A 53,618-nucleotide genomic window follows, 5' to 3' on the forward strand; every position below is an offset into this window, starting at 1 on the left:
TATCTATCTATCTATCTATCTATCTATCTATCTATCTATCTATCTATAGTTTTCAACATTCATTTCCACAAGATTTTGAATTACAAAATTTCTCACATTCTTTTCCCTACCCCCACACCAGGGTATCAAGCCTACTGAATACTCCTTCCTGTAATCTGCTATCTCTTATATCCTCCCCCATTCCCCATAACTTTCTTTTTCTTTTCCAAATGCTTTATTAACTTTGGGTTTACTTCATTAATTTCTACCAGATTTTGGGTTACAAATTTTTCACTGTGTTTCCCCTACTCACATCCCCAAAATAGTGGTCACCCAGGTTATCACCTCCTCTTATTTCCCAATTATATGTAAAATAGTATTAATAATAGTGTATGTGTATATAAATAAATAAATATATAAATAAATATATACACTAAATACACACACACATAAGCATTTGGTTTTAAAACTTTGAATTCCAGATTTATTCTCTTCCTCCCTTATCACCCACCCTTACTGGGAAGATAAGAAATTCAATATACGTTGTACATGTGTACCTAATGTATAACATTACCATAGTAGATATATTGTAGAACACTGAGGATATTTCCCTCCCTCCTATGCCATCTCCGACTCATTCTATTCTCTACTTTTTTCCTGTGCTTTTTCATAAGTGTATGGTTCCAACTTCCTCCCTCCACCCCCCCCCCCAGTCTGCCCTCCCTTCCATTATCCCCCCTCTCCTCCCCTTCCCCTACTTTCCTGTAGGGTGAGATACCCTATTTGGTGTGCATGTCATTCCTTCCCTGAGACAAATTCAATTAGTATAAACTTGACCCATTCCCTTATGCCTTCCTGTTCTTCCCCTCCATTATACCCATTTTCCCTTGCCTCTTCTATATAAGATAGTTTGCCCCATTCTGTCTCTCCCCGTCTCCTCTCATTATATTCCTCTCTCACCTCTTAATTTGACCTTTTAATTTTCATCCCTTCCTATTAAATTTATCCTGTGCCATCTATCTATGTATACCTGAAAACAGACACATGCACACACACATATATACACACACATTCATATATGTAATCATACACATAAATACCCTCTGATAAAGACTATACACACACACACATACACACACACACACACACACACATATATATATGTATATATACATATACATATACATATATTCCCTTCAATTATTTTCATACTGAGAAAAGTTTTATCAGTTGCAATTATCATTTTTCCATGTAGGAATGTAAATATTTCAACTTTCACAAGTTCCTTATGTTTTCTTTCCTTGTTTACCATCTCATGCTTCTTTTGCTTCTTGTATCTGAATGTAAAATTTTCTATTCTACTCTCATTCTTTCTTCAAAATACTTGAAAGTCCTCTATTCCACTGAATGACCATATTTTCCCCTGAAACATGATACTCAGTTGTGCTAGGTAGGTGATTCTTGGTTTTAATGCCACCTCCTATGATCTCCAGAATATCATATTCCAGGCCCTTTGATCCCTCAATGTAGAATCTGCCAGATCCTGTGTTATCCTGATTGTGTTTCCACAATATTCAAATTGTTTCTCCTGGCTGCTTGTAATATTTTCTCCTTGATCTGGGAATTCTGCAACCTGTCTATAATATTCCTAGGAGTTTTCTTTTTGTGACCTTTTTCAGGAGGTAATCGGTGGAGTCTTTCAAACTCTATTTTGCCTTCTGGTTCTAAAACATCAGGGCGGTTTTCCTTGAGAATTTCTTGGAGGATGATTTCTAGGTTCTTTTTTTATCATGTCTTTCAGGTAGCCCAAGAATTTTTAAATTATCTCTCCTGGATCTATTCTCCAGGTCAGTGGTTTTTCCCATGAGATATTTCACATTGCCTTCTCTTCTTTCATTGGTTTGGATCTGTTTAACAGCATCTTCATTTCTCCTCATGTCACTAGCTTCCCTTTGGTCCATTCTAAATCTGACGGAATGATTCTCCTCAGTGAGTTTTTGAGATTATTTTTCCATCTGGCAAATTCAGCTTTTTAAGGCATTCCTCTCCTCATTGTTTTTTTGTTTTTTTTTTTAGCTTTTTTGCCATTTGAGTTAGTCTGTTTTTTTAAGGTGTTATTCTCCTCAGTCAGGCTGTTTGCTCTCCTTTCACAACTTTCTTGCATCATTCTCATTTCTCTTCCCATTATATGCTTCTTAAGTTCCTCTATAGACTGTAACCAGATCATATTTTCCTTGGAAGCTTTTGGTGCCGGAGTTCTAACTTCACTGACTTCCTCCTATTTCATGCTTTGATCCTTTTTTGTCCTCAAAATAGGAGTCTAATGTTGGATTCTTCTGTTTGTTTTTATTCCTTTGCCTGGTCATGTTGCCACTCAGTTACTTCACTTTTGGTCTTTTTATCACAGTAGGACTCTGCCACCTGACAGGGGAGGTTCAGTCCCAAATCCTGGGGTTTTCTTAGCTGCCCGAGGTATTCATTTGGTGCCCTCTCTGATACCTCCACATGCTGTGGCAAGCTGGTAACACACTCCAGGACCTCCACCTTAGACCACAATCCAGATCTAATCAGGATAAAGCAAGAGTGATTACCCCTTAGATTGGTCCCTTGTTCCCCCTACAGTCTGCAGGAAAGGAGCTGTAGCTGCAATTTGGCACTGGTGCAGTGCTGTGCTGAGGCATCTCAGTGGCTTCTCACCCTGGTGGCAAAAGCTGACACTTTTCCAACTACTGGTCCCAAAGTCCACACTGAACAGACCTCTTGCTTTGTCCTTTGCATCTATGTGTTGATAATTCTGGAAACGGCCACAGCTGCTGGTGATCTAGAGTCCTTCCAGCCAGTAGTTAGTCAGAGCCCTCTTGGTTTAAAACCTCTGGCTCACATGGGTCTGGGCTCAGCTCCTAGAATGCTGCTCTGGCTGATTCCTGCTGGCCTGCTGGGCTGTCCTCAGTGGGATGTTAGCTTCTCTGTGTCATTTTGTGGGTTCTGAAGCTCCAAAATTTCTTCAGAATCCCTTTTCACATGAATTGGGGAAGGTGGAGGCTGGAACCAGGTAGAGGCCCTGTTTCTACTCTTCTACTACGCCATTTTGACTCTGCCCCCCCCCCATCTCTACATCATTATCATCTATTTTGCTTCTCTCATCTCGTACCTCCTGTGTCTTCCTATATTCTTTCAAAAAAAAATATGGTACCTATCCTTTGCTGCCATATATGTACCATTTAAACCCTTAATTTCTCTTTCACTCTGTCTAAGCTATTCAGGCTTCCCCTTTGACTGTGACTTAAGAACATCATGAATTAAGCCTACAGAACCCCAACATCCAAAAGATTAGAATACAACCATGTGGTTAAAATGTACTATTCAGTGAACTGGCCTTTGGGGAAATTGCCTTTAATTAAATTGATCTAGTTGAATTGGTTTTGAGTGAACTGGCTTTACATAACATAGTTTTAAAAGAGAATTGGTTCTAAGTGAAATTGTTTTTAGGGAAAATTCTACTTATATATATTTTTCTAGCTAAATGATAGCCCAGAATTTGTCAAAGACTTGACTCCTTACTCCAAGATTTTAACAAGACCAATGGAAATCTATTTTGACTAATGATGTAATGGAAAGTTTATTTTACATGAAACTATATTATCTAAATTCAAATCCTACTTATCCCTACTTTATACCTTAATAAATTAGCTTAGGTAAGTCACTCAATCTCTTTGAGATTCAATTTCTTTATCTGTAAGACATGTGGGTTGAGCTACATGAGGTCTAGTTGTTTATTATGTGAAATGCATGCTTCTCTCATTTTCTCCTCTGTCGTTGAACTGTATCAGAATTGTTGGAGGCATGAATGAGCCATCCCCAAGATTTTTTGTTTTGCAACCTCCTCTCATAAATAAGGTTTGAAAATTACTGAACCACCTAAGTGGGAGAATTCCTTTAATTAGCATGAAATTCACAATTAGGAGGACAGCTGTGGGCACATTTTTTTTATAATGCCCATATGTCCATCTGACCTTAATTTATCAGTCCAAAGTAATTCTTTTCTTTTCTCTAAGGGTCCAGGCAGGTATAAAGCATTATTTTGTCGTTATGTATTTACAGGTTCAATTGTGCAGCATGCCCATTGCCATAACACCTGGGTACTCCATGATACTAGTAGTGAACAAAATAAAAGTACCATCTGTTTAATTGAATCCCATACTAGCATTTAGCTGACTGACTAATACCTTAGAAATGCCTAAGGATTGGTTTTGTCACCACAGGAAAATAATTAAATAAAAGTCTTGGTTAAAAAGTTTCCATTAATAGTTAAATGTCCCTAATGCCTTTAGGGTCTATTGAACATTTGCTTTCACTTTAACAAAGAAAGAAGGCATTTTTTTTTTAAAACTGTGTTACAGAGAAGGTAAATTTAGAATATTTATAGATCTATACTGTGATTTTCAAAATGAAACAGAATCTTGATTGTTTTGGTGGTTAAATTGAAATCTTAGAATTTTACTAGCTGTGCAGTAGCTCTAGAACACCAAGGACAACAACACTACCTAGCAATTACATAGTGCCTATTCTATGCTAATGACTTTATAAATGTTATCTCATTTGAGATAAGGAATAACACACTATTATCATCCCTTTTTTACAATTAAGGAAAATGAGCCAAATAGAAGTTAAGTGACTTGCTCAGTGTCACACAGTTAGTAAGTATCTGAGTTCATATTTGATTTCAAGTCTTCCTGTCTTCAAACCTGGTTCTCTATTCACTGCACTGGCTTTCCTGTTTTGTGTTGCAACAATCATTGCCTCAATACAGATATTACATTACATCATAAGAATATGTTCTTTAGCATCCAGGAACAACATGCTTGTCATGGCTTCTCAATGGAAGGAGAACTGGAATCAGGGGAATTCGGTCATGGAGGGAGGAGAAATGCAACCTGCACAGAAAGGTTCATCTTCAATGAGGGGAGCAGAAATGGACAGATGACACATTTTTAAGGTCAGAATGCAGTATTAACATTTTCTCTGTCACTTATTTCACTCTAGACAATTGATACAACACTAAAATAAATTCCTGATTTGTAGTGTTTCCTGATTTCTCACACTGAAAACTTATTTTCAGCTATATGGAGATGACTTCAGCATACTCCTGCTCATTCCTGGAGAACAGCAGATAGCCATGTTTTTCTCACTTGCTCCTTTTTTCTCTTACTCTATGAATGATGAATTGGAGCTGCACTCAAAGATGTGAGAGTAAGCCAGAAAGGCGGAAGTTGCAAATGAAAAGTTTGTTCACATCCCTAGGGGCAAAATATTGGAGTCAGATCTGAATTCTATTCTTACTTTGTAAATTTCTGACAAAAAAACCTTGAGTAAATCATTTAGTCTCAGTTTCTGCATCTGTTAAATGAGAATAATCCTACTTGCTCTAAGACATTTTGTGAGGATGCAATGAAATAATAAAATCATAGTTTTAGATTGGCAAGGGAAGGGAAGAGGGAAGAAGCATTTATTAAGTACTTATTGTATGTCAGGAACCATGCTAAGCTTTTGCAAATATTATCTCACTTGATTTTTATAGCAATCCTGGATGGTAGATGCCATTGTTAGACCCATTTTTCAGTTGAGGAAATTGAGAAAGACAGATTAAGTAAATTGCCTAGGATCACTACCTTAAGTATCTGAGGTTGGATTTGAACTCATCTTTTTTCATCCCAGATCAAGGTCTTTATTCACTGTGCATTGTATATAATGGGATGGACCTTGGGAAAGACAAATACAATATAAATAAAGACTTTTCTATGCCATAAGTATAGACAGAAATTATTGTTCTCCACTAAAATAAGTCCTTATAGTCCTTAAAGAGATCACCTTCTGAAGAAAAAGGAATTTTCTATTTCTATCTCTGTCTCTCTAAATTCATCCATCCATCCATTCATCCACCCATCTACCCATCCACTCACCCATCCACTCACCCACCCATCCACCCACCTACCCATCCACCTACTCATCCATCCATCCATCCATCCATCCATCCATCCATCCATCCATCCATCCATCCATGCGTCCATCTGTCTGTCTTTCTATCTTTCTACCTATCCATCTATCATTTCTTCTTAAACAATCCATGCTTTCAAGATGAATAATTTAAATGATTCATCTTTCAGAAGGAGAAAAAGGATGTGAGCAGGTTAAGTCTGAACAACTACAATGAAAATAGAAAATTATAATAGTTTTTGTTTTTTTATTTATTATTTTTGTTGTTGGTATTCATTTACGTCATTATTTGGAGACACTGGCATTTTACTTCAATAATAAAAATATTGAATATTCTAATACTTTCAACAAATAGTAAGAGTTAATGATGAACACTTTAAAGAGATACCAAAGCAGTATGTATGGTCATATATGGTCAGTGTAAGGGACAGAGTGATGTAGATGATAGAGAGTTGTCCTTGGATAGATAGATAGCCATAGAATCAAAACCACTGTATTCAAGGCTCTCTTCTAATATATATTGCCTGCAGGAATATGGGCAAATAAATTAACCTCCTAATATTATCACTAAGTTTATAAGTTGCAATTTTATTGGTAGAGAAATTGCTTTACCAGTGCTTACCATATCAATAAAATCATAGTTTTGGTACCCAAAATTATGTCTTTTGGGATATGGATTCTATATGATGAAAAAGTGCAAGTATATATTTAATAATTAAACTACCTGGATGCTATTGTCTTTTTTTCTAAAATCAATATTTCAAAATTTTTACTCCTTATAATCTATAATTTTTTTTTTATTCTTTGACAAGTTCAATGGACTAGGAAATGTACTTTGGATTTGATGTTCAGAGCCTTGCTCTTTCCCGAGTTTGTTCTGTGAGTTTGGCAATTCATTTAGCTTCCTATACCTCATTTTCCTTGTCAGAAAGATAGCAGTTAATAATATTCACCTATCTTACAGAGTTTTTAGCATAATTATAAGTGATTTCAATGCATTTTTGCAAGGATAAAAAGTCCTATACAAATGCTCAATACTTCTACTACTAAGAATAAAATAAGTAATTAGATATACTAGGTGAGGGTATTAAAATAACCAAAAAGACAAAAGGACTGCTTGAGTTTCAGTTGAAAATCAAGCCTCTAATAAATAATGAAAGACAAATTACTTTTTGAGGAGAAAGGAAATTCAATTTCTCTGTGCGTATTTATCATTTCAGCATCTAAATGTTCTCTCTTTATCTTTAGGACTCTTTATCTTTTCCCATTTTAAATATTACTACAATCTATTCTTATCATCCATGAAAATGAAACTATTGCATTGGAGGACTAGCAAATCTTTATCCATTGGGCTATATGAATAACTGAAATGGGTCTCAAGGAAATGAAGTCTGGTGAGCAGCTGAATTCACCTGAAAGCACGCGAAGATGATCCATGCTGGAGGTGACGCAATTTTAATGACATTCATTTATCAATTTCTAAAACATTTTTTGTGAAGGGAACATTTTTATGGAAAAGACTTCACCCACACACACAGACACACACACTCATATTATAATCCTTTAATAGACACATAATGTCATTGATATAGTCAATTCCTCCCCTGAGGCTGATAGACACCCATCCAAGTCTTGTCATTGTTGGATATTTTTATCTTGCCACATATGATAGATTAAATGTAGAAAGGACTTCAGAGAAATTTAGTTTTATCCCAACCAACACATTTTACAAATGAAAAAAATGAGAAAATGAGGCTTACAAGACAAAATATTTGTCCATGATTACAAATGGGGAGAAAAGATTTGAGGCTATATGTTCTGACTCCAAATATGACATACTTTTTACTGTTCCAAATGTATCAGTCCTGTAACTACTAGTACTCCCAGGAAGTTTCCTGTCAAACATTAAGAAAAAAAAAACAGTTCTATTTAGCTTCTATGATTAATTGAGTTCAGGCATATTTTAATCTCCACAAAGGATTTACCAATTATATGTCAACTTATTCTAAGTATTTAAATATTTACTGTTAATATATTAATATCTCTTGGTATTGAATATATGATTGAAACAGATAGTAATCAATTAATATGGTGTAATGGGAATGTAAATTTTTAAGATCTTCCCTGCCCCTAGGCTAAAGTGCACCTGGAGCCTGAGGTGGGAGGCTTGTTTTTCAGTTGATACTTCTTGATTGGCCAGTGAGTCAATAAGGTTGTTACATTCTCTGAGCCAAGCTATATAATAAGCCCTGATATGTAGCTTTGTTTTAGGGCTCACTTTGAGAAGTGTTCTGTGATTTGATCAGATGAGACTCTGGGAAGCCATTGTTGAGAGTCCCCCGGCTTTGAAAAAACCCAGATGTTGATTTGGTAATGGATGTAATGGTTGGACAGTTTGCAAACCTGTCTACTTGATAATTCTGTCTGTATATTCTGAAGTTCGGGGTGCTGACCTTTTTCCCCTGAATTAGGTAAATGATACATATTTGACTGATTAAAGTAAGCTTGTTAAACCATTTTGAGTTGCTTTCCTTTGTCAAAGCAGATCCAAGAACTTTTTTTGGCAGCCACCCTAGGGACCCTGGGGTCCTTGCTGCTACATGTGAACAAAGAACTATGATAAATACTGAGCATTCAGTTATAATAATGAATCAGTCCTTTTCTCAAGGAATTCATATTTTAATGGGAGAGATAACACATGTGGAGAGTTTTAGCTGCAAATCAAATGTAAAGGATCTTTGAACCTTCTTAGAGTATGGAAGCAAAACAGATAGTAATACATCTATTCTATGATCATTTCCACTGCATAATCATATTGGTTTCTCTGCTGAACCATTTAACAGTGTCAATGACTCTTATGCAAAGAACTTTCTTTTATACAACTTCAATAGCTCCTGCTATTGCACCTGTTGGAGCAGCTACCAAGTGATACCTCCACAGAAGTTGTTTTTCCCAATAGTGGGTGAAGGCACAAGATTGGAAATATTTCTCATCCCAAGTCTCTTGGGATTTAATTTACTTAAAACCTTACATTATCCATTCCAGAATACATTCTAGCCTTTTCATTTTATAATGTTTGGCCTTGCCTAACTTATTGTCCAATTAAAAATAAACTTGATATTTCACTTCTTGTATATGTCATCATTGTCAATAAGCAGCAACCTACTCATCATGCCTCTCTCCATGACCTGAAAGTGATTATTTAAAAATGTGAAACTTCAGAGTTTATGGGATTCCATGACACATAGTGAGAAAGCATCAATGGGAGAATATTGGTGTCACAAGGTATCTATAAGATAATAGTAATATAACATTATGGAATCGATGCATTCTTTTCCAAATTCAATATAATCTCTCTCTCTCTCTCTCTCTCTCTCTCTCTTTCTCTCTTTCTCTCTCCCCCTTTCTCCCTCTTTCTATCTCTCTTTTTTTACCTCAAGCTCAGTTTGCTTTCAATGTCTGGGTCCTTTCAATGTACATTTTTTGATGGAATAATATAAAAAACAAAACTTTTCCATAAAACTTCCTGAAATGATACATTCTTAACAAGATACTTTCTTTATTGATTTGCTTTTTCATATTAGAAAGTTTAGTGGTTGTAATTCATTGAGAGTACTTGTCTTACTTCAGGACCCTGTGCAATCAGCACAATGTTATCAAAGAGGAAGAATATTTGGCGAAACTCACCATCAAAAGGTGATCTCATATAACTTGACACTTTAGAGGGTGAGTATATTTCCATGTTTTAGGCCTATGCTTGCTGTTGATAATCATAAGGTTGATGAAGTCTGCCTAGAGTTAGAAAGTATGCCAAAGAGGAACACCTTTTCATTTTGCATTTAAATTTAGTAACGTACATTGTGAGCAAGTTTTTTGGCAAAGTATATAGTGATCAAATGGCAGAACTGGACTTTGAACTAAGATTTTAAAACTCCAAATTCAGTGGGGAAATTCAGTGTCTATTTTATTGTGCCATACTATTCCTCTATTCTCTATATTGATCTGTAATTTGTTAATGTGAAGATGTAATTTCCTACAGAATAAAGGCAAACAAAGACTTTCTACTCCCTTATTTATGTCATTCTCACAAAAGGAAAATCACTATCATATAGGTTAAAGATGACATATTAGGCATGTTTATCAGCTATTGTTGACATCTTCTATGGTCAAAGTGTGGAAATAGTCACATCTATAATGTTTTCCATTCCCTTGGTCTATTCCCTTCTCTAAGAGTTTTATAATGAATTGCTTACTCATTGTAAAATATTCCTGAATCCAGGAATAAAACCCGGTTTATATGCCCATTTTTATATTCTTATGTACTCTTTGGGAATACTATCTTCTTTTCTGGATGTCAAAAATATTCTTTTTTTTAAACTAATTCACTGCTCTTTATTTTAATTTAGATTTCCAAGTTAAATGCATGCAGTTGAAAGCACATAACCAAATTAAAAGAGTTCTAAAATAAATCTAGTTCTTCATAATTTCTGGAAGTGATTGTAAGGGTTATGGGATTTAAAGATCTTCCATGCCCCATTGGACTTGCTGACGTAGCAGGAAGGGGCAGAGCAAGAGGAAGTGGAAGCCAAACTAGAGTTCCTGCAGTGGCTAGTGGTGGCGGTGACAGTGGCAGCAGCAGCAGAGGCAGCGGCAGCGCGAAGCCCTTTTTGAGTCAGCCAGAATTTCTGCTAAGGACTCCTGCTGAGGACTGCCAAGGGCCGGAGCTGCTGGGAGCGCGCTTCCCGGACGCTGGGTGGTTGCTGTGAGTGGGGAGAGGAGGACCTTTGCCTTAGGTAGCCTGTTCTGTTTTAAAGGCTTGAAAATGTGGGTGCTTTCTACTTTATCTACCTGTGCCAATGTCATAACTACTCTGATGGCTTTCACTTTCTGGTTTTGGGACTCAGTCTTTTGGTATCTTAATAAATTTTCTAGTTTATTCCCCCATATGGCAAGCATGATGTATTTTGTGATGGATAATTATATCAGCATATCTGTAATCTCCATAGGCATTGTGAATATGGCATTGCTGATACAGTGATAGAAGCAATGAACTGATTTGGGGAAGAGTGCTGAAGTCAAGTTTCACCTCTAAGAGTTTTTTGTTATTATTACTAATTCTTGGAAAATTATTCATCATGGAAATGTTGAGACAAGTGTATTTTCACTAGCAAGAACCACTTATAAACTGGGAAGCTTGGATGAGAGCAGAAGTTTAAGCTATCAATATATAATACAATTTGTGTTATATATACATATATGTCACCGATACATACATGTATGCACACACATATGTATTATATGCCCATGCATATGTGTAGGTGTGTATATATGTGTGTGTGTACATGTGTGTATGACAAAGATATTCTATGGACCTTTATCACTGGTAATGATACTAGCTTGATATAAAAATGCAAGCAAATCTATTACATTTTTCAATTCTTTGTTTTCTTTCATTTTCTAAAATAATCTAAAAGTAATGTGTACTATATGTCAAATATTGTGCTTAGTGGTGCAAAGGCAAAGAAAACAAAAGAAAGAAACAATCAATGTCCTCAAAGAGATTAGATTTTAATAAGGAAAAACAGCTGATTCTGGAGGATGGTAGAGAAAGCACAAGAGAGTCAGGAGTACAGCCAGAAGAGCAATAAAGAGTTGGATGACCTGGGCATTCTCCTTAAAATTACAATTCTGGGAGGAAATAGTGAAACAAAGGGAGAAATCACCAGCACAAGGGTCTTCCAAAGTATGAAACCCAGGGCTGGAGTGAGCTACAAGTTGCAAAGGTTTCTGGGGTCTGGTAAAGAATGACTGGGAGAGCCAAGTGTACAGATTGGAGAGGAATGTTTTTCCCTAACATTGAGGCCTGTTCTATCTCAACTATGCTACCTTTTTGCTAAACAAATGGTGAAATACAAAGACAACACTTTTACTTTTGCCCTTTTCCCATTTTTCAGAATCAAATATTGATTTAAGGAGATCACTTTGGAGCTATTGTTAATTGTATGCAATATTTTCTCAACTTTATTCTTTCTTCTAATTTGGTGTTTAGATAGATCTTTTCTCAAAGTGATCAATATCCTGTCTTTATATAGACAGATTACTGTGAAACCAAACCCACATCAGTAATCAATCAAATCCTATTCATTATCAAATAAAGAATTTCATCTTTTTGGTACTAATCAAGGCTTTAACTTCTGACTCTCCTTCTAAAGAAGGTATTCATGATGCATATGAGTCTACTTAGTACTCGATGAGTGTTTTATCATTCTCATTTCCCAGCTCTGAACAATATTTTACAATTTTTTGTTATGACAAAATTTATATAGTAGAAGTGTTTCTGTAAGTAATCAATGAATTAAATTTACAGAAATAGTTGATCACGAATTGACTTAAAGTAACCAACTCAGTAAATGACTTTCAGTAAATGTTAGTAATCAGACATTTCCTGTCTGTCAATATGTAGTCAATTCTATTTTCTCTTTGCAAGGATTAGTACTAACCATATTCTCTGCTTATGGCCTTCTTCTTGAACAAATTTCTTTGTCTCTGACTCTCTGTTCTCTCTATCTGTCTGTCTCTATATAATATATATAATATTTATATATCATATGTACACATAGGCATGACTAATCTGCAAATCATTGACCTCTTTCATTTCTTAATCTTAAATCATATCAATCACACAATTTTCACTTATGTTTATCTTTACAGTGGGGTTAATTATAAAGTATAATTTGCCTTGGTTTAAAGATTCATGCCAAATTCTTCAGTGAATTCATCAATTTTATCCTTTTCAACAAATACTGAAACGGAAATTTAAGCTATCTGCATCTTTATCTTTCTACTGGTATTTTTTCATGAGGACTGCAAAGCAAAAAGACCCACTGTTCTATGAAAGATATAACACATGTCCTTGACTTTTAGTGCACTAGGAAACTCATTTGGACATCTTTTTATGCCTCAATCACCAAAACTTATGAGCTATTTTTCCGTTTATTTGTAACTTTCTTACTTCTCCTAGTTTCATTTTTAGTTAGAATGTCAATATTGATGTGGACCAGTTCCTTTGGTAATATATCGGCTCATGGTTTATTGGGTGAGGACCTCAAATTTAGAGTACAAATTGTTAAATTACTGTTTATAGGTAGTATAAACAACTTTGGGATCCAATACCATGAGAGATCAATGCTATCATTATCAAAAGATAGGGCCAGAAAAGATACAATCCATATTCTTTCTCACCTCTACATGATCTTTGTGGGAGTAACCTATGACAATATTAAGAAGTCTTTAATTAAAAAATAAGGACACAGATAATTTCCAATAGCATATCACATATTAATATTCAAATCATTGACTACAAAGCAGAGACGATATAAGGCATCCACTTTATTTATTGTTTATTTGCAAATTTACACAAAAAGCAAAGAAACCACTTTAAGATAGTGGAAAAAACAGTACCTTAAACACTGTCTTCCAGCAGCATTTATCCTGTAACATATCAATATTATACAATGTCCCTTGGTAAATGCAACCACAGGAAAACTTTTGTTTCCATATGCACTAATTATGAATATTAAACAGGGAATGAGAAATTCATTTTTTACTAAAGTAATTGTCACTATAATCAAAGGAATTATTCAAATCAAAATAGAAGATTATTTTCCTACAAATGTTGAAGTCCTAAAGACTCATATTTACTGATGATGTGATAACTGAAGTGAGCTCCATAATGCTAAGTGATCCCTTTTGTGAGAACCATAGTTACTTAAAATGAATTTGCTTAGCAAGTAAATGAGATAACACACATGCAAAAGATCAAAGAATTAATTTTTACCTTAACCATGGCATACAATGAATGGAATAGAGAAAGAATACAATAACTTTTTTTTTGCTTAAATCTTATTTTTCATTTCTTTACTTGTTGTTCAGTTATGTCCACCTTTATGATACTAAGGAACATAGCATGCTGGGCCCTTCAATTCTCCACTATTACCCAAATTCTGTCCACATTCATGTCTGTTGCTTCCATGATACTATCTATATTCTGCTGTTTTTCCTTTTGCCACCCAATATCAGGTTGTTTTCCAATGAGTTATATCTTCTCACTTTTTGACCAAAGTATTTAAGCTTCAGCTTGACCTTCCAGTGATTAGTCATAGCTATTTATTTTAATTATTGACTGATTTCATCTCTTTCCTATCCAAGGAACTCTCAAAAGTTTCCTCTAGCACCACAAATCAAAAATGTTGATTCTGCAATACTCCAAATCTCACAGTCATACATTGCTACTGTAAAAAATGACAACAGTAAAAGAACACATATCTTGATGTTACTGGCCTTTGTAAGTAAGGTGATGTCTCTGCTTTATAGTATGCTGTCCAGATTTGCCATAGTTTTCCTTCCACATAGCAAATATTGTTTATTTGACTTTTTTTTAAATTCCATCCCTGAAGTTACCATCTATATTGAACTTCATGCCCAAGAACATAAAATCTTTCTTTTCTATTTTCCAGAAAGTGATGGGACCAGTTGTCTAAACCTTAGTTGTTGTTGTTGTTATAAATTGAGGTTGCTGATATTTTTACTACAAATATCAATTCAGGTTTTTTTTTATTTCTCCACCCTGGCATTACACATAATGTGCCTGCATATAAAATCCTGGAATAGGAGAATCAGGAGCAGAAGGGCTAGAGCAGTCTTTTACCATGGGAGGCTAGGTACATTGATAGGTAGAGTCCCTCTCTCTGTAAATAAAGGGGACCAGTATAGTATGGAAGGCTGACCAGCAAACCCCACCTCAGTGTACCAGCAGGGGGTCCTGAGCCCCAATGAGGTGGAAATGGCAAGCGCCAACACCAGAACCCCAGTCTTTACAAAGTCAGGGGAATTGGAAGACATCTGCATAGATGAGAGTTGAGGTTATCTGTGCTATAGAGAAGCACTAGGGGAAGAGGAGTTCCAGCAGCCAGAGCACCCCTCCCCCACACCTCATGCTTTGAGGTTCAGTGTAACCCTGGGAAAACTCAAAAAGATATCACCTGGGCATGATCCTTGTCACACACCAGCCAGCTTCAGCACAGCACCAGGTGACCTGCAGCATTATAAAGCTTCTAGCTGGCAGAAACCAGAGGTCACAGAAAACAAAGCCAGTAAATAGGCCCCTAGGTCCCAGCAAGAAACTTGAGACAGAGCCTCCTGTGCTCCAGAAACAGAGATACACTTTACAAAGTAAGAAAAAATATCAATCATAATGAATAAGCAAACTAGAAAAATAAAGACCACAGTATCCTACTATGGAGATAGTAATGAGCAAAATGTGAAATCAGAAGAGAATAAGATTGACACTATACCCACATCTGAAACCTCAAAAGGGAAAATGAACTCATTTCAAGCCCAGAAAGCATTATTGGAAGAGTTCAAGGATGATTTAAAAACAAAATTAGAGAGGTAAAAGAAAAATTGACCAATTATTTTAAAAAATACAATGACAAAATGAAAAAAATACCACTGAGAACAATTTTGATAATTTAATTATTTACTTTTAATTTACAACATTTCCACCCATCTATTTCTCCACCCTACACCCCCCCACCACCAATAGTGGCATGCAATTAAATATAGGTTGTACAAATACCTTCATATTTGAACATTAGTCATGTTGTAAAGAAGGATTATAATCAATTGGGTAAACAATGAGAAAGAAGGGACAAAACAAAACAAAACACAAATGAGAGTGAGCACATAGTTTCCTTCAGTCTTCAGACTCTGTAGTTCTCTACTACAAATATGAAGGTATGCAAAACTAACACTGTAGCCAAGTTCTGGAGAAAAAAAGGGACAAAATGATAAAAAAAATGCTTCTGTATGAATTCTGACTCTGTTGATTCTCTATCAGTTCTCTTACTGGAGGTAGATAATATTTTTCATTTTAAGAGCTTTGGCATTGTTTTGGGTCACGTGATTATGTTTCACAGCTGATTGTCTTTAAAATATTTCGGGTATTGTGTAAATTGTTTTCCTGGTTCTGTTCACTTCACTGCAACCTGAAATATTTATTAAATGAAATAGTGAAAGCAAGAATAATACTTATATTTACTCAATAGAACACAAAAACTATAATAATAAAAATATGTTTATCCATTAAACTGTCATCCCGCAACTAAAGTACAGTGTTTATCAGGTGAGAGAAAAGACATACATTAACAGTAAGGCACATGAATAGGAAAACCCATGTCTCCAGAGCACCCTAGGTCTTTAGAGGCTAGGGGGCGTTTATTTTGTTTTTTAGCAAAACCAATCACTACATTTCTTTAATTTTTTTAGTTTCTTATGCTGTGGTTTATTTTTTCTCATTAGTAATATTTTGGTTTTGCCAATTGAATGTAAAAATAGTTTTCAACATATATTAGTCATGTTTTGAAAGAAGAATCAGAACAAAAAGGGAAAATTTTAAAAAGTGAAAATAGTACACTTCAATCTGTATTCAGATTTTACAATATTTTCTCTGAATATAGATAGCATTTTCCATCATGAGTCTTTTGGAATTGTCTTTGATCATGATATTGCTGAGAAGATCTAAGTCTGTCATAGTTTATCATTGCGCAGTGTTCCTGTTACTGTGTACAATGTTATCCTGGCTCTGTTCACTTCATTTAGCATCAGTTCATGTCTTTCAATTTTTTTTCTAAAATCTGCTCATTCATCATTATTTATTGAATAAGAATATTACATTACATTCATATACCATAGCCTGTTCACTTATTCCACCAAATGATGGTTATCCCCCCAATTTCCAATAGTTTACCACCACAAAAAGGCTGCTATAAATGTTTTTTGCACATAAAAGTTCTTCCCCACACACACAAGTTTTTTATGATCTCTTTGGAATATAAATCTTGCAGGGGTATTGTTGGATCAAAGACTATACATAGTTGAGTTGCCCTCTTGGCGTAGTTTAAAATTATTCTCCAGAATGGTTGTATCAGTTCACAAATCCAATAAAATTACTGCCCCAATTTCCCCACATCCTCTCTAACATTTATTGTTTTCTTTCTTTATTTTGTCATATTAGTTAATCTGATATGTATGAACTGGTACATCAGAATTATTTTAATTTGCATTTCTCTGAACAAAAGTGATTTACAGCACTTCTTTATATGACTATAGATACCTTTAATTTATTCATCTGAAAACCACTTCTTCATATGCTTCAGAAATTTATCAGTTGTGGAATAATTTGTATGCTTATAAGTTTGACTCTGTTCTCTATATATAATTTTAGAAATGAAGGGTTTATCATATACACTTGGTATAAAGATTGCTTCCAGGCTTTCTGCTTTTCTTCTAAATTTGATTGTATTGGTTTTGTTTCTACAAATTTTTTTTTTTATTTTGCTATCTCTTGTTTGGTTATGAATTCATCTCCTCTCCATATGTTTGACAGTAGACTTTTCTATCTTTTTTTCTAATTGGTTTATGGGGTCGCCTTCATATCTAAATCATGGACCCATTTTGATCCCATTTTAGTATAGAATGTGAGATGTTAGTCCATGCTTAGTTTTTGCCATATTGTTTTCCAGTGTTCCCAGAAGTTTTTTGTGAAAATGATTTGTTGTCACAAGGATTGGAGTCTTTGGGCTTTTCAAGAAATAGGTTACTATGTTCATTAACTATTGTGTCTTGTATACCTAATGCATTCCATTGATCCACTATTTTATTTCTTAGCTAGTACTATAGAGTTTTTAAAATTATTGCTTTATAATCTAGTTTGAGATCTGGTATTTCTAGGCCACCTAGCTTTGCATTTTTTTTCCATTTATTCCCTTGATATTCTTCACCCTTTGTTCTTCCAGTTGAATTTTGTAATACTTTTCAAGTTCTTTCTTTTTTGTTGTTGTTAATTTTATTGGTGTGACACTGAATAAGTAAATTGCTTTAGGCAGTATTGTCATTTTTATTTTATTAGCAAAGCCTACCCTTGAGCAATTGATATTTTTTCAGTTGTTTTGATCTGACTTTATTTGTGTGAAAAAATATTTTATTATTGTGTTCATATACTTCCTGAGTTTGTTTTGACAGGTAGACTCCCAAGTATTTTCTATTGTTTACAGTACTTTTAAATGGATTTTTTTCTATCTCTTGATGCTTAGTTTTGTTGGTAACATATTTAAATGCTGATGATTTATGTTGGTTTGCATCCTATCCAACAATTTTGCTAAAGTTGCTAATAGTCAATAAATTTATTTTTTATTTATTTAGTTGATTCTTAAGGTTCTGAAAGCATACTATCTTATCTTAAAAGGGTGGTACTGTTTTTTCCTTCTTAGTCTATTCTTATTCTTTTTATTTCTTTTTCTCTTTTTATTGCTATGGTAACATTTCTTATACTTTTATTGAAGAATAATGGTGATAAGAGCATCTTTCTTCCACTCTGATCTTATTGGGAAAGTGTCTATCTTATCCTCATTCCAGATAATGACTGCTGATGGTTTTAGATAGATACTGCTTATCATTTAAAGAACATGCTCCTTATTCCTGTGTTCTTTAGTGTTTTTAATAGGAATGGGTACTATATTTTGTCAAAAGACTTTTATGCCTGGAATACGATATAAGATTAATAATAATTATTTTTATTTGAATTGCATTAGAAACTCATTTAATATTCATCCTGAAAAAGCTTCTAAATTTGTCTAACTGTTGCCCAAGATGTACACAAGGTATGCCCATCTCATAGGGTATACATTGGGATAATAATTTTTATTTTCCAAGAATTTCAATGAGAAATGATGATTCAAAAAATCAATATCATTTACTCTCTTAGAAGAAAAGAAGCTAAATGTGGCAATTGATGGAAAGACAAGAATTAGTTTGTTAATGAGGATAAAGTGACAAGGGCATAGGCCAGAGTCACAGAAACTCAACTCTGAAGAAATTAGACACACAGAAATATCACTTCAGTTTTTTCCATGTCTTTCTTGAAATGTTATTCCCTCTTCTGAATACAATATGCCATATGTGGTGTGACCAGATCATATTAGAGTATGATTATCTCTCCCCTTATTCTATTTTCTGTGATACTGTAAATACAAAATCAGCATTTTTGTTTATGATATCCTTTACCTTATCAGATGTAATGTTTGGTAAAGCAAAACAAAACACATTTTCCAGAAGGGAAAAAAAAACAACTTTTTCCAAGTTCCTTGTGTTCATTATCTTCATTTTTGACAATAAAATTAATTTTATTTACTTATTTATTTTATCTGTTCTATCATAAAGTCTTATTCCATTGAAAACTCTATGGGTATCATCATAATCATTGAACATCTCTTGTCTGTTACCCTAAATTTCATTATTCTCATTTACGTTTTTGTACTTTCATATATTGATGAGCATATCATGTATGTCTTTATCCATGTCATTGATAGAAAAAAATAAAAATGCATACTGCCAAATGCAGTTCCACTATAGACCTTGTTCAACATTAACATGAAATCATTAATAATTACTTTTTGGGTCAAGGCTTTCAACCAGTCATAATATGTTTGAATCTATTACCCTCTAACTGATATCTTATAGTTCACAACATTTACTGAATATTGAAGGAGTATTCTAGTGATTTTCTTATGAATATCCTATATTATTTATTATCCTAATATAGTTTGGGTGGAAGGGGGAGAATTAGGAAAAAAGTCATGACATCTGGAAAGTAAACAATGATTGTGGACTATGGACTTACTATCCTTTCTTCATAGTCACTTCAAATGGCATCATTAGCTTCTATTCTCCTGGAAGAGAAAAATAGATAAAATGGTTTGACTTGAAGGATTTAGCTTCTTTTATTGATGTGTTTTTGTGTAAATATTACAAACATTAATAGATTATCCCAACTTCATGAAAGACCCTATATAACAAAGTAAAACAGTCATCTAAATGTACCTGCAATATTTCAAACCTGTAGCATTCCCCTCAACTTCTCTCTATTAATAAAAATTTAACAAATTCTACTTCATTACAAGAGAAAACTGATAGCATTAAACAGACTATCACTTTATTCATTAGTCTATTTATGATCCCTATTCATCTTTTCCTTTTTCGCCCTTCTTCCTTTTTTCCACTCTAATAAAAGCCAGTTTTTAACCTTTTAAAGTTTTGCTAGTTTATTGAGATTTTGCCTCTGAGAATTAACCATTGTATTTATTCCTTGGAGAGTGATGTGTGTGCACAGGAGAGAGATTTGAAAGAAGGTTACCATAATCTTTGAAGGAGAGATCTTTGTGATTGAGTATGTGATCGTACTAAAAAGGTGTGGGAGCCTATGAGGAAAGAAGACAATTGAACACATACAAAAATTTTCATGGAAGAGTCCTTTATCTATATGATAAAACCTAAGCAGACACATTGTTTTGCATATTGTTTTGTCAGTACTGTATCTAGTTGAAATCTAAATGGAATAGGTATTTTTCCACCTATTAAAATGAAGACAGGATAACATAGAGCAGTGAGAGCTAAACACTGGAATACCTTAAGCACTCAGAAAAATTTTATGTAGGGATTAAGGATGACAAAGTTGTACCCTATTCTTAAACAAATACACTCTATGTAGGAAGTTTGGATTTTTAATGGAGGGAATTACAAAAGATAAAAAAGGTAAAATTCTAACAATTTATTGTTGTTTTAACCAAGAACTGGAAGTCCCAAAAGGACTTTATATTTTGGATGATTTAAGTCATGTGGTGATTAGGAAGTAGACATTTTTTTAAGCAATTGGGGTTAAGTAACTTCCTCAAGATTACACAGCCAGTTATTTTGTGTGGGTGCCAAGTATCTGAGGCCAGAACCGATCCCAGGTCTCCCAACTCTGGGGCTGGCACTCTTACTGCGCCACATGGCTGCCCCAGACAGAAGCTTATTTTTTTTTTTGCAGGGCAATTGGAGTTAAGTGACTTGCCTGAGATCACATGGCTAGTTTTTGTGTTAAGTGTCTGAGGCCAAATTTGAACTCATATCTTCCTGACTCCAGGGCTGGTGATCTATTCACTGCACCACCTAGCCCTGCAAGCAGAAAGCTTTTAGATGTTTATTTACAAATTACACGATTCATCATCTCTGTATTTATAAACACACATGGACTTTACATAATTCATGTGTTCATGATACAAGATACTGGCTAAGACAAAACTCTGTGAGGGTCAAACTAAAATGTCTTCAATTATGGACCTCACAATAAGCATACATTTAATTTTTATAATCTGTTCAGAAAAATATGAGATATTTGTCACAATAAGACTGCCTACCAGATGATTTTTTTCAAAGCCAGAAATTTATGAAGACAAAGATTAATAAAAAAAAAAGATTTCCATGCATACTCAGGGAGTTAGTACCCAAACTGAATAAATGAGAGGGGGCGGAGGAACAGACAGACATAGAAAGAGACAGAGAATTACAGAGACAGAGAGACAGAAAGAGACAGAGACAGAAAAACAGAGATTGTTAGGAGTCAGGAAGTTCCAATTTCAAGTATTCTTTTTTTCATCAATAATAGTTGTAAGACACTTATATTCTTAGGGCTTCATGGAATTTTTAAGTCCATAAGGTAGCAATCCACATTGATTGATTTTTTTTTAAATTGAGAGTCAAATTAATTTCAAGGTCCAGATCCATTTCATGCCTTTTTGCTAGGCATTTTGCTAGACTGTGAGACACAAATGCAAAAAGATAATATTGCTGCCCTCAAGGAGCTTACATGTGTATATATATGTGTGTATGTATATATATATATGTACATATATATCCTATATAGATTATGTGTTATATTATGCATAGCCATATACTTTGTCAACATATTCTTAAAACAATTTCAGCATGATAGAAGAGGGTTTCTGGAACAATAAGTACAGACATTTTTCTCCATGCAGAGGATAATTAAATTGAAGAGATGTGATTTTATAACTGTTAGTAACAGAATGGATATACATTTCATGTTTGTTAGAAATAATTGTGTAAATTTTTTTAGTCATCAGATAATATAATCTGTTTTATTTTGTTTTCAAAAAGTTTACAAATAGTCTATCAGGATACTTATAGGTAACATTAATAGCAATAAGTGGAAAGAGTTATCAAAAATCTATTTTGAACACTTAAAGAAATTTTTTTGGTCTTAAATTTTGTCATCATTGAGTGTTTGACCTATCATTTTGATTTTGTCCACTTTTAGAACTTTTTTCTACCTTCATTTTAGTTTCATTTAAGTTTGTGTCTGTATTATGATAGAGCCATCTATGGAAAAATTAATAGCAATTCAGAGCTCAAGATGAATTCAAAACATTTGGATTATCATTAGGATACGTTCTAGTTGACTTTGTTTTTCTTCACATGTGGATTACTTGGCATCTGTGCCTAAAACATTTTCTGAGGAAGTGGTATCAAGATAAAAATATGCCATAAAATATCACAAATATCCCTCTGGACAGTGTTAGAAAAACACAAGCTAACATTATCTATTCTACTATATTTTCAATTTTGTAAAATATTTTGAAATTCTTTTTTTATGTGATTTAGAAAGACTTTGACAGCTTCATTCAAAATATTATAGATATACTTTAAATATGGTAGTTTGTTAGTTATTCTTCAAATTATAGAAGGCAAATAGTTATATTCTGCAAAAATTTGGGATATATTGAAATCCAGAATTCAGAGGCTAAGATTTTTTTGATTTATCTAATACCTTAAATCCTTCTTTTTCCTTTTTGTAGTTTTATTTCAAATTAGAAATGTCTTCCAGTGTTTAATTATTTCCTTTTTGTGGTCTGCCATTGACACCTCATGATCACTACTATTGAAAAATAGAAATATTATACCTCTTGAATTGAAACTTTACATACTACTGAAATTTTTATGTTTATGTTTTTTTTTCACAATTTTGAACTTATACACAAACTTCAGCACTTCCAATGATTTTCTGAAATTGATACCATTAAAGCGTTTGTACATATTCTGTTATGATATTATTCTAAGAAGGCTTCATGATAAACCAATCTCATTAATTCCATGTAATAGAGAAAACAAACAAAGGAGCAATAATTGCAGCTTCACTTCAGCATGTCCAAGGATATAAAGGTATTACAGTAGAGGATTCTGGGAAGATGGTGGGGTAGTTGTAGCAGCAAGCAACCTAGCATGCCAAGGATGGCTGCTAGCGCAGGTTCTTTGATCTGCTTGTGTAAAGGAAAGCAACTCAAAAGGGTTGACAATCTTACTTTAATCAAACATATATCATTTACCTAGTTCAGGGGGAAAAAGTAAGTACCCCGAACTTCAGAGAAAATATAAGCAGATGTTACAAGCAAACAATAAAACAGAGAAAATAAAATAATTCAGCAGACCAACAGAAAGGGCTTTTAGCTGTCTGACCATTACATCTATAACTGGTTAGTCAGCAGAGAGAGAAGCATGCACATTTACATTTCCAAAGTCAGGGGGTTCAACAGCTGCCCAAAGTTTCATCTGGCCAAATCACAAAACTCTCCCAAAGATGGACCTCAAATTATCCTTTAAATAACTCCATGGTTATCAAAAAAAAGAAAAGAGTTTATGGCATGAGTCAGAATTTCTTTCTATAATAATTCAGAATTTGTGATTATTTAGATCAGAGCTGGTTGCAAGATCATCAGAGTAGAGTAAAGAATTGCTACACATTAAAAATTATCAAGTTTTCCTTATCTTCTCATAATCATATAATTTTCTAGGCAAGATTTAGAAGTCCAGAATGTTAGGCCTGGAAGAGATCATAGGCATTTACCCATCTACCTGCTTGATTTTAAATATATGAAGATTGAAACCAGGAAAACTCAACAGATCTGTTTGAAGTTGAACAAAGAGCAGATGCCTTAATTAAAGCCAGACTTCTTGATTCCTCATCTGCTGCTCTTTCCTCTAAACTCATTTTCTGCTTGGCTGTACTAGTTTTAGATTCTCTTAATTCTCCACTATTTCCCATGAATCTCATCATTTTAAAACCTCACAAACTTGTTTTTATGTTTCTCTTTCAAATGATTTATTAACTTCTGATTTACATTATTTGTTTCCACCAGATTTTGAGTTGAAAATTTTTTCACCGTTTTTCCCCTACTCCCTACCTCAAAATAGCAGTCCCACAGGATATCTCCTCTTCCAATCTTCTCTCTCCCATGTTTTCTCCCATACCCCTTTAGACTTTTTCAGTGGATCTCTATGCCCCAATGCCTGTATATGTTATTTCCAAATTAAATGTAAAATAGTATTAATAATAGTATATATATATATATATATATATGTATGTATATATATATATACACTTGTATTTGAATATTTCATTTTAAAACTTTGAATTCCAATTCATTCCCTTCCTTCCTTGTAACCCACACTTACTGGGAAGATAAGCAGTTCAGTATAGGTTGTACATGTGTGGTTAATGCAAACAATAACATAATAGATATATTGTAAAAGACTGACAATATTTCCCTCCCTCCTATCCCACCTCCCACTTGTTCAATTCTCTATGTTGATCCCATCCCTTTTCAAAAGTGGGTACTTCCAACTTCACTCCCCCATCCCAGCCTGCCCTCCCTTCCATCATCACCCCCTCTCATCCCCTTCCCCCCCCTCATTCTCCTGGAGGGTAAGATACCCTATTTAGTGTGTATTTCATTCCCTCCTCAAGCCAAATTCAATAGGAATAAGGTTGACCCATTCCCTTTTGCATTCCTATTCTTCCCCTCAATTGCAACCACTTTCCCTTTCCTCTTCTATATGAGATAGTCCACCCCACTGTGTCTCTCCCCATCTCCTCTCATTACATTCCTCTCTCACCTCTTAATTTCACCTCTTAAGTATCATCCCTTCCTGTTAAATTGGTCCTGTGCCCTCTATCTATGTATACCTGCAAACATATATATATATATACATTCACATCTATATTCATATGCCCATATACCCTCATATATATATATATTTCAATTCCCTTGAACTCCTGAGAAAAGTTTCATAAGTTACAATTATTGTTTTTCCATGTAGGAATGTTAATAGTTCAACTTTGGTAAGTTCCTTATGATTTCTTTTCCCTATTTACCTTCTCATGCTTCTCTTGCTTTTTGTATCTGAATCTCAAATTTTCTACTCAGCTCTGGTTTTTTCAGCAAGAATGCTTGAAAGTCCTCTATTCCACTGAATGACCATATTTTCCCCTGAAACATGATACTCAGTTTTGCTGGGTAGGTGACTCTTGGTTTTAATCCCAGCTACTTTGACATCTGAAATATCATAATCCAAGCCCTTTGATCCCTCAGTGTAGAAGCTGCTAGATCCTGGGTTATCCTGATTGTGTTTCCACAATATTCAAATTGTTTCTTTCTGGATGCTTGTAATATTTTCTCCTTAATCTGGGAATTCTGGAACCTGGCTACAATATTCCTAGGAGTTTTCTTTTTGGGATCTTTTTTAGGAGGTGATCAGTGGATTCTTTCAACCTCTATTTTGCTCCCTGCTACGAAAACATCAGGGCAGTTTTCTTTGAGAACTTCCTGGAGAGTGATTTCTAGATTCTTACTTTGATCATGGCTTTTAGGTAGTCCACTAATTTTTAAATTATCTCTCCTGGATCTCTTTTCCAGGTCAGTGGTTTTTTCCATGAGATATTTCAAATTGCCTTCTATTCTTTCATTTGTTTGGATCTGTTTAACAGCATCTTGATTTCTTATAAAGTCATTAGCTTCCATTTGCTCCACTCTAATTCTGAAGTAATGGTTCTCCTCATTGAGCTTTTGAGATTCTTTTTCCACCTGGCAAATTTGGCTTTTTAAGGCATTCTTCTCCTCATTGCCTTTTTGATCCTCTTTTGCCATTTATGTCAGTCTGTTTTTTAAGGTATTATTTTCCTCAGTCAGGCTGTTGACTCTCATTTCATAATTTCTTGCATCATTCTCATTTCTCTTCTCAATTTTTCCTCCACTTTTCTTATCTGCTTCTTCAGGTCCTCGGTCGCCTGTAACCAGCTTGTATTTTCTTTGAAGCTTTTGGTGCAGGATTTCTGACCTCATTGTTTTCCTCCTGTTCCATGTTTTGCTCATTTTTGTCCCCCAAATAGGTGTCTAATGTGTGAATCTTTGGTCTGCTTTGATTCCTTTTCCTGGTCATGTCACCTCTCAGTCACTTGACCCCTGGGCTTTTTGCCACAGTAAGACTCTGCCACCAGACAGGGGAGCTTTCATCCCAAACACTGTGGTTTTCTCAGCTTCTGGAGGTATTAGATGGGTGCCCTCTCTGAGGTCTCCACATGTTATGGCAAGCTGGATACATGCCCCAGGACCTCCATCCCAGACTGCAATCCAGATCCAAGAAGGTTAAAGCAAGAGAAATTACCTCTCAGACTGGTGATTGGTCCCCCTATACTCTGCAGTCCAGGAGCTAAAACTGCCATGTGTGGCTGGCTGGCTTTGCTGGGCCTCTCAGCAGCTTCTAACCCCAGGGAGCAAAAGCCTCCCACTCCCACTTACTGGTTCCCAAAGTCCAGACTGAACTGACCTCTCACTTTGTCCTTTGAATCTATGTGTTGATAAATCTGGAAATGGCCACAGCTGCAGCTGATCTGTAGTCCCTCTGGCTGGCATCTGGTCAGGCCCACCCTGGGGCTAAAGCCTTTGTGTGGGGCTGGTCTCGGCTCCCAGAGCGCAGGGCTGGATTCCTGCTGGCCTGCCAGGCTGTCCTCAGTGGGAGGTTGGCTTCTCTTTGTCATTTTGTGGGTTCTGCAGCTCCAAAGTTTGTTTAGAGTCCCCTTTTTTACATGGATTGGGGAAGATGGAAGCCAGAGCAGCTTGGAGCTGGTGCTTCTACTCTGCCATCTTGGCTCTGCCCCGAGGAAAACCTCACAATCTTACAAGGTGGAATGAAACTTGTTACTCAACTCTCCAATATCCTCTTGCCCATCTGATTGGTGCTTAGAACCATTACTTTCAAATCTCTGTTTTAGCAAGCAACTCAGAAGTCATCTCTTCATTTCCTACTTGACTGAACTAGAGTTGGAATTCTTTGATTTTTCAATCAAGTTCCCACCCTATGCCTTCCCGTGCTGCTGTCCCCCTCTCCTTCCCTTTGTGTTGTCTTCCCTCATTAATTTTTAAACTCCTTGCAATCAGGATTATATTTATCCTTTGCATTTATATCCCAGTTAACTCTTAATATAGTTCCTGGCATAATGTAGATCATTAATAAATGTTTATTGATTGACTAATCTACTTGTTTTTCCACATCAGAAGTTTATAAAACATTTCTTTTGAATATTATAAAATAATATGATCTTCTAAATTCATTCAAATTGGTTTTAAAATATTATATGTTTATATGAAACACATTGCTTCAGGGTGAGCCTTCATTTAAGAAAAAAGTTGACATTTGACTTGGATTCAGGACACCAAAAGGAGCCACTAGTGATCATCAGAATAAGGACTTAGAATAATAATTGGCACATAATAGGCTACTCCATTTAATAAAGTTTTGTGATGAGATGGTGTGATCAAGGGGTATGGGCTTCATTTGAATCTACTGAAAGATCAGCAAGAAGGTTAGAGAGTTAAGGGTAAAAAAAAATGATTTCTAATCCATAGACAGGCTTGTGGGAACAAGAAATAATGCTGTAAAGAGAAGAAGGGTGATGTGTTGATGGGATAATAATACCATGCTCAATTGAAAAAAAAAAGGAAAGTGATAAATATTGGAAAGGGTGTGGTAAAATTGAGACCCTAATGCAGTATTGGTAGAGTTGAGAACTGATCCAACCATTCTGGAGAGCAATTTGTAACTATGTCCAAAGGTCCGTACAACTTCAAATACTCTTTAATCTATCAATACCACTAGTACGTCTGAATCCAAAAGAGATCTCAAAAAGGGGGAAAAATTCCTGAGCAAAAATATTTATTGCAGCCTCGATGTATGGTGACAAAACATTGAAAGTGAGGGAATCCCTATCCATTGGGGAATGGGTGAACAAGCAGTGGTATATTAATGTAATGGAATACTATTGTGAAGTAAGAAAGGATGAACAGGCAGATTTCAGGGGAAAAGTCCCCCAAAAAGACTTGTACTAACTAATGCAAAATGAAATAAGCAGAGCAAGAAAAACATTATACACAATATCAGCAACATGGTGTGATGACCAACTATGAATATCTCAGCTTTTCTCAGCAAGACAATGATCCAAGACAAGGACAGATGTCTCTTGAAGAAAAATTTTATCTATATCAAGACAAAGAATGAATGGACTCTAAATGCAGATTGAAGGGTATTTTGTTAAATGATATTATTATTTTTCATGTCATTTTCTCATCTCTTTTTTCCTCCATGACTTTGATGAATATGGAAGTATATTTTATATGATAGCATGTGTATAAAGTATATCAAATTGCCTACCACTTTCGGAATAGGGGAGGGTAGGGTAAGAGGGAAAAAAAAATTGGAACTCAAAAATCTTGTAAAAATGAATGCTAATTCATGATGGAAAATGCTGTCCACATCCAGAGGAATAACTTTGGAGTCTTATGCAGATCAAAGAATATTATTTTATATCTTTTTGGTTTATTTTCTTTTTCTCCTGTTTTTTTTTCCCTTTTGCACTGATTCTATTTTTTTTCCCAACAAAACTATTGGGTAAATATGTTTAATGTTATTATACATGCATAGCCTATATCAGATTGGGTGCTGTCTTAGGGAGGGGGAAGAGAAGCAGAAGGGAAAATTTGGAACATGAAATCTTTACATAAGTGAATGTTGAAAACTAAAGATATATTATTTTTAAATGAATACTAGTGTAATTGTGGGGAGAAATAAAATACTGCTTAATTGAAATCAAACAAAAATATTAATAATTTTGCTTTGAGATTATCTATCTATCCATTTATCTACCTCTCATCTATTCATCTACATATATACATATGTGTGTATTTGGATAACATCTCATTTTTACATAGTTTGTACTTTTCCTCCAGAAATAGAAAAACTGTGAGCTCCTTGAAATTAGGTACTACTTTTTGCCTTTTGTTATATCACCAGTATTTAGCACAGTGCCTATCACATTGTCACATAGTAGGTGCTTAATACAAATTTCAAAAGACTGTATTAGGTGCTAGGGAAATGTGCATATGCATATACATTTATATGACACACATATGTGTTTATACACATACATGTATGCAAGTGTTTATACACATCTGTGTGTATGCATATATGTATGTGTGTGAATGTAGAACAACACATGGCATTGCTATTGTCCTTTAAATGGTTATAGTCTTCAAGGAAAAGAGTATCACAAATGGATATTACAAAGTGTTCACTCATTTAAATCTGACTTTTAGTGACCCAACTTTGGGTTTTCTTAACCAAAATACTGTGATAGTTTATCTTTTCATTTCCTAACTCATTATACAGATGAGGAAACTGAACCAAACAGATTTAAGTGACTTGCCCAGAAACACATAGTAAGTAAATGTTTGAGACTGAATTTGAAATCAGGTCCTCCTGACTCCAGGCCTATTCCCTATATCACTTAGCTGCCAATTCTGACACAAAGGTTTTGTCTAAATTATGAATTAAAATGAGATGTCTAAAGAATGTTGTGGCAAATTAGAGGAAGGTGAGTTCATTTTTTACGTGGGAATATGGAGAAATGAGAGGGGGTGGATCAGTAAAAAGAATAAAAGCTATCTCTCTAACAAGGATTTGAAGCACCTCACGTAAGACTTTTGAGGAGGAATGGAAGACAGCATGGAGCAAAATATAAGGTTATCACAACTATAATTGTGAAAGGGACAAACTCACCCATAAACTAGAATTGGAGAGCAGAATGCATCCATATCATTTAGGAAAAAGAGGAGCACATTCCAGGATGGGAAGCATCCCCACCAACTGGTGGCAGTGTCCCTTTCAGCAAACAAGTGAGAGATCCTGAGGCCCAATTTGGTACAGCAAATATGACCACCAAGACCCCCAAAGTGCCTAATCACAGACAGGAGAACTGGCAGATTCCAGCTCAGAGAACCACCACATGCACTGCTACAGTCCTGGGAAGGCAGCAGTAGCTGAAGCTTCCCATGCTTCAGCACATCCCCATGGATGAAGATGTACTCCAGAAGACATATCTTCAATTGCTTCAGAACCGTCCAGGGCACATATGCATCCTTTAGTGCTCAAAACTTTGTGTGCTTCTGTGTAGCCTTGGGGAAATACAGAAAAATCTCACCTGGCCAGGGGCAAAAGCACCAGGGAACAAAGTTATTGATGAGGCATTTGCCCCCAGCACAAGAAGACTGACACAGTGCCCCTGTACTACAAGAGGAAAGCTTGACTTTAAAAGTCTGGAAATAGGCAACCAAAATCACCAAAAAGCAAACAGGAACCTTGACCACAGACAGTTTTTTTTATTGTTACAGGGAAGATCAAAATGCAAACTCAGGACAATTTTGTCAATATACCTACACCTGAAGTCCCCCAAAAAGAAGATGAAATGGTCTCAAATTGAAAAATCTTTCTTGGAAGAACTCAAGAAGGATTGCAAAAGTAAAATAAGAGAGGTAGAAGAAAAATTATAAAAAAGAAATGAGATGTATTCAAGATAGGTCAATAGCATGGAAAAGGGAGGAAAACATGACTAAAGAAACAACTGCTTAAAAAGTAGAATTATCCAAATGGAAAAAGAGGCAAGAATGTTAGCTGAAGAAAATGATTTCTTAAAAATTGAATTGAGCAAGTGGAAGCTAATAATTCTTTAAGAATCAGCCAAACAAAATCAAAAGAATGAAAAAAATATATAAGAAAATGTAAAATACCTCATTGGAGAAAACAACAACAATAACAATAACCGGAAAATGTATACAAGAGCGATAATTTATGAATTACTGAATGTAATTAACACAACAACAAAAACAAAACAAAGAAACAAAAATAACCAAGCCTGGACAGCATTTTTCAAGAATTATCAAAGAAAACTATACTGATATCCTAGACCTAGAGGCAAAAATAGTCACTGAAAGAATCTACTGAATGCCTCTGGAGAGAGTTCTCTGAATGAAAACTCCAATGGATATTATAAGTACTTTCCAGAATTATCAGGTAGAGGAGGAAATACTGCAAGCAGTCAGAACTAAACAATTTAAATATTGTGGAACCAAAGTCAGGATTACACAGGACATAGCAGTTTTTACATTAAATGAGAAGAGGACATGGTATATAATATTCCAGAAGGTAAAGGAGCCTGGATTACAATCAAGAATTGACTATCTGGCAAAATTAAGTATAATCTTTAGGGAAAAAATGAACGTTACATTAAATAGGGGACTTTAAGTCTACTTTGATAAAAAAAAAAGAGCTGAACTAAAAAAATATCTTCAAATAACAAGATTTAAGAAAAGAATAAAAGAGGAGAAGGAAAAAAATGTTATTCCATAAATTTAAACTGTTAATATTCCTGCTTGGGGAAATGATACTTATAACTCTTGAGAATGATATGTGTATTAAAGAATTTAGTATATAGAGAAGGGGTATGATCATAACTTGAATTTGATGTGATGATAAAAATAAATGAGGTAAAAAAGGATTGTACTGGGAAAATAGAAAAGGGGGAGGTAGAAATAGGGTAAATTATATCGCATGAAGAGTTTCAAAGACCAATTAATGTAGAGGGAAAGAACGAAGGTGGTTAAGTATTGTTTGAACCTTACTCCCACTGAATTTGTCTAAAATGAAGAATAACATAAAGATTCATTTGGTTATCAAAATCTTACTCCATAGGGAAGAAAGAGGAGAAAAATGAATAAAAAGAGGGGTGAATAGAAGTCAGGGAATTGGGAGGGGAGAAGTAAAAGGTGAAAGGAAAAAAAAAGAAAATGGAGGGAGACTGATAGAAAGGAGGGAAGATTAAGGGAGGTGGCATTCAGAAACAAAACACTGCTGAGAAGGGAAAGGGTGAAAAGAGAGAAAACAAATAAATGGGTAGAAAATAGGATGGAGAGAAAGACATAGTAAGTAACAATAACTATGACTATGAATGGGATGCACTCTCCCATAAAATTCAATCAGAAAATCTATTCTATTTAAAACCATAATCCTACAATATGTTGTTTACAAGAAACACATTTCCACCACAGAGATACACACAGAGGAAAGTAAAAGGCTGGAACAAAATATATTTTGCTTCAACTTAGTAAAACCAAAAAAGAAAAGAAAAGAAGAAAAAAGTGGAGGTAGAGATCCTGATTTCAATTAAAGCAAAAACAAAAATAGATCTTATTAAAAGATATAAGGAAGGAAACTATATATTCCCCCAAAATACCAAAAGACAATGAAGTAACAGGATTACTAAACATATATGTACTAAGTGGTATAGCATACAAATTCTTGGAGGAGAAGCTAAGGGAGTTATAGGAAGAAAGAGACAGCAAAACTATACTAGTAGGGCACCTCAAGATCCCTCTCTCAGAACTAGATAAATCTAAGCACAAAACAAATTTTTTTAAAAGTTAAAGAGGTGAATAGAATTTTGGAAAAGTTAGAGTACAAATCTGGAGAAAACTGACTAAAGATGGAAAGGAATATAGCTCTTCCTCAGGAGTACATGGCACCTATACCAAAACTGATCCTATACTAGCACATAAAAACTCATAATCCATTGCCAAAAAGCAGAAATATTAAATCCATCCTTTTCAAATCATGATACAATAAAAATAACATGTAATAAAGGGCCATGGGAAGATAGCCTAAAAGTGATTGGAAACAAAGTAATCTGATATTAAATACTGAATTGGTCAAACAAAAAATTCATTGAAACAATGAATAATTTTATCCAACAGAAAGTCAATAATGAGACAGCAGGTCAAAAGTAATGGGATGCTGCCAACATAGTTTTTAGCGTAATTTTCATATCTCTAAATGCTAAATGAATAAAATAGAGAAAGAGGAGTTTGAATTGGGCATAAATCTAAACAAAATAAAAATTAGAGAAAAGAACAAAGAAGTTTACAATTAAATTAGAAGTTTGCAATTAGATACCAATTAGAAATGCTGAAAATAAAAAGAGAGGTTAATATAATTTAAATTAAGGAAACTATTGAACTAATAAATGAAACTAAGATCTGGTTTTATGAAAAAATGAATTATATAAACTTTTGATTAATTTGATAAAAAAGGGAAAAGAAGAAAACTAAATTACTAAAATAAAAAATGAAAAGGGTGAATTCACCAACAATGAAGAAGAAATTTAGAAAAGGAGCATTTTACCCAGTTAGATGTCAATAAGTTGTACAATCTAAGTTAAATGGATGAGTATTTACAAAACTTTAAATTGTCCAGATTAACAGAAGAGGCAAGATAAGATCAAAATGGATACCTGAGTTTGGCATAAATGCTGATACGATAAGCAGATTAGAGAGCAAACATTAGTTTCTCTCTCAGATCTATGCATAAGGGAGGAATTTATCACAAAAGGGGAGATAGAGAACATTATGAAATGTGATATGTATAATTTTGCTTACATTAAAATAAAATAAGACAATGAAACCAATATAAGAAGGGAAACAGAAAGGTGGGAAGCAATTTTTACAGTCTGTGTCTCTGATAAAGAAAGTATTTTTTTATTTCTATGTTTAAATTTATATTTTATAAACTTATTATTTTATTTTAAGTTTTCAAATTTCATTTCCACAAGATTTTGAGTTACAATTTTTTCTCCCCATTTTTTTGCTTTTTGCCCCCCCCCCTCCGCCACCCCGCGCGCCACAGGTTGGGTTCCTCAGTGGTACCGTGGAGTCTGAGTAATTTCAAGAAAGAATCTAGGTGGACTTCATCAATGCCAGTCCTGTATCAATATCTATTACACAGAGAAGAAGATGGTAGAGATCAACTTGTGTATCCACAAGAAATTGTGCCCCTAGCAGGTGGCACCAGGGCTGAAGAGAGAGATAATCTGTAGAGTCCACGTGGAGGACATCTTCCAAGCTTTTTGCCCTACTGTTGTAGTACTACTCAAGCTGTCAGCACTTGCAGGTACTGACACTGTTCCTTTACCAATGGAAGTTGATTGAAGAGAAATTCTCACACTTGAGTAGGAACATGGCCATGCAGCTCACCATGAAATTATATCGACTATCACAGATTCCCAACTCCTGCACAAGTACTTATATCAGTTCCATCTAATCCCGTCCATGAGCTAGGAAGACATGGGGCTCTTGTTCCCTCAGGAGATTTTCATTGATACTTGTATGGTGGAAAATGTAAATGGTGAAGAGATAGATTTCCTGCATTTCTAAACTCTGCTCTCCACCATTATGAACCACCCAACTGATGAGAGCCTAAAAGGTGTTTATTCCTTTTACAATGTTCACACCAAGACCCCTCTTCTAGACCTAATGAGTGATGCTCTGTTCCTCACCAAGTCAGTAGGATCATATTCAATTCACTGAATATCTTGGAAAATAAAATATTTTTGGAGAAGCAGAAATTTGGCATTCGCTATGGCAACCTGAAATATTATCTCTACAATTGGAAGTGCCCCAACCTGGGAACAGAGAAGTTTCAATGGGTGTTGCAACGATCAGCTGCCAATGAAAATTGGACAAAGCAACTGAGAATTCTGAAGAGGACATGGAACCCAAAGCTGTTGGTCTGATTTTCATGGAAGTGAAAGTCCCTAGCTGAGATAACAAAACTGAACCAGTGACACCAAACAGCCACTGACATTGACAATTATATAACAATGGTGTAAATTGTCACCTTTCATAGCTTATCTGGTCTGTTTTCCAATTAATTACATCCTCATGTAGGCATGATCAAAACAATGTAACCACTGAATATAAATTATTATTTATGTTTTATGGAGTTAATGGATGAAACACACATAATGAATCTATGCCATACATAATGAAAGGAAAAATATAAATTTGCTCATACCTTGGTATATAGATTCTCTAATATTTGTCTATCAATGCAAAGTTTCAGAATAAATTAAACAGACTATCTTGAATTTCTTTGGTACAGCATTCTATTATGTGAACAATTTGGATAGACCCCATGAAAAGAAGGCATCTGCCAAATATTTCATGTAACTGGAAGCAATATTTTCCAAACCAGCTAATTGGATAGATGAAATTAATATATCCAGCTGTGGTTGATCATGAATTAGGGTGGAGAGACAGAGACAGAGACACACACACACACACAGAAAGAGAGAGACAGACAGACAGACAGACACAGAGACTGAAACAGAGAGGCAGAGACAGAGAGAAATAGAGAAAGACAGAGATAGAGAGAGACAAGGAGAGATGGAAGTTGATGATTATTCATATTGAAGCATTTTCAATAGTACATTTCTTAGTAATTATCTTTATCTCATTTTATTTTTATCATTTGATGTATTTTAATCCCATAATCTTTTATTATATATGTGATATATTCTAGGATATTAGGACCATATATTCTAAGAAGTGAACTCAAAAGCCACTGAGTTTGATAGATAAGGAAATATGGGTCCAGTAAAATAAAGGGACTTGCCTAAAGTCACACAAAGAAATAAGATTTGAACATAGAATATCTGACTCCAGAACTCAGTGCTTTTTGCATTTGTACCATATGTTTCATAGTCATATTATATTCACTCCAATAACACAGCAATGAGAAGGAGTCAGTGAAAACATTTGACATGGAAAATGTACTATTGGTACTTATTTTATTGATTAAATGGAGATCACAACTTCTGTTAATTAGTAGATAAGCTTTGTCTGAGAAACATAAATATTAAAATTCCTTGTTAAGAATCACATACATAAGAAGTCTAAAAGAAAGGATTTGAACACATTTCTCCCTATGTGGAAAATCATGACTCTATCATTCACATCAGTGTTGCAACCTTCAATGCCTGTGTTGTGCTGCTAGTACCTACCTAGGCCTTACTGAGATAGCCTTCTTCCGTAAACCTTCTTAGTAGTCTTGGGCTGGAATATTGTTTCATCAGAACTTTTTTTGACTCTGCCACTACAGAATTTTATTTGAGGCATCATCTTAGAGTTGTTTGAAGAGAAATTTGGGAGAATTCAGCTGAGCCCTACTTTGCTATTTTGACTCTACTGCTGTGTGAACTAGTTTTCCTCATTCTTCCCGTATTATCACACTTCGGCTGGAATATTTCCTTTTTTTACATATATGATCCAAACTTAATTGGTTAACTCCTGTTCACTATATCTTTGTGAAATCTTTTAAACTCCTCTAATAATGAAAAATAAAAGTTATTAGAAGTTACATGTATCATCTTCTCATGTAAACATGTTCATAGTTTAATTTTATTAAGTCCCTTATAATTTCTCTTTCAGATATACTTTTTTATGTATTTCTTTACTATTGAATTTGAGAGTCCTATTATCTATTCATCTCTGATCTTTTCATCAGGGATTTATGAAAGCCCTTTATTTTTAAAATATCCATTCCCTTACCTTGGAGAATTATACTCAGTTTTGCTATGTTGATTATTCTTGGTTAATATCATATCTCTTTTGCCTTCAGAAATATACTATTTTGGATTCTTTGCTCCTTTAAGGGGGAAGCTGCTAAAACTTCTGTGATTGTGACTGTGGCTCCACATATTTTAAAGGTTTCTTTTGTACTTATTGAAATATCTTCTCTTCAACCTCAGAAGTCTTGAATTTGCCCATAATATTTCTTTTTTTTCTCCTAAAATTATTCTCTATGATTTTGAACTAATTTTTTTTCCTATTATTTTTTAATTAATTAATTTGTTTGTTTCCTTTTAGTTTGAAGGATTCGATTCCACAATTCCTTGAATTTCACATATCTCCCCCCTTCCCTCCCCCCCCCCCCAGGCAGCATATAGTCAAGTATAGGATTTGTAAATACTTTCACATTATACATTAATCAGGCTATAAAGCCGATTGTATCAGATGGAATGAAAAATGGTAAAGAGGGGGCGGCCAGGTAGCACAGCAAGCAAAAGCACCGGCTCCAGTGTTGAGAAGACCTGGAGATCAAATCCCAGGCTCAGACACTTAGCACCCACCCAGAAACACCTGGCCGTGTAACCTTGAGCAACTTACTTAACCCCAATTGCTTTAAAAAAAAATTGTAAAGAGGACATAAAACCAAAACAAGAAAAGGAAAAAAAGATCAGGTATTTTGCTTCCATCTGGATATAAACTCAGTTCTTTCTAGTTCTTTCTCTGGATGCACACATTTCTCTCCATCATGAGTATTTTGGGATTGACTTATATCATTGCATTTCTGAGAAGAGTCCAGTCTATCAAACTTGGTCATCACACATACGTTGTGTCTGTAATTGTATACAAACTTCTCCTGGTTCTACTCTTCTCACTTAGCATAAGTTCATATAAACCTCTCCAGGAAAATATGAAGGCCATCTGCTCCTTGTTTCTTATAGCAAAATAGTGTTCCATAACATGCATATACCACAATGTATTCAGCCATTTCCCAATTGATGGACACCCCCTAACTTCCAATTCTTTGCCACCACAAAAAGAGCTGCTATAAACATTTTTGTACATATGGGTCTTCCTCCCACTTATATGATCTATTTGGGATATAACCCTAGGACTGGTATTGTTGGGTCAAAGAATATGAAAGTATTTATAGCCCTATGGCATAATTCCAGATTGCTCTCCAGAAAGGCTGGATCAGTTCACAACTCCACGAGGAATGCATTAGCATTCCTCTCCAGCATTTGTCATTTTCCTGTTCTGTCATCTTAGCCAATCTGACTGGTGAGATGTCGTACCTCAGATTTCTTTTGATTTGCATTTCTCTAATCAATAGTGATTTACAGCATTTCTTCATGTGCTTATAGATGTCTTTAATTTCTTTCTCTGAAAATTGCCTATTTGTATCCTTTGACCATTTATCAATTGGGGAATGACTTTTATTCTAATAAATATGACTCAATTCTTTGTATATTTTAGAAATGAGTCCTTTGTCAGAGACATAGGTTGTAAAGATTCCCAATTTCCCCCCTCTCTTAATCTTGGTTACACTGGCTTTGTTTGTACAGAAGCTTTTCAATTTAATGTAATCAAAATTATCCATTTTGCATTTTATAATACTCTCTAATTCTTGTTTTATCATAAAGTCTTCCCCTCTCCACACATCTGACAGGTAAACTATTCCTTGTTTTACGAGACTGCTCACAGTATCAACCTTTATATCTATATCATGCAACCCTTTAGATTTGATTTTGGTATATGGTTTTAGATAATGGTCTTTGCCCAGTTTCTGCCATACTATATTCCAGTTTACCCAGAAGTTTTTGTTAACTAGTGAGTTCTTATCCCAAAAACCAGGGTCTTGGGTTTTATCAAACAATAGGTTACTATAGTCGTTGACTTCTGAATCTCATGTGTCTAATCTATTCCATGGGTCCACTCCTCTATTCCTCAGCCAGTAGCAAGTACTTTTGATGACTGCTGCTTTATAATACAGATTGAAATCTGGTATAGCTAGTCAATCTTCTCTAGCATATCTTTTCATTGATTCCCTTGATATTCTGGACCGTTTATTCTTCCAAATGAATTTTGTTACTATTTTTTCTAGCACTATAAAGTAGTTTTTTTGGTAAATTAATTAGGATGGCACTAAATATATAATTTAATTTAGGTAAAATTGTCATTTTTTTTTATTATATTAGCTCGACCCAGCCATGAGCATCTGATATTTTTCCAATTAGTTAGATCTGACTTCATTTGTGTAAAGAAGTGTTTTAAAGTTGTGGTCATATAGGTCCTGGGTTTGTTTGGCAGGTAGATTCCCAAATATTTTATAATGTCTAAAGTAACTTTTAAATAGGATTTCTCTTTCTATCTCTTGCTGTTCAATTTCATTGGAAATATATAGGAATGCTGAGGATTTATGTGGGTTTATTTTATATCCTGCAACTTTGCCAAATTTATTTATTGTCTCAAGTAGTTTTTTACTTGATTTTCTATGATTCTCTAAGTATATCATCATATCATATACAAAGAGAAATATCTTGGTCTCCTCTTTGCCTAATTTGATTCCTTTGGTTTCTTTTTCTTCTCTAATTGCTACTGCTAAAATTTTAGTACCAGATTGATAAGAGGGGTGATAGTATACAACCTTTCTTTCATCCCTGATCTTATGGGAAATGCTTCTAGCTTCTCCCCATTTCATATAATACTTACTGATGGCCTTTAAATAGATGCTACCTATTATTTTAAGGAAGGCTCCATTTATTCCTTTACTTTCTAATATTTTTAAAAGAATGGATGCTGTATTTTGTCAAAAGACTTTTCTGCATCTATTGAGATGATCATGTGTTTCTCCTAGTTTTATTGTTGATATGATCAATTACACTGATGGTTTTCCTAATATTAAACCATCCTTACATTCGTGGATAAATCCTACCTGATCAAAGTGTATTATTCTTGAGATGAGTTGTTGTAGTCTTTTTGCTAGTATTTTATTTAGAATTTTTGCATCTATATTCATGAGGGAGCTTGGTCTATAATTTTCTTTCTCTGTTTTATCTCTTCCTGATTTAGGTATCAGTACCATATTTGTGTCATAAAAATAATTTGGTAGGACTTTTTCTTCACTAATTATCCCAAATAGTTTGTAGAGTATTGGAATCAATTGTTCTTTAAATGCTTGATAGAATTCACTACTAAATGCATCTGGCCCTGGAGATTTTTTTTCCCCTAGGGAGTTGACTGATGGCTTGTTCAATTTCTTTTTCTGAGATGGGGTTATTTAATTAATTTATTTCCTATTCAGTTAATCTGCCAAATTTTATTTTTGTAAATATTCATCCATTTCCCTAAGATTGTCAAACTTATGTGTATACAATTTGGAAAATTAATTCCTAATTATTGTTTTGATTTCCTCTTCATTGGAAGTAGATTCACCCTTTTCATTTTTGATTCTCATAATTTGGTTTTCTTCTTTCTTTTTTTATCATACTGACTAAGAGTCTATCAATTTTATTGTTTTTTTTTATAAAATCAGCTCTTAGTTTTACTTATTAATTCAATGTTTTTTTAATTTCAGTTTTATTAATCTCTTCTTTGGTTTTCAATATTTCTAATTTAGCATTTAATTGGGGATTTTGAATTTGTATTTTTCTAGGTTTTTCAATAGCATGCCCAATTCGTTGACCTCCCTTTTCTCTTTAATCATGTATGAACTCAATGATATAAAATCTCACCTAAGAACTGCCTTTAATGAATCCCACAAATTTTGGTATGTTGTCGCATTATTATCATTGAATGAAATTACTGATCGTTTCTATAATTTCTTGTTTGACCCACTTATTCTTTAGGATTAAAATGTTTAATTTCCAATTAGTTTTTAGTCTGTCTTTCCATTGTCCTTTATTGCATATAATTTTTATTACATCATGATCTGAGAAGGATGTATTTAATATTTCTGCCTTACTACATAGAATTATGAGGTTTTTATGCCCTAGAATGTGGTCAGTTTTTGAGTATGTGCCATGAACCGCTGAGAAGAAAGTATATTTGTTTTTATCCCCATTCATTTTTCTCCAGAGATCTATCATACCTATCCTCTCTAAATTCCTGTTCACCTCCATAAGTTCTTTCTTCTTTATTTTGAGTTTAAATTTATCAAGTTCAGGGAGGGGGGTATTAAGGTCTCTCACTAGTATAGTTTTGCTATCTAGTTCTTCCTCTAATTCCTTTACCTTCTCCTCTAGGAATTTGGGCGCTATCCCACTTGGTGCATATATGTTAAGTAATGATATTGCATCATTTTTGATGGTGCTTTTTACCAGAATATATTTTCCTTCCTTTTCTCTTTTAATTAGGTCAATTTTTGCTTTTGCTTTATCTGCGATAAGGATTGCTACATCTGCTTTTTTTTTTTTTTACTTTAGCTTAGGCATGATATATTTTACTCCAGCCTTTTACCTTTACCCTGTGTGTATCCCTCTGTTTCAGATGTGTTTCTTGTAAACAGCATATTGTGGGATTATGATTTCTAATCCATTCTGCTATCTGTCTCCATTTTATGAAGAGTTCATTCCATTCACATTTATGATTATGATTGTTATCTGTTTCTTTCCCTCCATCCTAATCCCACCCCTGTTAATCTTCATATTTTCCTCCCTTCTCCCTTCCCCCCTAAATAGTTTTCCTTTTGACCACTGCCTCCCTCAGTATTCCCTTATCAGCCTCCCTTTTCTTTCATCGCTACTAACCACCCCCCACCATTTTGTAGCCCTTTCCCCTTCCTACTGCCTGTAAAATATTTTTTATACTTAATGAAGTATGCTATTTCTTCTTCAAACAAAGTGTGACAGGAAATTATCTCATGCGAATCTCCTCTCCCTCCCCTCTTTCCCTCTAAAATGAAACTTTTTTGCATTTCTTCTCCATACAGTCCTGTGCTTAACTGGTTTATTCCCACCTTGAACCAGAACAAATGAGGGAAAATCTGATATGATTCTCATCTCCCTCCCTTCTTTCCCTCTGCTCTACAGTTTTTATGCCTCTTTGTCTGGCATAATTTACCCTTTTCCTCTTCATTCACTTCTTTTCTTCCATTGCAGTCACTTTGTAGCCCTTAATAAGATTTTTTTTAATTGTTATTTTGTGTATTTTATACTCAAACCCTCTACTTGTCTATAACCAGTTTGCTCTTATCAAATAACAGGGTGTGTGTGTTTTCCTTGTTTTCCTTTCTAAGGCACTGTTGCATTTCATAGTTGGAGGTTGAATTTTAAATTGAGTTATGGATTTTTTATCAAGAAGGTCCAGAACTCTGTAATATCATTGAATGACTATCTCTTTGCCTGAAGAATATGATCAATCTCACTGGGTATGTGATCTTGGTTGTAACCCGAGCTCTTTTGCTTTCTGGAAAATTGTATTCCACTGACTCCAATCTTTCAGTGTAGAGGCTACCAAATCCTGTGCGATCCTCACTGTCAACCCTTGATATTTGAATTGTTTCTTTCTGGCCACTTGAAGTATTTTCTCTTTTACCTGGTAGTTCTTGAGTTTGGCAACAGTTTGGTATCTCTTTCAGCAGGTGTATGGTGGATTCTCTCGATTTCTATTTTACCCTCAAGTTATAGTATCTCAGGGTGGTTTTTCCTTAACAAGCAGTTGGAGAATGTTGTCCAGACTCATTTTTTCATCATGATTTTCTGGTAGGCCTATGATTCTCAGACTACCTTTCCTGGATCTGTTTTCCTGGTCAGTTATTTTTTCTTTCAGGTATTTTACCTCTTTTTCTAATTTTTCATTCTTGTCATTTTGTTTGACTAATTCTTGGTTCCTCGTAGAGTTATTTATTTCAATTTGTTTGATTCTAGTTTTAACAAATCATTTTCCTTGGTTAATTTTTGGGGCTCCTTTTCCATATCACACACTTTTCTTTTTAGAGAGATGTTTTCTTCATTATAATGTTTTTTTTTTCTAATTCTGCTAATTTGGTTTTGAGAGTATTATTCATTTTGTCTTCTATCTCTCTCATTTTGTTTTTAAAGTTCCTTTTGTTCTCATCTAGGAGAGCTTTCTGTGCTTGGGACCCATTTCCTGTTGATGTTTCAGCTGTGGGTGTGGAGTCCACATTGTCTCCCTATGAGTTTGGTTCCTCCCTCTGAGGATAGTAGGACTCCAGAGTCTTTGTCTTTGTAGTCTGCTTTCTACCCATTTTGAGGCAGGGCCCCAGCCACACCCTTCCCGTAGGGATTCCAATCCTTCACTGTAGAGGGTTTTGCCCTGGGGCAATAGTTACTATGTTTTCAGGGTCAGAGGGGGTGGCTTGGAGCAGTCGAGGTTCACTCTGTCATCCTGGTCTTTAGAAGTTCTGATAGGGGCTCTTTTTTTTTAATATCTCTGGGCTATGAAGTGGTAGCCCCAGGAGTATTTGCTGTCTGGGACAGGGACCCCTGCATTTAGTTATTACCTTGCTCTTTCCAGTCCCAGCCCTTTGGTGATAGGCCTTGTAGTGGCCCTTGTGGTTGGTGGGACGACTTGCCCTCCGAGTTGATCAGGCCCCTTCGGGCCTGCCTCTGATGACTGCTCCTTCTGGGCCTGCCTCTGGGTCTCCCTATAATTTTTCTAATTTACTTTTGTGATATCTTTCTGGTGGCAAGCAATGACATTTTTCAATGTCTCTTTTATCCTCTGCTTCTAAGATATTATGACACTTTTCCTTGATAATTTCTTTGAAATATGTGGGTGCTTTATTTGATCACTGCTTTAAGGGAGTCCAACATTTATTAAAATTTACTTTCCTCAATCTATTTTGGAGGTCACTTTCTTCTCCTCCTCCTCTTTCTTCTCCTCCTCCTCTTTCTTCTCCTCCTTCTTCTCCTTCTTCTTCTTCTTCTTCTTCTTCTTCTTCTTCTTCTTCTTCTTCTTCTTCTTCTTCTTCTTCTTCTTCTTCTTCTTCTTCTTCTTCTTCTTCTTCGTCTTCCTTCTTCATATATTTAAATTTCTCCTTTTTTTCATTCATTTGACATGGTTTTATTATACCTTCCATTACCTCGTTCCAATTTTTAATGAATTCTTTATTTCAGTGAGACTTTGTACCTTTTTACCCCTTTGGTTCAGTTCTGTTTTTAAGGTATTATTTTCTTAATTATTTTTATACCTATTTTACACATCTTTCAACTCTTCTTTTACTTTCAATGTTTTACCCATTTTACTTCTGTCTCTTATTTGATTTTGAAAAAAAAATAGATTTTTCTTGTATTATTGTTGTCTTTTCGCCAATTTATTTCTTTCACTCCCTCCCCCAAACTCTTTTGTTTCATTATCTTCTGAGTTTGTGTCTTGGTCTTCCCTGTCACCATAGTAACTTAAAAATCAAGTTAATTTTTTAATCTATTTTTTACTGTAATACTTTAGTAAATGTTATGTTAAAATGTTATGTTAAAAGTCATTTCTCTTCCTGGCGTGGGGTGGGGAAGGGTACTCAATCAAGCTTCAGGATTTTTTCACTGCTCTTTTTCAATCTAGTTCTGGGAATTTGAAAAGTTTTCAGTGCTTCCAAGGTAGTGTGATCTGTGAAGAGATGTGTTCACTGCTCTCCTATTCTGCACTCTGGTCTTTACTTAGGAAGGGCCCCAGATCCCTTGAAATTACAATATATACTGTGCCCTGAGACTCCTCAATGCCCTTGGTCTACCTTGACATTTTCTCTGCCCTTGAACTGTGACCCTGAAGTGGGCATAGGTAATGGAGTTGTTAAACATCATGTGATCCTGAGTCCAATGCTAAGATCAGGTGTTCCCTGTAATATATTTTTATCACTAGTTTCCAGGTTCCCTTCTTATTTCTGGTTTAAGTGCTCCCAAAACTGTTGGCGCTTCTATCACCACTACCCAATCCCACCACAGATATCACATCCACAGATATTATGGATCAAACTCCACTTCATGTCATAGATTTTTTGTTGTCTTGGGTTAGAAGAATGTCTTACCCTCACCTCTTGTTGGCTCTGCCATTGCAGAATTCAATTTAAGGCATTATTTTAAATTCACTTTGAGAGGAATGTTGGGAGAACTCAGTTAAGTGATTCTTTTTTTTAACTGTATTTTTTAATTACTTTATTCTTTTTCATGTTTTTCTTTTTTTCCTTTTGGTCTGTTTCTTCTTTCAGAACTGTTATGGTAATGAAATTTGGAGTTCTTTTTTGTATTGCTAACCTGAGAGGTACTTAGCACTTAGTAATTAATCAAGTCTCTTTTAAAGAAGCAGAAGGTATGAACCCTTGTTGCTGATGTAACAGGAAGGGATTGAAACAGGAAATGTAAGAAACAGGAAGCTAGTGCCATATGTATATAAGAAGTTCCTGCTGGGTCAGACAGATATTCTTGCAGGAAACTTCTGTGAGGCAGAAGTTGCTGCCACCAGGGAGGCTGAAGAGGAAAGGGCCCCCACGTTGGAGAGAATGATTTTGATTTTGGGAGCCTGGGTGAAGTGATTTTGTTTCTGGGAACCAAGTAAAACTTCTGCTGAGTCCAAGGGCCAGCAAGAGACACTGAGGGTTTCCAATGGGCCACTCAGAGCAGAGGGCCAGCTGTGGCTGAAGAGGCTGCTGAGGATGTCAAAGGGCCAGCCAGAGCAGCCAAAGACTGAGGAAGCATGACTGTGAGGCTGGTATTTTGTATAAACCTGTTTGTGGCTTTGTTGAGCCTTGACTTCCTGGGAAGAGAGACTGAGAAGGATTTAAAGTAGACTGGACACTGTGAGCTTCAGCATGGAACAGGACGTTCTCAGAGAACTGGACAAGAATTTGGAAGTTGTCTTCATTTGAACACAGGTGACAGTTTGGTGAGTCCAGCTAGCATCTGGGATCATGTAGGGGGATCCCAGGAATCTAAGAAGCCACCTTAAGTCAAGGTGAAAGAAGACTTTACTTGGTTACTGTTAATGAGTGAGAAATAGTAAATTTACTAGTGGTCTAGTGGTGGAGGGTCAGATGATTGTATTTTTTGATGATTGAATAGTGAATGACAAAGGATGATTGAATTGATTGAATAATTGATGGATTAATGATTATAGTTAGTGATTGATGACTGAATAAATGACTGGCTGAGTTAACTTAATGTGCCCCATGAGTGGAGAATTTTTACTATTGTACTTTGTGTTCCTTCAGAAGGCAAACCTCCTTAATGATGACTGAATGATTGAGTTACTAAATGGTTGTTCTTTGCTGAAAAATTTGTGGCCACTATGGTGAAAACTGTGTGGCCTTTTCAGTGATAAGTTGTTGTGAATGCAATATTTTATTTTCTGTGAAAAGTTGCAACATTGTGAATGCTGTACTTTAATATAACGTGGATGTTTTGCTCTGAATTGTTATTTAATAAACAGAGTGTTCATTATACTGTGTAATCAGAAACTTAAAAGCTATTCACAATAGCATTCTTCTGGAAGGCTGCTCATGCATGGCTTTTCAAGAACTGTAATATGGAAATGTTTTGAATGATAGCAAATGTGTAAACTAAATCAAATTACATAACACTTTAGGAAGAGGAGGGGAGAAAGGGAGGGAGAAAAATTTGGAATTCAAAATCTTGTAAAAGTGAATATAAATTATTGTCTTGACATGTAATTAGGAAAAAAATTCTGTTTTTAAAATATTCATTTATTTATATTTTCTTTTCAACATTCATTTCCACAAGATTTTAAGTTACAAATATTTTTTCTCCCCATCTGTCTGGTACCCGAATACCAAAATGGGAATTCTACTGAATAGCCCTTCCTCCAATCCATTCTCTTCCTTTTATCCTCGCCCATTGGCCCCCTAAATTTCTAGTAGGGCAACGTGGGTTTCTATACCCCAATACCTGTATATCTTCTTTTCTGGTTGCATGTAAAAAAAAAATAACATTTGTTTTTAAAACTTTGAGTTCCAGATTTTTTCCCTTCTTCCCTCCTCAACCACCCCCACTGGGAAGATAAGCAATTCAATATAGGTTGTACATGTGTAGTTACCCAAATCATTTACATAATAGTTATGCAGTGAAAGACTAACTATATTTCCATCCCTCCTTTCCCATCCCCCACTTATTCTATTTTTCTCCTTTTACACTATCCTTTTGCAAGAATGTTTGCTTCTAACTACCCTCTTCACCAATCTTCCCTCCCTTCTATTATCCCTCTTATCATGCCCTATTCCCTACTTTCCTGGAAGGGTAAGATACCCAATTGATTATGTATATTATTCCCTCCTTAAGCTAAGTTTGATGAAATCAGGTTGTCCCATTCCCTTTCACCTTCCTGCTCTTTCCTTGCATAGTAACAGTTTTTTCTTGTCCCTTTTATATGAAATAATTTAACCTGATATATCTCTCCCTTTCTCCTTCTCTCAATGAATTACTCTCTTACCTCTTAAGTTTATATTTTAGATATCTTTCCTTCACATTCAGGTCATCCTGTGCCGTCTGTCATTGTATAAATGAACATATATATGCCCACATTCACATACATATTTATATACATATAAATACTTCTATATATAAATATATATGCATGTGAGTATAAACACACACATATACATATATATTCCCTTCAACTAATTTCATACTGCAAAAAGTCTTATGATTTATATTCTTAGGTGTTTTCTTTTTGGGATCATTTTAGGAGGTGATCAGTGGATTCTTTCAACCTCTATTTTGTCCTCTGGTTCTAAAACATCAGGGCAATTTTCTTTGAGAACTTCCTGGAGGATGATTTCTAGGATCTTACTTTGATCATGGCTTTAAGGTAGTCCAATAATTTTAAAATTATCTCTCCTGGATCTATTTTCCAGGTCAGTGGTTTTTCCCATGAGATATTTCACATTGTTTTCTATTCTTTCATTTTTTGGATCTCTTTAACAGCATCTTGATTTCTCAAAAAGTCATTATCTTCCATTTGCTCCAATCTAATTCTGAAGCAATGATTCTCCTCATTGAGCCTTTGAGATTCTTTTTCCATCTGGCAAATTTGGCTTTTTAAGGCATTCTTCTCCTCATTGCCTTTTTGAGCCTCTTTTGCCATTTGAGTTATTCTATTTTTTAAGATGTGATTTTCCTCAGTCAGGCTGTTGACTCTTATTACATAATTTTCTTGCATTGTTCTCATTTCTCTTCCCATTTTTTCCTCCACTTCTCTTATCTGCTTCTTAATGTCCTCTATGGCCTGTAAGCAGCCCCTATTTTCCTTTGAAGCTTTTGGTGCAGGAGTTCTGACTTCACTGTCTTCCTCCTGTTCCATGCTTTGCTCCTTTGTGTCCCCAAAATAGGAGTCTAAAGTGTGAATCTTCTGTCTGCTTGGTTTCCTTTGCCTGGTCAGGTCACCCCTCAGTCACTTGACCTCTAGGCTTTTTGCCACAGTAGGACTCTGCCACCAGACAGGGGAGCTTTCGTCCCAAATGCAGGGTGCTTTTTTCAGCTACATCAGTATTAGATGGGTGCCCTCTCTGAGGTCTCCACATGCTCTGGCAAGCTGGACACACACCCCAGGACCTTCACCCTAGACTGCAATCCAGATCCAAGAAGGTTAAAGCAAGAGGGATTACCCCTCATACTGGTGCTTGTTCCCCCTACACACTGTAGGCCAGGAGCTGAAGCTGCCTCATGGTGCTGGCTGTCTGTGCCGGTGTCTCAGAGGCTTCTTGTCCTTAGGGCAAAAGCCATGCACTCCCATTTACTGGGTCCAAAATCAAAACTGCACTGACCTCTCACTTTGTCCTTTGTATCTATTTATTGATAAATATGGAAACAGCTACAGCTGCTGCTGATCTGGAGTCCCTCTGGCCAGCAGCTGGTCAGACTCGCTCTGGGGCTAAATCCTTGGTGTGGGGCTAGGCTCAGCAGCCAGAGTTCTGTGCTGGCCAATTCCTGCCAGCCTGCCTTGCTGTCCTCAGTGGGAGGTAAGCTACTCTATGTCATCTTGTGTGTTCTGCAGCTCCAAAGTTTGTTTAGAGTACCCTTTTCATATTGATTCGGGAAGCTGGAGCTGCTTCTACTCTGCCATCTTGACTCCACCCCCAAATCTTATGATTTAAAATTATTATTTTTCCATGTAGGAATGTAGATAGTTCAAATTTAATAGGATCCTAATGATTAATTTCCCTTGTTTGCCTTCTCATGTTTCTCTTGCTTTTTGCATTTGAAAGTCAAATTTTCTGTTAAGCTCTGTTTTTTTTTTCATCAAGAATACTTGAAAATCCTCTATTTCATTGAATTACCATATGTTTCCCTGTAACATTATACTCAGTTTTGCTGGGTAGGTGATTCTTGGTTTTAGTCCTATGCCCTTTGACCTCTGGAATATCATTTTCCAAGTCCATTTATCCCTTAACGTAGAACCTGCCCGCTCCCCTGTTCTTCTGATTATGTTTCCACAATACTGAAGTTGTTCCTTCCTGACTGCTTGCAGTATTATCTCCTTTACCTGGGAATTCAGGAATTTGGCTATAACATTGCTAGAAGTTTTCATTGTGGGATCTTTTTCATGAGATGATTGGCGAATGTTTTCTATTTTGAAAATTATTTTTATATAATAATTATATTATTATAATTTCTATTTTGTCCCCTGGCTCTAGAATATCAGGGCAATTTTGCTTGATAATTTCTTGAAATATTGTGCATGGCTCTTTTTTTTATCACAACTTTCAGGTAGTCCAATAATTTTAAAATTATCTCCCCTGGTTCTATTTTCCAGGTCAGTAGTTTTTCAAATGAGATATTTCACATTGCCTTCTTTTTTTTCATTTGTTTGGATGTGTTTTATAGTATATTGATTTCTCATAAAGTCACTGTCTTTCATTTGCTTCATTCTAATTTTGAAGGAGTTATTGTTTTTAGTGATTTTTTGAAATTCCTTTTTTACTCTGGCAATTCAGCTTTTTTTAAGGCATTCTTCTCCTCATTGACTTTTTGGGCCTCTTTTACCATTTAAGTTAGTCTATTTTTAAGGTATTATATACTTTGGTTTATTTTTGGGTCACCTTTAGGAGGCTGTTGATTTGCTATGCATTATTTTCTTGCACCATTCTCATTTCTCTTGCCAATACACTTCTCTTACTTGATTTTTTAAATTCTTCTTGAGCTCCTCCATGGCCTGTAAGTAGTTCACATTTTTCTTGGAGGCTTTTGATGCAGGAATTCTGACTTCTCTGTTTTCCTCCTGCTCCATGCCTTCATCCTTTTTGTCCCCCAAAAAAGGATTCCATGGTTTGATTTTTTGATTTTTTTTTGATTCTATGTTTTATTCTATGTGCTTCCATTTCTTGCTCATATTGCCAACCAATTACTTGACTTTTGATCACTTTGTCACAATAGAACTCTGCTTCTAGAAGGGAGAGAGTTATTTATGTCTGAAATTGCTGGGGTTTTCATAGCTGCCTGACCTATTAGGAGGGCATTCTCTCTAAAGCCCCCACAAGCTCTGGCTCACTGGTCCCACACTCCAGAACCACCACCAAGGCCACAATCCAGATCCAGCAAGAGCACTTAGCCTCTGAATGGTCGCTTTGTCCTCCTACAATCTGCAGGCCAAGGTTTCTGGAAGCAGCCATGCAGTGGCAGCTGCACATCCACCATGCCTTCCATGTCTTCTGGCCCTGGGGGCAGGGGCCAGACCATGTTCTGCCCTCCCCCCCCAACAGATTTCCACATTGACCTTCACTTTGTCTTTGTAGTGTATGGGTTCATAAGTCTGGAAACTAGCACAGCTACTGATGATTCACTCTCCTGAAATCTGCTCCAGCCACTTCTGGTCAGGGCTGCATGGCTAAAACTGCAATATTATGTGAGGCTGTGCTCAGCTCCCAGCTCCATGTGATAGACCCTTCCTGTCTACCTGCTGGGCTTCCTTCAGCAGGGGATTTGTTTCTCTCTGTCACTATGGGTTCTGTAGCTCTAAAGTTATTTTAGAGTTATTTTTTACTTGTATTCTAATTGATTGAAGTGGGAACCCATGCCAAGTTTGTGCTTCTTCTCTACCATCTTGGCTCCACCCCTGCATTCTTCTTCTACTCCAACCTCTTTCTCTTCTCTGCTCCTTCACCTAAGATTGGGTAGTTTTTACTATTTTTTAATGCCATTTTATACTTTCTTACTTGGAATTATTGTTTGCTATTTCCAGACTCACAAGTGGAAAGGACTTTAAGAGGATAGATCCTCCATCTCCAACCTTCAAACAATAATAAATCTAAACATACTGGAAAATAGTTGTTGATACATTATTTAAAAAAAATAAGATAAGATGATACTCTGACTTCAATATCTACTTGTTGAATATTTTGTGGACACTCAAAAATTTGTCCTTAATGTCTAACTAAAATCTCAAGCTATAAGTGACACCCAATTTTCCTCTGTTCTATTCAATGTGAATAGGAGAAGAAAAATTACTTTCTCCCATTAATATTGAATATATTGTCATTTATCTCTCTGACTTCTTCATATTCTAATCCCACATACTTGATCTTCTCTTTAGCAATACTAAGCTTTATTCTTGAATAATTCCATTGCTCTTTTCAGTACATTGAATTCATCCCCACGCCTATGTTGAAATTAAACAGGAAAGAATTCAAATTTTGAGGATATGGTTAATTTCCAGCTATTGCCTATTTATAGGCTATGTTGAATGTGCCTGAAGCAGAACATGTATACCTAAGAATAATTATAGATTTGTCAGGAAACTTGAGCATGTTTCCTTTCTGGTAGAGCAATGGAGGACATGAGTATACAATGGGATAGAATGCAACAACAATGGCCTACCATCTGCCTAATTATATGTCATAATGATCATTTCTTTAAGATAAAAAGAAGTATTTTAATGCAGTGGAAAGAGGCATCTGAATTCCTGGGACATGAGTACAAATACTAGCTTTACTACATACTATGTGTATTTGAATTTGGACAAGTCACTCCTCCTTTCTGAGTTTCATTTTCTATATTTGCAAAATAATAGATTAGAATAGATTGTCTCAAAGTTCAGTTCCAGTTCTAAATCCTGTCTTTATATAATCCCAAATCATTCTTTCTCTAGATTTGCCCAATTAAGCTAAAAAGCAGACATCTCTCTAAAGGTCTATGCACTTTCCTATTTAACACATGTAACCCAGCTTTTGAGCATGGCTAGTTAGGCTAACATGGAGTCTGTAGTATCCCTACCATGTGTACCTGGTAGCCTTCTCAGATTTGCTGCCTGAATCTTTAAGACTGATGAGACCAAGCTGTTTTTTTTTTCTATCTGCCTTCATTTAGGTTGTGTTCCCAGGGACAGTTCCCAGTGTGAACTGATGAGATGGGGGAAGAGACTTACCCTTCCCATGCTCTCCTTCTGTTATTCTGGCTCTGAAAAATGGGCATAGGGGTGTTTGTTTATGCATTGCTCTATGGAAACCTTTGAACCTGGCAGCATGATTACAGAGAGGGTGTGGCAACTGCCCATCACCTCAGCATGGAAATCCTAAGAAGCCAGAATGATAGGGCCTTGAATCAGAGAGACTTTTGTTTTGACTCAGAATGGGGACTATACAGGAACTGAGCTAAACTATGAAACAAATTCCCTTCTCCTCCCAAGAGACTGAGGTGGTACAGGTTTGGAAGGATGTTTATGTCTCATATGTATTGGGGGAGTATGTCTGTATATTTGTGTTGATGCCTTTGAAAGTAAAACATTCCTTTTTGCAAAAAGCCCCACTGTGTTACACATACATTCCTGGCATAAAGTAACAAGGTTGGAGCTCATGTGTACACCAAGAAATTAACTTTCTTTCTAAGGACTTATATCACTATGGAGATTTACTTATTTTTTTCAATTATTTGTTTCATAGGATTGATATACACAACACTGAAGGAAATTATTTTATGTTAATATGTCTATCCCAAGATAGTGAGAATTGAAATTTCAGACATTTTTTCAATTCTGCTCATTTTACTTATTGCTTCCCATTTAAGTTTTCAATTTGTTGGATTATGTGAAATGACATATTCTTGGCTTTTTTGACAATGAAGACATAATATTCTAATTCAAAATAAAATATTTTCCTGTTTCCTATTTTTAGACTTCAAAAAAGACACACAAGTGTATGTGCATAGTCACACACACACACACATCCACACACACACAAATGCCACAGATGGCATGGCAAGGATGAACTCAGAAGACTGAAAGGCACAGATGAAGCAAATTTATTTCCACTGCCAGAGAGAAATTATATATGGATGGGTCACTTAAATCTTTTTTGGCTATAACAAGACTAGCAGGTGGTATGACAGTAAATGTTTTAATCTGGATGCAACATGATCTAATTACTATACTTGCAAGTGAGTTATGTCTAGTAGGCTCATTGGAAGCTACACAGAGCTAATATTCTTTTTGGGTGGAGAAGGAATTAATGAATTTAGGATTAATCATAGTGGGATTTTGCACCTATCACTCCAATATCTGAATTCTTTATCAACTTTGGCAAATGCATTTCCCTCCACCATATTTGCTTGATTATATTAATCCATATATTGATATCAGTCTCTTATTCACTATTGGGCAGAGAAGGATGGGAAGGAAGGTATCAAAGAAGCTTAATGTGAGTTCATGAGTATCCCAAATTAAGAAATGGGAAATATAATGCATTTTTAACATATTCTCTTCATACTACTCTTATTCAAGCAGTGGGGAAGAGATAGTGGAGATGCTAATGAAGCTACATGCACAAATATAAGGTAATATGTTATTCTGACAATATCAGGATTTCAGAAATCTATATCACCCATTGAAGATATTTCTAGAATCTGTCACCAGCCCTCAGTAAAATGTTAAAATTCAATACCAGGATGGTGAATGAAATATAGTAGCCTGATTGCTCAGAATTTGGCAAGCATAGAAATTATTTGGCATGTTAATATGCTGGATCTATTCATATTCATATTCTTGACTTAAGGACTATGATGACACTGTTTTGTTTTTAATTTTCTCTTCTTTTACAAAAAACTTTAAAAAAGTGTATCAGTTTTTAAAATAGATTGATTGTTTATATCCATCCATCCATCCATCCATCCATCTATCTATCTATCTATCTATCTATCTATCTATCTATCTATCTATCTATCTATCTATCTA

The 53,618-nt window shown here is 35.2% G+C and overlaps 1 pseudogene; it reads left to right on the forward strand.

Annotated features, from left to right (window-relative positions):
• Positions 1-10,481: 10,481 nt before the first annotated feature.
• Positions 10,482-34,657, forward strand: LOC138171177 (glycylpeptide N-tetradecanoyltransferase 1 pseudogene; annotated as a pseudogene).
• Positions 34,658-53,618: the final 18,961 nt, after the last annotated feature.

This window comes from Petaurus breviceps, unplaced genomic scaffold (assembly GCF_028583685.1).
Source record: "Petaurus breviceps papuanus isolate PSGF00001 unplaced genomic scaffold, PetGlider_PUasm1.0 126, whole genome shotgun sequence".
Classification (NCBI taxonomy): Eukaryota; Metazoa; Chordata; class Mammalia; order Diprotodontia; family Petauridae; genus Petaurus; species Petaurus breviceps.